The following is a 72,089-nucleotide window of genomic DNA, read 5'->3' as shown; positions in this document are numbered from 1 at the left end:
TAGGTGATATAGGGAAAAAAAAGAACAAGAAAGGAAATGTATAAAGTCATACACAGCTGTATTTTAGAAATAAGACAATGGAACCCAAATACTTGTAGAGATATAATATACATTAAAAATATTTAAGACTGAAGTGCAGATATGAGCATTTTCCACCCCTTGAAAAAGTATTTTATTTGTTTTTTTTAATGTGCTTATCTCATCTGCAGCCAAGGCCAGATTGGCCTACCAGGATACCAGAAGATTTCCCAGTGGGCTACAGCATGTTGGGCTGGAAAACGAAATGTTTTATTTTTTAATTTGAAAACAAAAAAAACAAAAAACTAATATAATATAGTTCTGAAAAAGAAAATACAGGGAGTGCAGAATTATTAGGCAAATGAGTATTTTGACCACATCATCCTCTTTATGCATGTTGTCTTACTCCAAGCTGTATAGGCTCGAAAGCCTACTACCAATTAAGCATATAAGGTGATGTGCATCTCTGTAATGAGAAGGGGTGTGGTCTAATGACATCAACATCCTATATCAGATGTGCATAATTATTAGGCAACTTCCTTTCCTTTGGCAAAATGGGTCAAAAGAAGGACTTGACAGGCTCAGAAAAGTCAAAAATAGTGAGATATCTTGCAGAGGGATGCAGCACTCTTAAAATTGCAAAGCTTCTGAAGCGTGATCATCGAACAATCAAGCGTTTCATTCAAAATAGTCAACAGGGTCGCAAGAAGCGTGTGGAAAAACCAAGGCGCAAAATAACTGCCCATGAACTAAAAAAAGTCAAGCGTGCAGCTGCCAAGATGCCACTTGCCACCAGTTTGGCCATATTTCAGAGCTGCAACATCACTGGAGTGCCCAAAAACACAAGGTCTGCAATACTCAGAGACATGGCCAAGGTAAGAAAGGCTGAAAGACGACCACCACTGAACAAGACAGACAAGCTGAAACGTCAAGACTGGGCCAAGAAATATCTCAAGACTGATTTTTCTAAGGTTTTATGGACTGATGAAATGAGAGTGAGTCTTGATGGGCCAGATGGATGGGCCCGTGGCTGGATTGGTAAAGGGCAGAGAGCTCCAGTCCGACTCAGATGCCAGCAAGGTGGAGGTGGAGTACTGGTTTGGGCTGGTATCATCAAAGATGAGCTTGTGGGGCCTTTTCGGGTTGAGGATGGAGTCAAGCTCAACTCCCAGTCCTACTGCCAGTTTCTGGAAGACACCTTCTTCAAGCAGTGGTACAGGAAGAAGTCTGCATCCTTCAAGAAAAACATGATTTTCATGCAGGACAATGCTCCATCACACGCGTCCAAGTACTCCACAGCGTGGCTGGCAAGAAAGGGTATAAAAGAAGAAAATCTAATGACATGGCCTACTTGTTCACCTGATCTGAACCCCATTGAGAACCTGTGGTCCATCATCAAATGTGAAATTTACAAGGAGGGAAAACAGTACACCTCTCTGAACAGTGTCTGGGAGGCTGTGGTTGCTGCTGCACGCAATGTTGATGGTGAACAGATCAAAACACTGACAGAATCCATGGATGGCAGGCTTTTGAGTGTCCTTGCAAAGAAAGGTGGCTATATTGGTCACTGATTTGTTTTTGTTTTGTTTTTGAATGTCAGAAATGTATATTTGTGAATGTTGAGATGTTATATTGGTTTCACTGGTAAAAATAAATAATTTAAATGGGTATATATTTGTTTTTTGTTAAGTTGCCTAATAATTATGCACAGTAATAGTCACCTGCACACACAGATATCCCCCTAAAATAGCTATAACTAAAAACAAACTAAAAACTACTTCCAAAACTATTCAGCTTTGATATTAATGAGTTTTTTGGGTTCATTGAGAACATGGTTGTTGTTCAATAATAAAATTAATCCTCAAAAATACAACTTGCCTAATAATTCTACACTCCCTGTATTGAGGGAAGGAATATCCCAATAATCCCCTTTGAGAAAAATGGGGTATGTGCATTCTATTGACTCAACGAAAAATAGGGCTGGTCTCAAAATTTTCCAGGGTTGCTTTTTATTCCCAGTGCCCTGTGACTCCAGCTTTTAATCTGTTGTGGTTTGTCTACACATGTATTGGGGTTTTCAGTAGAGTTTCCATTATTATTTTGATCCAACTGCTAGGGATAATTATGCTTAAGAGTTGTACCTGTCCCTTTAAAAGTGAATAGGGGTATCAGCTGTCCAAGGGCCCAATAATCTAAAATTTGTGAGCATGGTGAGAAATGTAGCGTTGACAGTGGCCTGGGCAAACCTCACGGAATGATCTAAGACACTGGTTTTAAAACCTGTTCTCAGGCCTCCCTAGCAGGCCAGATTTTCAGGATATCTGAACTGGAGCACAGGTGAATCATCTGATTTGTAAACAAGGTTATTAACCCGCTCTCACCCAAGGTAGTCCTGAAAATATGGCCTGTTAAGGAGGCTTGAGGACAGGTTTGAAATCCAGTGATCTAAGGGAAGGGGTTGACTCAGTAGTTCCCTGCAAGTTGCAAGATTATGTCTACAGAAAGTAATGAAGCTTACTAGAAGGCAGATTCACACAGGGAAGAGTAAATGTGCCAGGAAGCACCTGGAACATATTTTCAAGCTCTTTTTAGCTTAATTTACCTTGTGATTGTTTTTAGTTTCTCAAACATCTATCGTTTTTTTAAAAATACTATTAAATACAGGGGCACTTTCATTCATCAAAGTTTACAAAGCAGCCGTTTTGTTAAAAAAATTACCTTTTTTTCTTTTCACAGCTACAGCAGCTTCCCGCACCTAGAGATCCTCTATTCACACGTTATCAATGACTAATCCTGCTTCCTCCAATCACAGCATGGCCTCAGGCAATGACTACCCTGGGGGGAAAGCTGTGATTGGAGGAAGCCTGATTAGTCATTGCTGACGTGTGAAGAGAGGATCTCTAGGTGCGGGAAGCTGCTCTAGGTGTGAAAAGAAAAAAAGGTAATTTTTTTAACAAAACGGTTGCTTTGTAAACTTTGATGAATGAAAGTGCCCCTGTTTTTAATAGTATTATTTGTCAAAATGAAACTGCGTGACATACTGGTGTAGTATGCTTAGATAAACCCAAGGCAGATTACAAGGAATCTTCATACTGTATTCACCAAGGAATGTTCCTGTCCAGTCAATTTTAACTTTGTTTTTTTAAATTACCATGCATGTAACTTAAAGGGACAGCAAATACCTTAACATTTTTATATAATATGTTTAGTTATGTGTAGAAAACAACTTTGCAATAAACTTTCATTGTTTATTTTGCCCCCTTTGAGAGTAATTTAGCTTTGAAAATTTTGGATTTTATAACAAATGTTAAGCCATTCACTGTAAAATAAAATAATGAATGTGGCTAAATTAAAAAGTTGTTTAAAATGACATCCTCTATCCAAATCATGAAAGTGTTATTTTGACTTTACTGTCCTTTTAAGCCCGGATTGGATCCTCCAAAAAAGGTAAATTGTGAGTGGAGTTTGGCTATTGAAAAACAATTGCACCATGCAAGATATTTGTTTTTCAATGTTTAGACTTGGCTGATCATAGACTTGGCTGATCATATAGCAAGTCATGTATGGTAATTGCAAGGTTTTAGTTCCCTTTAAATATGAGTTCTACCATTTACATTAAATAGTAGAGGCTTGCATGAGCAAGTTAAGAAGCAACAGTCATCTGGCCCCTGCTTTCCAAAATGTATGCCAGCTCTTAGCTGGTGAATTAAAATTACCCGGACAAGTCCGAGCCACTTGTGCAATGTTAAATGCGGGTAGCATACTGCTGCCCAGTGGCCGTGATCCAGGGAAAACAGGTTCGCAGAAGCGAAAGTTGCCATCCAGCTGTTGTTAAATGGGGCCCATTGTATTTTTTAAATAGAATGTACTTTTAATGTATTTTAAACTAAAACAAGTGGGATAAGTAAAAAATGTAGAGATAGATCATAAGCAAGCCACACATTATACCAACAGAGGGCTAGTTTCCATTGAGGTGGTAACGTTTGTATACTGGTGTTAACATAAAAATTCTTCATAGACTTTAATAGAGATAAATGTTTTTACCACCAGTTTCAAAACTTTACCACCTCAATGGAAACTAGCCCAGAGTTGCTACAAAGTGACAAGGCTGAAGATACCTTTTGCGGTTTGTGTATGGTAGGTAATACAACATAAAGGTGCCTATTGATAGTATATGTAGCTGAATGCCTGTCCCCCTTTTCCCTCCTACTACCAGGACCTGTTGTAAAGTTCTCACAACAGCCTCATTACAACTGAATGCTAAATATGGAGTATCAAAAATAAATGGTCCTTCACACTGAGTTGTCACCCCTACTGCAACAGAAAATGGCTTTTACCCTGGAACCACCAGATTTAATTCATAATTAAAGGGATATTATGTGTGTATGTTTGTGTGTATGTGTATGTGTGTGTATGTTTGTGTGTGTGTGTGTGTGTGTGTGTGTATGTGTGTGTGTGTGTGCGCATGTTTGTGTGTGTGTGTGTGTGTGTTTGTGTGTGTGTGTATATGTGTGTCTATGTGTGTGTATGTTTGTGTATGTGTGTATATGTTTGTGTGTGTATATGTGTGTGTATATGTTTGTGTGTGTGTGTGTGTGTGCATGTTTGTGTGTGTGTATATGTTTGTGTGTGTGTGTGTGTGTGTGTGTGTGTGTGTGTTTGTGTGTGTGTCTATATGTGTGTGTATGTGTGTTTGTGTGTGTGCTTTTGTATGTGTGTTTGTGTGTGTGTCTATATGTGTGTGTATGTGTGTATGTATGTGTGTGTTTGTGTGTGTGTGTCTATATGTGTGTGTATGTGTGTGTGTGTGTGTATGTGTGTTTGTGTGTGTGTGTATGTTTGTGTGTGTATATGTTTGTGTGTGTATATGTGTGTATATGTATGTGTGTTTGTGTGTCTATATGTGTGTGTATGTGTGTATGTGTGTTTGTGTGTGTGTCTATATGTGTGTATGTGTGTATGTGTGTGTGTGTATGTGTGTTTGTGTCGATATGCGTGTGTATGTGTGTATGTGTGTGTGTCTATATGTGTGTGTGTCTATATGTGTGTATGTGTGTATGTGTGTGTGTGTATGTGTGTTTGTGTCGATATGCGTGTGTATGTGTGTATGTGTGTGTGTCTATATGTGTGTATGTGTGTATGTGTGTGTGTGTATGTGTGTTTGTGTCGATATGCGTGTGTATGTGTGTATGTGTGTGTGTCTATATGTGTGTGTGTGTATATGTGTGTGTGTATGTGTGTTTGTGTGTGTGTATGTGTGTGTTTGTGTGTCTATATGTGTGTGTGTGTATGTGTGTGTGTCTATATGTGTGTGTATGTGTGTGTTGTGTGTGTATGTGTGTATGTATGTGTGTGTGTATGTGTGTGTATGTGTGTGTGTCTATATGTGTGTGTATGTGTGTGTGTCTATATGTGTGTGTATGTGTGTTTGTGTGTGTATGTGTGTATGTGTGTTTGTGTGTGTCTATATGTGTGTGTATGTGTCTATGTGTGTGTGTATGTGTGTTTGTGTATGTGTGTCTATATGTGTGTGTATGTGTGTGTGTGTGTGTGTGTGTTTGTGTGTGTCTATATGTGTGTGTATGTGTCTATGTGTGTGTGTATGTGTGTTTGTGTATGTGTGTCTATATGTGTGTGTATGTGTGTGCAAGAATGAATGAATGACATCTTTTCACTTTCAATAAAATAGTATAGCACAGAACTACATGCAGAACTACACTACTTGCTCACCATTGGCTTAGTGCCATAGTATATTGCTTGAGCAGTACAAATAACTTTAGACTTGTAATATGAGAGCAAAATAGAAGTGCCATTGATGGCGCTCGAGTGATGTTAACGCAGAATGGCTCTAAATACTTTTGCGCTCCATATAGCACTTTATATTACAATCTCAAGGTGTGAAAGTTGCACTCCTGGAAGACCTGCCTCTGTTCTGCTCCAAATAAAGATAAGGCTGGTGACCTGAGCATACATGTGAATGTATGTATGTCTTTATTTTCCCTTGCTTTATTGTCATCACAGGTGTTAAACACAAAGGAAAATAAAGGAATCTGTTTAAAGGCTCTAATAAAACAGGGCATTCTATTTTGTTACACTAGAATGTTTCTTTCAAATAGTTTTCTCATTTACTTGACAATTCTGTCCTCCCTACACCTATTTGATCATTTATAAATATACTACTGACAGATCCATATAATTTAACAACACTGCCTCTCTAATAAACTATACTCAGGGCCGCCATCAGGGGGTGACAGGGGTGACTCCTGTCAGGGGCCCAATGGGCCAGGGGGGCCCCATGAGGCAAGAACTAAAAAAATAAATAAAAAAAAATTAAATGTTGTCAGCCACCAGTGGGTACTTCAGCAGAGTGCTAATTGAGCATGGGAAATGTCACAGAGAGTAGCCATGTTGCCAGGAGCACACCATTTGATTTTTACTGTGTGCAGCTACAGCTGCTGTGGTCAACATTTATGCCAGTAAAAATTTGCAGTGGCGACTGTGGAATACAGGGACAGCCCAGGTTGTTCCCTCTCTGTGTGTGCACAGATTGGGGGGATGACACTGATGAACAAGTTTAGTTTAGCGTTATATTGTGCAAAACCAAGAGAGGACTCACGCAAGATGAAAGCAAGGTCGGACATTTACAACTTGTTTTCTGATTTCTGCACGGTGTTGTATAGTGTGTGGGGTATGGTGCTGTGTTGTATGGTGTGTGTGGTATAGTGTGTGATGTGTTATAGTGTATGTAACGTGTGGTATTGTGTGTGTCATGGTGTAGTGTTGTGGTATAGTGTATGGTGTGTTGTAGTGTATGTAAGGTATGGTATTGTATGTGTCGTGGTGTAGTGTGTGGTGTGGTGTGGTATGGTACATGGTGTGGTATGGTGTGTGTGTGTGGTACGGTACATGGTGTGGTATGGTGTGTGTGTGGTACGGTACATGGTGTGGTGTGTGTGGTACAGTGTATAGTGTTGTATGGTGTGTGTGTGTGTAGTACGATACATGATGTGATATGGTGTGTGTATAGTACAGTACGTAGTGTGGTAAGGTGTGTGTGTGGTATGGTACATGGTGTGGTATGGTGTGTGTGTGGTACAGTACATAGTGTAATATGGTGTGTGTGTGTGGTACGGTACATGGTGTGGTATGGTGTGTGTGTGGTACAGTACATGGTGTGGTATGGTGTGTGTGTGGTACGGTACATTGTGTGGTATGGTGTGTGTGTGGTACGTTACATGGTGTGGTATGGTGTGTGTGTGTGTGTGGTACAGTACATAGTGGGGTATGGTGTGTGTTTGTGGTAAAGTATGTAGTGTGGTATGGTGTGTGTGTGTGTGTGGTACGGTACATGGTGTGGTATGGTGTGTGTGTGGTACAGTACATAGTGTGGTATGGTGTGTGTGTGTGTGGTACAGTACATAGTGTGGTATGGTGTGTGTGTGTGTGTGGTACGGTACATGGTGTGGTATGGTGTGTGTGTGCTACGGTACATGATGTGGTATGGTGTGTGTGTGTGTGGTTGTCAGAACTATATAGTGTGGTATGGTGTGTGTGTGTGTGGTACGGTACATGGTGTGGTATGGTGTGTGTGTGGTACGGTACATGGTGTGGTGTGTGTGTTACAGTGCATAGTGTTGTATGGTGTGTGTGTGTGTGTAGTACGATACATGGTGTGATATGGTGTGTGTATAGTACAGTACGTAGTGTGGTAAGGTGTGTGTGTGGTATGGTACATGATGTGGTATAGTGTGTGTGGTACAGTACATAGTGTAATATGGTGTGTGTGTGTGGTACGGTACATGGTGTGGTATGGTGTGTGTGTGGTACAGTACATGGTGTGGTATGGTGTGTGTGTGTGGTACAGTACATAGTGGGGTATGGTGTGTGTTTGTGGTACAGTATGTAGTGTGGTATGGTGTGTGTGTGTGTGTGTGTGTGGTACGGTACATGGTGTGGTATGGTGTGTGTGTGTGTGTGGTACGGTACATGGTGTGGTATGGTGTGTGTGTGGTACAGTACATAGTGTGGTATGGTGTGTGTGTGTGTGGTACGGTACATGGTGTGGTATGGTGTGTGTGCGCTACGGTACATGATGTGGTATGGTGTGTGTGTGTGTGTGGTTGTCAGAACTGTTCCTTTAAGGTGTCTCCTCCCACAGAGCCTATAAATTCCCAAAGCACCTGTAACAAGGTGCTTAGTATTTTGTTAGCAGATTCCTGGAGTAGATGCAGTCTACACTGCTGCTTGTTACACAGAGCTACAGCCTAACTACTACGACTAAAGATTCTCTCAGATACACTATCGTCCAGATCACGCATTAATTCTACAGACCCTGTAATCCTAACTCGGCACACAGGCTACCTATAGTAGCAAACTTTGAGGACGAACTTCTAAACACCAATACAGCTATACTTTTTACAGGACTCACAACACATTCCTTGTGGTTCACTAACTACCATCATTGAACACATCGTAATCGGAGATCTGTACTCAGTGAAAGCAACTGGAGACTGGAACAAAACCACTCCCACTGTGACGTAACAGGGGAGTGTTCATTTGCCTCTCGCAACCGCTCAGATCTAGTAGCTGCGGATACCTCCACCAGCTATTTACTTACCGGAGAGTGCCTCTCCTTCTGTGCAGTAACAGGGGAATATTAGCACGCTTAGGAATAGCAGGTTCTGAGACTACAAGTTCCTCTTAGCCACGCCCCTCAGACACTGCCGTACGGTACATGGTGTGGTATGGTGTGTGTGTGCTACGGTACATGATGTGGTATGGTGTGTGTGTGTGTGGTTGTCAGAACTATATAGTGTGGTATGGTGTGTGTGTGTGGTACGGTACATGGTGTGGTATGGTGTGTGTGTGGTATGGTACATGGTGTGGTGTGTGTGTTACAGTGTATAGAGTTGTATGGTGTGTGTGTGTGTAGTACGATACATGGTGTGATATGGTGTGTGTATAGTACAGTACAGTGTGGTAAGGTGTGTGTGTGGTATGGTACATGGTGTGGTATGGTGTGTGTGTGTGTGGTACAGTACATAGTGTAATATGGTGTGTGTGTGTGGTACGGTACATGGTGTGGTATGGTGTGTGTGTGGTACAGTACATGGTGTGGTATGGTGTGTGTGTGTGTGGTACAGTACATAGTGGGGTATGGTGTGTGTTTGTCGTACAGTATGTAGTGTGGTATGGTGTGTGTGTGTGTGTGTGTGTGTGTGTGTGGTACGGTACATGGTGTGGTATGGTGTGTGTGTGGTACAGTACATAGTGTGGTATGGTGTGTGTGTGTGGTACGGTACATGGTGTGGTATGGTGTGTGTGTGCTACGGTACATGATGTGGTATGGTGTGTGTGTGTGGTACAGTACATAGTGTGGTATGGTGTGTGTGTGCTACGGTACATGATGTGGTATGGTGTGTGTGTGTGTGGTTGTCAGAACTGTTCCTTTAAGGTGTCTCCTCCCACAGAGCCTATAAATTCCCAAAGCACCTGTAACAAGGTGCTTAGTATTTTGTTAGCAGATTCCTGGAGTAGATGCAGTCTACACTGCTGCTTGTTACACAGAGCTACAGCCTAACTACTACGACTAAAGATTCTCTCAGATACACTATCGTCCAGATCACGCATTAATTCTACAGACCCTGTAATCCTAACTCGGCACACAGTCTACCTATAGTAGCAAACTTTGAGGACGAACTTCTAAACACCAACACAGCTATACTTTTTACAGGACGCACAGCACATTCCTTGTGGTTCATTAACTACCATCATTGAACACATCGTAATCGGAGATCTGTACTCAGTGAAAGCAACTGGAGACTGGAACAAAACCACTCCCACTGTGACGTAACAGGGGAGTGTTCATTTGCCTCTCGCAACCGCTCAGATCTAGTAGCTGCGGATACCTCCGCCAGCTATTTACTTACCGGAGAGTGCCTCTCCTTCTGTGCAGTAACAGGGGAATATTAGCACGCTTAGGAATAGCAGGTTCTGAGACTACAAGTTCCTCTTAGCCACGCCCCTCAGACACTGCCGATTCACACACAGATGCTTCTAGCTCAAAAGCCAAACAAAACTGTCAGCAGTACTACAACAGCTTACTTCATATATTAATGGCAACAGCTCTACCCATTCAGCTTAGTGGTACTTAAATATAAACATTTGAGCCGATCGCCAAGCCGGATTTACCATACGGCTATTGGCTAATTAGCAAAAAAAAAATAGTAGTCGTGGGCTGCTGTAGCAGCTAAAAACAGAGATCGGTTGAAACAAATAAAGGAGCTTTCTACATGAAGTATCTTATACTTCATGAATGAATGTCCCCTATATTTGTATGTTTGTACAACGCTAGGATTTACTTTCACTTTAATATTAGGTGCTACCAGGTCAAAATCAACAATGTTAAGTTGGATTTGAGGAGTAATAAATATAGGCCATGTTTATATAGTTACCTCTATGCAATTATATGTATGTGTACTATATGTATGGTTCGTTCCAAAACTGGAATGCATCAATGTGCATTTATGTCCCATATATATATATATATATATATATATATATATATATATATATACAGTATCTCACAAAAGTGAGTACACCCCTCACATTTTTGTAAATATCTTATTATATCTTTTCATGTGACAACACTGAAGAAATGACACTTTGCTACAATGTAAAGTAGTGATTGTGCAGCCTCTTTAACAGTGTAAATTTGCTGTCCCCTCAAAATAACTCAACGCACAGCTATTAATATCTAAACCGTTGGCAACAAAAGTGAGTACACCCCTAATTGGGCCCAATTAGCCATTTTCCCTCCCCGGTGTCATGTGACTCGTTAGTGTTACAAGGTCCCAGGTGTGAATGGGGAGTAGGTGTGCTAAATTTGGAGTTATCGCTCTTACACTCTCTCATACTGGTCATTGGAAGTTCAACATGGCACCTCATGGAAAGAACTCTCTGATGATCTGACAAAAAATAATTGTTGCTCTATATAAAGATGGCCTAGGCTATAAGAACATTGCCAAGACCTTGAAACTGAGCTGGAGCACGGTGGGAAAGACCATACAGCGGTTTCACAGGAAAGGTTCCACTCACAACAGGCCTTGCAATGGTCGACCAAAGTAGTTGAGCGCACATGCTCAGCGTCATATCCAGGAGGTTGTCTTTGGGAAATAGACGTATGAGTGCTGCAAGCATTGCTGCAGAGGTTGAAGGGGTAGGGGGTCAGTCTGTCAGTGCTTAGACCATACGCCGCACACTGCATAAAATTGGTCTGCATGGCTGTCGTCCCAGAAGGAAGCCTCTTCTAAAAATGATGCATAAGAAAGCCCACAAACAGTTTGCTGAAGACAAGCAAACTAAGGGCATAGATTACTGGAACCATGTCCTGTGGTCTGATGAGACCAAGATAAACTTATTTGGTTCAGATGGTGTCAAGCATTTGAGGAGTACAAAGACAAGTGTGTCTTGCCTACAGTCAAGCATAGTGGTGGGAGTGCCATGGTCTGGGCCTGTATGAGTGCTGCTGGCACTGGGGAGCTATAGTTCATTTAGGGAACCATGAATTCCAACATGTACTGTGACATACTGAAGAAGAGCATGATCCCCTCCCTTCGACACCAAACACACCTCCAAGATGACCACTACCTTGCTAAAGAAGCTGAGGGTAAAGGTGATGGACTGGCCAAACATGTCTCCATACCTAAACCCTATTGAGCATTTGTAGGGCATCCTTAAACGGAAGGTGGGGGGAGTTCAAGGTTTCTAACATCCAACAGCTCTGTGATGTCATCATGGAGAAGTGGAATAGGACTTCAGAGGCAACCTGTGAAGCTCTGGTGAACTCCATGCGCAAGAGGGTTAAGGCAGTGCTGGAAAAAAATGGTGGCCACACAAAATATTGACACTTTGGGCCCAATTTGGACATTTTCACTTAGGGGTGTACTCACTTTTGTTGCAAACGGTTTAGACATTAATGGCTGTGTGTTGAGTTATTTTGAGGGGACAGCAAATTTACAGTTATACAGGCTGTACACTCACTACTTTACATTGTAGCAAAGTGCCATTTCTTCAGTGTTGTCATATGAAAATATATAATAAAATATTTACAAAAATGTGTGGGGTGTACTCACTTTTGTGAGATACTGTATATATATATATATATATATATATATATATATATATATATATATATATATATATTGTATTACTGTGTAATCATCTGGTGATGATAACATTTACCTAATTTAATTATCATATTTAAAACCTCTAACTATACTTACATTTGACACTTGAACTATATCCATAGCATTTATGCATGTATATATATCAGATATGTATGCACGTGCAAGTGTGCATGGAAGCAGGATACCTATAGACAAGGGGGAAGGAAGGGGTGATCCTTATTACAGACTTCCCTGGAAAACCATGTGTATTATCTTTTAATAGAATTGGTAAATATTTGCAGCGTCCACAGACATCTCCCTCTGGGCATATGTGAGGGCTTGTTGGAAGATAGCCTGCATTTCCTTCAGTTCTCTTGGGCTCTCATCTTCCTGACTTTTTCTGCATCTGTTATTTCTCTCACTCTCTATTTATCTAGCTCAGTTTTTCCACTGTCATTTTTATTTTTATTTTTATTGCTATTTTTTCAACACATTCTCCATTCTCTCTCCTTGTATTACTCTTGTCAATTTCAGCTTTTTATTTATTTCCTTTCTAAAATTGTTATGGTTTCCATGTCTTCTGTTCCTCTTTTTGTGTGTGTATGTTTCCTGTTGTTTAATTACAGCAGTTCTTACAAATTTTTAAAGGGATATTAAACAGTGCTCCTTTGGTAAAAACAAATATGTTAAATCAAAGTGAAAATAAAAAGAAACAGATTGGGTAAAAAGCAGAAAATAACTTACTTGTTTTCTTGCAAAATTAGCACTTAGAAATTCTCAGTGTAGTCACTGCCTCCAGGGTGATAAGAGCAGATAATTTTCTTCTGTTAGTTCTGGGCATGAACAAATCAGACTCCCTGTTATCTAGTCTATTTACTAGCCTAAAAGTTTTATGCCACAGGCTAAGATAAACGGTACCTTCCTGCATAGGCCACCTCCGCCTTGTAGGGCTGTGACAGGAAGCACAAATGTAGTGTAAAAAAAGAAATAAAAAGTAAAATCCATTTAAATAGATGATTGATACATATTGTAATTATTTCTATTAAGTATAAGCAACTGCTTTATTGCTTTTTTGTATTACAACAATGAAACAGACTGTTTAACATCTCTTTAAAGGGACAGTCTAGACAAAATTAAACTTTAACCCCTTAACGACTGAGGACGTGCAGGGTACGTCCTCAGAAAAAAGGCAGTTAACGCCTGAGAACGTACCCTGCACGTCCTCAGTGTGGAAAGCAGCTGGAAGCGATCCTGCTCGCTTCCAGCTGCTTTCCGGTTATTGCAGTGATGCCTCGATATGGAGGCATCCTGCAATAACCTTTTTAAGCCATCCGGTGCAGAGAGAGCCACTCTGTGGCCCTCTCTGCACCGGAGATCTGTGGCTTAATGCGTTGGTGGGTGGGAGCCGGACCGGGAGGCGGGTGGCGGCCATCGATGGCCCTGGTGATGTGAAGGGGGGCGGGATCGTGGGCGGGGGGGGGGGCTGGGGGGCGCGCACAGGCGCGCGCGCGTGCACGGGAGGGTGGGGGCGGGCGCGTGCACGGGGAGGGAGCGGGTGGGAACCGCTACACTACAGAAAATGCTCAAATAAATTTTTTTTTTTTAAAAATGTAAAAAATGCAAAAAAAAAAAAAAAACGATCAGCAAGGTGGTGGGGGTTTGTCTGTGTGTGTGTGGGGGGGGAAGCTACACTACAGAAAAAAACTAACAAACAAAAAAAAGCACTTTTTATTGCAAACTGGGTACTGGCAGACAGCTGCCAGTACCCAAGATGGCCCCCAATAAGGCAGAGGGGAGGGTTAGAGAGCGGTCTTGGGGGGGATCAGGGAGGTTGGGGGCTAAGGGGGGGATCCTACACAGTAGCATATGTAAATATGCTAAAAAACTTTTTTTTTTTTTAAACCCTTTTATTTTAGTACTGGCAGACTTTCTGCCAGTACTTAAGATGGCGGGGACAATTGTGGGGTGGGGGAGGGAAGGGAGCTGTTTGGGAGGGATCAGGGGGTGGGATGTGTCAGATGGGAGGCTGATCTCTACACTAAAGCTAAAATTAACCCTGCAAGCTCCCTACAAACTCCCTAATTAACCCCTTCACTGCTAGCCATAATACACGTGTGAGGCGCAGCAGGATTTAGCAGCCTTCTAATTACCAGAAAGCAACACCAAAGTCTGCTATTTCTGAACAAAGGGGATCCCAGACAAGCATTTACAACCATTTGTGCCATAATTGCACAAGCTGTTTGTAAATGATTTCAGTGAGAAACCTAAAATTGTGAAAAATTTTAAGTTTTTTTTAATTTGATCGCATTTGGCGGTGAAATGGTGGCATGAAATATACCAAAATGTGCCTAGATCAATACTTGGGGTTGTCTACTACACTACACTAAAGCTAAAATTAACCCTACAAGCTCCCTAAAAGCTCCCTAATTAACCCCTTAACTGCTGGGCATAATACACTTGTGGTGCGCAGTGGCATTTAGCGGCCTTCTAATTACCAAAAAGCAACGCCAAAGCCATATATGTCTGCTATTTCTGAACAAAGGGGATCCCAGAGAAGAATTTACAACCATTTATGCCATAATTGCACAAGTTGTTTGTAAATAATTTCAGTGAGAAATCGAAAGTTTGTGAAAAAATTTGTGAAAAAGTGAACAATTTTTTGTATTTGATCGCATTTGGCGGTGAAATGGTGGCATGAAATATACCAAAATTGGCCTAGATCAATACTTTGGGATGTCTACTAAAAAAAAATATATACATGTCAAGGGATATTCAGGGATTCCTGAAAGATATTAGTGTTCTAATGTAACTAGCGCTAATTTTGGAAAAAAAATGGTTTGGAAATAGCAAAGTGCTACTTGTATTTATGGCCCTATAACTTGCAAAAAAAGCAAAGAACATGTAAACATTGGGTATTTCTAAACTCAGGACAAAATTTAGAAACTATTAAGCATGGGTGTTTTTTGGTGGTTTTAGATATGTAACAGATTTTGGGGGTCAAAGTTAGAAAAAGTGTGTTTTTTTCCATTTTTCCTCATATTTTATCATTTTTTTTATAGTAAATTATAAGATATGATGAAAATAATGGTATCTTTAGAAAGTCCATTTAATGGCGAGAAAAACGGTATATAATATGTGTGGGTACAGTAAATGAGTAAGAAGAAAATTACAGCTAAACACAAACACCACAAAAATGTAAAAATAGCCTTGGTCCCAAACGGACAGAAAATGGAAAAGTGCTGTGGTCATTAAGGGGTTAAAGGGACATTAAACTTTGAAAAATAAAATGTAATTTCGAATTTATTTAACTAGTTATATTATGTAAGCTATAAAAAATTTTTTATTTATTAATTATATAATTTGTCATTAGACACACTGGACTTCCGGCTGGGGGCGGAGTGGACAGGTAGCAGGCAAGTTGCTGCTGCTCGCTACGTCTCTCCAAACAAGGAGTAAAGACTTTTCTCCAGCCTTCCGTAGGGTGCCTTGTCTTGGATTAAAAGCATTAAGACCGGCACAAGATTTGATCAACCACGGAGGAGAAGTCCTGATAAGGCAAAACTTTGCTCTCTTTGCTAAAGGGCACCGCAACACAAACTGTAAAACTAAAACAGACTTGCGGCTTAAACTGGTCGTCAGTAGTTTACAAGTGCCCTAGGTCAAAAGGAAAAAATAAAGGGGAGTTGTTATGACCTGCCCTTCTTCGGAGTAGAAGAGTATCTGGAAGTGATCCTATAGCTGGTTTGCCGATGTAGGAGCTCGGCCCTGGTGAGAAAGGTGTGCGGCCCGGTGTCTACAAGCTGATCCAATCCGGGCAGGAGTTGCTGACACACCTTCCCTGCGTCTGATTACGCGCTGTAGATCTGTGTACAAGGAGAGCTGAGTCTCCCCAGCGGCCGGCGGGATAATAGGATTGCCCATATACAGAGTTGATACAGTGTCCAGACAAGCCTGCACAGAAACAGAGCCGGTATCGCATCAAGGGCAAAAGAGCACCTGGAAGGGCTGCCGCAGCTGTATTCGCCGAGGTAGATACACGATTCCAGCGTGGGGGTGTGTGGCCCGGTGTTTGCAAGCTGACCCAATCCGGGCAAGAGCCGTTGACACACCTCCCCTTTGCGCTGAGCTGGGAGAATCGTTTGCTCTCACCGGTCAGTCTGTGTACAGTCGACGTTCTTGTCCTGTGGAGCCGACGCGGGATCCTGTTGGTGCTTGTCGCTCTGAGTTATTGCAGAAGGAGCACGGGCGATGTGGTTTCCATTGAGGGCAAGGATCTAGAGCTCTGATGTGCCCCGTATGCGAGTGAGTGCCGTGCTAGATAGTTACTACATACCCTGTGGTGCTGTCCTCACTGGAGTCAAACCTAAAGGAGTCAATAAGAATCTGTGAGACCGCTTCCCGCAAACCGTAGGTGAGCAGTGCAGGAGCATAGCAAATTGGAAGAGGAGCTATATGAGCTCTAAACCCTCCAGGAAATAAAGGGGCCTGTCATTACTTGATTCGGGAATAAAGAAAGTCTATAAACCCCTGAATATTTTATAAGAGCATCAGAGGTGGATAATATAATCTCTCTGATCTGAAGAAAGGTGCCCCGCACAAGAGCATACATTGAGTCATCAGAGTATTGGCCGTGGAGAAGAATATAAATTTGAGACCCTGTCCTATGGCCTAAGGCTTGGTGAGTTCGTAAAGCTATATCTTCCAGATCATAAGTGACATTGTTAAGCATCTGGGTGTTTATGTTATGCGTTGTGCCGGACTGAACTTTTGACTTTGAATTTTGCACAAGAGAAGAAAGTTTATCTTGCATAAAAAAGTTGACTGTTGTTGCAATATTTGTTGTTTTTTTTTTTTGCTTTTTGTTTTTTTTTTGCTCTATAGCAGAAGTTGAATGTTGTGTAAGGGCAGTTAATAATATGGAATAATTTTTTAGTTCGTATTCCCCATAGAGAAAGAATCTAGGGCATAAGATTACAAATTCTAGTGATAAAATCTGCTAGTTTGTCTAGCTTAAAATTTTCTTTCCAGTTAATATAGAACAAGGTACTAGTTCTTATCTTTTCATAGAAAAAGAATCTAGGGCATAAGATTATAAATCCTTGTGATAAAACCTGCAGCTTGTGTAGCTTTAAATTTTCTTCCCACTCTTGCTGACAGTTAAAGGTCCTACAGCTAAAATACATTTTTTAGAGTAAACTGCAGGAATCTATCAGAGTTTGATATTTAAGTATTTTTTTTTTTTTTTTTTTTTTTTTAAGAGGTGCTAAGTAGAAACGTAATCTTTGTTTCTTTTTTTTTTAGGTAGGCATTCCACATTGGGGCTTAGTTTGCCGCCCCTCTTTTTCTTTTTTTTAGTGTGTTTTTTTTTTTTTTTTCTCTCTCTTTATACACTTCACCCTTTTTATTTTTTATTTTTTATTTTTCAGATACACAATTTTTACACGTGGCACGATATAAGGCCCTTTTTTATTTCTCTTTCCTGTGTGTTTTTTTTCTCTCTTCACACACACAACACCCTTTTTTTTTTTTTTTTTATACACATTTTTTACACGTGGCGCGTTACAAGGCCCCTTTTTTTTTTTTTTTTTTCTCACATGTTACCCCTCTAGGGGTTCATTAAAATATATTTGAAAACTAATCTCACTGATTAGAGTTCACATACACACGGTGGTGAATGGACAGATTCGTGTCCTCTCAAAAAGGTATTTCACCTAAAATGCCACCTAAAGTAAAAGACAAGACAGGCAACTCTAAAAATACTGATATGACCCTTGATACCTCTCAGGAAGGGGGAGTGAGCAATCCGGCAAGCACTAACATGTCTGATTTGGCGGCAGAAGTAGTCAAAATGATGACACCATATTTTGACATGATTAAAAAAGAAATAAAGGCAGAGATAGTGAATTTAACAGCGGAAGTTAGGCAATTCACAGTCAGAATGGACGAGGTGGAAGCGAGGGTGTCTGACGTGGAGGATATAGTAAACAAACACGAGGCAACTATATCGACTCAGGGTAAGACCATCTCCCATTTGCAAGCTCGTTTGGAGGATCTTGAAGACAGGTCAAGGCGGAATAACCTGCGGGTTATTGGCCTCCCGGAGTCGGTTGAGTTTCAAGATTTAATACTCTTCGCATCAGTTACTCTACCTCAGGCACTCTTGGTTCCTCTTCCCCCTGTTCCGTTTCTGATTGAGAGAGCTCATAGAATAGGCATTACTAGAGAGAATAACTCACTATATAAACCAAGACCGGTCATTTTTAAGTTTCTGAATTACCAGGATAAAATGCTATATTTAAAACATTACAGGAAACTAAGGCCTAGATTTGGAGTTCGGCGGTAGCCGTCAAAACCAGCGTTAGAGGCTCCTAACGCTGGTTTTGGCCGCCCGCTGGTATTTGGAGCCAGTCATTAAAGGGTCTAACGCTCACTTTTCAGCCGCGACTTTTCCATACCGCAGATCCCCCTACGCCATTTGCGTAGCCTATCTTTTCAATGGGATCTTTCTAACGCCGGTATTTAGAGTCGTTTCTGCAGTGAGCGTTAGAGCTCTAACGACAAAACTCCAGCCGCCTGAAAATAGCAGGAGTTAAGAGCTTTCTGGCTAAGGCCGGTTTATAAAGCTCTTAACTACTGTACTCTAAAGTACACTAACACCCATAAACTACCTATGTACCCCTAAACCGAGCTCCCCCCACATCGCCGCCACTCGATTAAAAGTTTTAACCCCTAATCTGCCGACCGCCACCTACGTTATACTTATGTACCCCTAATCTGCTGCCCCTAACCCCGCCGACCCCTATATTACATTTATTAACCCCTAATCTGCCCCCCACAACATCGCCGCCAGCTACTTAAAATAATTAACCCCTAATCTTCCGACCGCAAAGCGCCGCCACCTACGTTATCCCTATGTACCCCTAATCTGCTGCCCCTAACACCGCCGACCCCTATATTATATTTATTAACCCCTAATCTGCCCCCCTCAACGTCGCCGACACCTACCTACACTTATTAACTCCTAATCTGCCGAGCGGACCTGAGCGCTACTATAATAAAGTTATTAGCCCCTAATCCGCCTCACTAACCCTATAATAAATAGTATTAACCCCTCATCTGCCCTCCCTAACATCGCCGACACCTACCTTCAATTATTAACCCCTAATCTTCCGATCGGAGCTCACCGCTATTCTAATAAATGTATTAACCCCTAAAGCTAAGTCTAACCCTAACACTAACACCCCCCTAAGTTAAATATAATTTAAATCTAACGAAATAAATTAACTCTTATTAAATAAATTAATCCTATTTAAAGCTAAATACTTACCTGTAAAATAAACCCTAATATAGCTACAATATAAATTATAATTATATTATAGCTATTTTAGGATTAATATTTATTTTACAGGCAACTTGGTATTTATTTTAACTAGGTACAATAGCTATTAAATAGTTAAGAACTATTTAATAGTTACCTAGTTAAAATAATTACAAATTTACCTGTAAAGTAAATCCTAACCTAAGGTATAATTAAACCTAACACTACCCTATCAATAAAATAATTAAATAAACTACCTACAATTACCTACAATTAACCTAACACTACACTATCAATAAATTAATTAAACACAATTGCTACAAATAAATACAATTAAATAAACTAGCTAAAGTACCAAAAATAAAAAAGAACTAAGTTACAGAAAATAAAAAAATATTTACAAACATAAGAAAAATATTACAACAATTTTAAACTAATTACACCTACTCTAAGCCCCCTAATAAAATAACAAAGCCCCCCAAAATAAAAAATTCCCTACCCTATTCTAAATTAAAAAAGTTACAAGCTCTTTTACCTTACCAGCCCTGAACAGGGCCCTTTGCGGGGCATGCCCCAAGAAGTTCAGCTCTTTTGCCTGTAAAAAAAAACATACAATACCCCCCCCCCCAACATTACAACCCACCACCCACATACCCCTAATCTAACCCAAACCCCCCTTAAATAAACCTAACACTAAGCCCCTGAAGATCTTCCTACCTTGTCTTCACCATCCAGGTATCACCGATCCGTCCTGTCTCCAAGATCTTCATCCAACCCAAGCGGGGGTTGGCGATCCATAATCCGGTGCTGAAGAGGTCCAGAAGAGGCTCCAAAGTCTTCCTCCTATCCGGCAAGAAGAGGACATCCGGACCGGCAAACATCTTCTCCAAGCGGCATCTTCGATCTTCTTCCATCCGGTGCGGAGCGGGTCCATCTTGAAGCAGGCGACGCGGATCCATCCTCTTCTTCCGATGTCTCCCGACTAATGACGGTTCCTTTAAGGGACGTCATCCAAGATGGCGTCCCTCGAATTCCGATTGGCTGATAGGATTCTATCAGCCAATCGGAATTAAGGTAGGAATTTTCTGATTGGCTGATGGAATCAGCCAATCAGAATCTAGTTCAATCCGATTGGCCGATCCAATCAGCCAATCAGATTGAGCTCGCATTCTATTGGCTGATCGGAACAGCCAATAGAATGCGAGCTCAATCTGATTGGCTGATTGGATCAGCCAATCGGATTGAACTTGATTCTGATTGGCTGATTCCATCAGCCAATCAGAAAATTCCTACCTTAATTCCGATTGGCTGATAGAATCCTATCAGCCAATCGGAATTCGAGGGACGCCATCTTGGATGACGTCCCTTAAAGGAACCGTCATTCGTCGTTCAGTCGTCGGTCCGGATGGATGTTCCGCGCTGGGGGTCTTCAGGATCCTGCCGCTTCGCTCCGGATGGAAGACCATAGAAGATGCCGCCTGGATGATGACTTCAATCGGATGGAAGATCCTCTTTTGCCCCGCTTGGATGAAGACTTTGACCGGATCATGGACCTCTTCAGCCCCCCGCTTGGGCTTGGATCAGGACATCGGAGGAGCTCTTCAGGACGGATCGGTGAACCTGGATGGTGAAGACAAGGTAGGAAGATCTTCAGGGGCTTAGTGTTAGGTTTATTTAAGGGGGGTTTGGGTTAGATTAGGGGTATGTGGGTGGTGGGTTGTAATGTTGGGGGGGGGGGTATTGTATGTTTTTTTTTACAGGCAAAAGAGCTGAACTTCTTGGGGCATGCCCCGCAAAGGGCCCTGTTCAGGGCTGGTAAGGTAAAAGAGCTTGTAACTTTTTTAATTTAGAATAGGGTAGGGAATTTTTTATTTTGGGGGGCTTTGTTATTTTATTAGGGGGCTTAGAGTAGGTGTAATTAGTTTAAAATTGTTGTAATATTTTTCTTATGTTTGTAAATATTTTTTTATTTTTTGTAACTTAGTTCTTTTTTATTTTTTGTACTTTAGATAGTTTATTTAATTGTATTTATTTGTAGCAATTGTGTTTAATTAATTTATTGATAGTGTAGTGTTAGGTTAATTGTAGGTAATTGTAGGTAGTTTATTTAATTATTTTATTGATAGGGTAGTGTTAGGTTTAATTATAACTTAGGTTAGGATTTATTTTACAGGTGATTTTGTAATTATTTTAACTAGGTAACTATTAAATAGTTCTTAACTATTTAATAGCTATTGTACCTGGTTAAAATAAATACAAAGTTACCTGTAAAATAAATATTAATCCTAAAATAGCTATAATATAATTATAATTTATATTGTAGCTATATTAGGATTTATTTTACAGGTAAGTATTTAGCTTTAAATAGGAATAATTAATTTAATAAGAGTTAATTTATTTCGTTAGATGTAAATTATATTTAAGTTAGGGGGGTGTTAGTGTTAGGGTTAGACTTATCTTTAGGGGTTAATACATTTATTAGAATAGCGGTGAGCTCCGGTCGGAAGATTAGGGGTTAATAATTGAAGGTAGGTGTCGGCGATGTTAGGGAGGGCAGATTAGGGGTTAATACTATTTATGATAGGGTTAGTGAGGCGGATTAGGGGTTAATAACTTTATTATAGTAGCGCTCAGGTCCGCTCGGCAGATTAGGGGTTAATAAGTGTAGGTAGGTGTCGGCGACGTTGTGGGGGGCAGGTTAGGGGTTAATAAATATAACATAGGGGTCGGCGATGTTAGGGCAGCAGATTAGGGGTACATAGGGATAACGTAGGTTGCGGCGGTTTACGGAGCGGCAGATTAGGGGTTAAAAGTGTAATGCAGGGGTCAGCGATAGTGGGGGCGGCAGATTAGGGGTTAATAAGTGTAAGGTTAGGGGTGTTTAGACTCGGGGTACATGTTAGAGTGTTAGGTGCAGACGTAGGAAGTGTTTCCCCATAGGAAACAATGGGGCTGCGTTAGGAGCTGAACGCTGCTTTTTTGCAGGTGTTAGGTTTTTTTTCAGCTCAAACAGCCCCATTGTTTCCTATGGGGGAATCGTGCACGAGCACGTTTTTGATGCCGGCCGCGTCCGTAAGCAACTCTGGTATCGAGAGTTGCATTTGCGGTAAAAATGCTCTACGCTCCTTTTTTAGAGCCTAACGCAGCATTTGTTTGAACTCTCGATACCAGAGTTAAATTTATGGTGCGGCCAGAAAAAAGCCCGCGGAGCGTTAACAGCCCTTTTACCGCCGAACTCCAAATCTAGGCCTAAGTGCCTTAAATATTCATTCACATAAAATAATGATTTTTCAGGATTTTTCGGCTGAGACTTCAGCCAAAAGAAGAGAAATGTCCCCCTTCTTCTACAGATTCTTGAAAGCAGAATACAATGTTCGATTGGTATACCCAGCAAAATTGTTAGTGAGCAAGGCGGATACCGCCTATACATTAAACAACAGCGATGAGGCTAGATCCTTGTGTAAAGAGTTGGGCATCTGATGAGGTTGTAATAGCATAGATTATGATACTAAGAGCTACATTGATTTTTATCAGAAGTATGTTTGCTTGTTTTATCTGTATATATTTGTTGTGTTTTTTTCCACAGGAGGGTGTAATGTTTTTATTTGATGTAGTAGTTAATAAATTTCCCCCCCTTTCTGATGTTTTTTTTTTTTTTTTGTTTCCCCTTTGTTCTGTGCTGGTTCTTTTTATGCTGGCGGTGTATGTCCCTCTGGTCTCTGGTACCCAGCACCTCCCTTATCACCTCTCTGTGTGTCGACTGGGCGTTGGTGGCGGTCGCTTATAAGATGTGTGGATGGCTCCTCTTAGGTTAACATCTTGGAATGTTGGGGGAATAACGTCCCCAATAAAGAGAAAAACAATAATTAAACATTTAGCGAACCAGAAAGCTGATATTGCTTTTTTACAAGAGCTACATCTAAAAGTAGCCGAGGTCCCGAAACTGCGCTCCAAATGGGTTGGAGAAGTTATAGCGGCACCATACATGATCGCAAGAGAGGTGTGGCAATTCTCTTTAACAAGACTCTTGAATATAAAATAGAATCTACACATGTAGACCAAGAAGGTCGGTTTCTAATTGTAGAATTGACACATAATAAAACTCGTTATGTTTTGTGTAATATTTATGGGCCCAATGTAGTTGACAGAGAGTTTTGGGACAGGATGATACAATATCTACATAAATACACAGGACAGAATCTAATAGTAGCCGGGGATTTCAATTTGATAGCCGATGCGATTTTAGACAGAGATAGTAAAGCCCCCAGATGTACGCGTGAGAGGAAAACTTATATTTTGCAGAAAGTCTGTGCGCATTTAGGTTTGATAGACATTTGGCGTCTGCAGCATCCAGATTTGAAAGCTTTTATTTGTCTATCAAAGGGTCATCAGTCTCTTTCTCGGATAGATTTTTTCTTGATCCCAGTTTCTTTGAGTGGGCGCAACTGGACGACGGAGATAGGGGATATAGTGATCTCTGATCACGCAGTGATTTCTTTGACATTAAACTCACCTAGCTTAGATAGGAGTGTCAACCAGTCTATTTTTTTCCCTAAATACTTGGCTAATGATGAGCATTTCCATAACTGGCTTTGTAATCAATGGAAAGAGTACTATAGATTTAATAGTGCATATGTAGATAAACCTGAATACTTCTGGGAAGCAGCCAAAGCTGTCCTACGTGGGGAAATCAAGCACTATATGTGTAAGCGGAAAAAAAAAGCTAAGCATTTGGAATTACAACTATCTAACCGGGTCAAGAATACATACAGAGTATATTTAGAAGGACGCTCTTCTGTCAATTGGCAGAAATATATAGATGCCAAATTGGCCTATGATACACACATTAATCAAAAATCTGCGCTAGAGATACAAAGACAGAAGATCATTTACGGTGGGTTTGCTGGGAGATCAGCTAAATTCCTGGCAAGACTAACTAAGGCTGTTAATAGGAATAATATTACGGCTATCAGGAGTAATCTCAGAAGAGTAACCAATAATACAGAGATTGTTAAAGTATTTTTTGATTATTTTACCAAGTTATATAAAGCTGAAGAACATGAGATAGACAGTAGGAAAGCTTTCTGGGACAAAATTAAGATGCCAAAAATTACAACTGAAACACTGGCAGAAATCAATAAACCGATCTCAGAAGAGGAAATTAGTGTGGCTATTAAAGCTGCTAAAGCTAATAAAGCAGCTGGACCAGATTGTCTACCTATAGAATTTTATAGGATTCTCCAACCACAGATTGTATCTTCATTGGCAGAGTTATTTAACCTCTACTTTTTCAAGAATAGTAAGTGTTCTCCGTATTTTTCTGCAGCGGTTGTATCTTTGATTCCCCAAAAAAATAAAGATCCAGAACTTCCTGAGTCCTATAGACCCATTTCTGTATTAAATACGGATTATAAACTGTTGGTATCGATTTTGGCAAAGAGACTGAGCCCGCATCTGGGGTTATAAATCCATGAGAATCAGGCGGGGTTTATGATTAAGAGGAATCCGGCTAAAAATATAAGAAAGATTATGACCCTTCTAGATTATTTCTGGAATAAATTCAGAAACTCTGGACACAGAGAGATGGTTGACTTAGCTCTATTGACAGTTGACGCCGAAAAAGCATTTGACCGAATCTCTTGGTCGCATCTATTTTTCTCTCTGGAACAGTTTGGGTTGACTGGGCAGATATACGAATTTATTCGTATAATCTAATCCGCACCTAACTCATCTCTGCTTGTTAATGGGGAATTGTCACAGCGTTTAGTCTTACAAAGGGGTACGCGGCAGGGATGCCCATTATCCCCACTGCTTTTTAATATCTCACTCGAGCCATTAGCAATTTGGTTCCGTCAACAATTGGACGGAATTCGGATAGGGGACCAGAAACTGAAAATATTAATGTATGCAGACGACATACTTTTGTGTCTGAATAATACTAGGAAGACGCTTCCCCTCGTCTTAGACATGTTTGAAACTTTTGGGGCAATTTCGGGTTACAAAATTAACGTTTCAAAATCCGAACTTCTATGGATAAATAAAAGAGAACAAAATATTAAGTATCCTTTTAGAGAAACATCTCAGATATCTTATTTAGGTATTAAACTTAGTGCCAACCCAGAGGAGTGGTATAGCTTGAATTTTTCCAACTGTTTTTTAGAGTCTAGAAAAAAAATGGAAGGTTGGTTAAATTTGCCCATCTCGTTAACAGCTAGAGTAACGCTTATAAAAACTATTATTTTTCCAAAATTGTTTTATCTTATTCAGAACATCCCCATACCGTTACATAAAGCAGATATAAGTAAATATAATAAAGCATGCACGCATTTCATATGGAAAGGCACAAAGGCGCGTATCTCAGTCTCCAGATTAATGAATAACAAAGATGCCGCAGGCCTCAATCTTCCTAATATACAGTTTTATAGCTTAGCATCACGTGTAAAGATTGCTGTTGATTGGCTAACAGAACAAGATCAAGTAGCTGCGTCTTTATGGGAGACCTCTGTGATAGCTCCTTTCGGTTTAGCTGCTATCCTCCATTGCCCAATCACTTCTTTACCCTCAACGATTTTTTCATTAATTACATTTAGACATATAATTGCAGCATGGCAAAAATTATGCGGGATATTGGATTGTTCCCCATATGTCTCTGGATACTTACCAATTACTGGCAACCCGACTTTCCCACCAGGGTTGACAGATAGAGTCTTCAGAGACTGGGCTGCGAAGGGGTTAATATATGTCAGTCAAATAATAGATAAAGACCTTATTCCGGTTTCGTTCCGCGATGTAAGTACCCAATTTGGGCTTGTGAACAAAGACTTCTATGCCTTTTTACAGGAAAGACATCTGATAGCTGAGTTAAGGCAAAAATATGGTTCTGATTGGGCTCTCCGTCAGATTCAAACTAGGATTAATTTGTTCAGAATAGGGTTTTATTCAATTAGTCCATTCTATGTACTTTTTAATCAAAAGCCCTCAGAAATGCAGGTAGAATACATTGCCCGAAAATGGAATAAAATATTTCCAGAGATAGAAGGCTCAGTGATAACGAACGCCTTTAAAGCAATACAGAAAAGCTGGATCTTAACTTCATGGAGGGAATCACAGATCAAACTATCGTTAATGACCTATTTAACACCAGATAGATTATCTAGATGGTATAAGACTGGAAATCTATGTACGCGGTGTAGTGCCTCCAACGCGGATCTATTTCATAGTTTCTGGTCCTGTCCAAAGATTGCTCAGTTCTGGGCAAAAACTTTCTATTGGATGAAAGTAACTCTTAGGATAGACTATGTGATTCAGCCATTGGAGATATTCTTTTTGGCACAAAACGCTCAGCAAGGAGTTAAATTAATTAATGTGATTATATTGTTGGGTCGCATTTTAATATTAAGATCTTGGAAGGCCAAAACTGCTCCCACCCTGCAAGAGTTAAAAAAAGCATTAATCACTCAAGTTATTTCAGAACAGTATAACTTACAAAATATAACTGATGATCGTCTTGCAATGTTTTTTAGACACTGGAAGATATTTATTTTATCATGTCCACTTCCGATACAAATAATGCTAGTTAAACCATTTAGGAACACTCCATATTTCCAATTACAAGTACTTGCGGGTCATTTCCCGGGGGCCTGGCTCGGGGAGGTGGCTGGGGACAGTGAGGGGGTGGTGCTGAGGCCAGAGGAGACCTCCTCTCCCAGTTATATCCCAGTGATTTTTGAGGGTTTTTTTTTTTTTATTTATTTTTTTTTTAGTGTTTTTGTTTTTGTCTTTTGGATTCGTTACAAGGAATCAACCTTGTACGATAGGGCAATAATGTTTTGTAATTTACTCTAAAAAGAGAAGAAAGGGGGATTATCTGAACATGTGGCGGGTTTAGTGTGTTTCATGGTTGTGATGTGTTTAGGAACAATTGCAAAATGGTTATTTACATGAGTATTATCATTTCGAGTATGATTTATTTATTTACATCGCTCTTCTATACAATTGGAATACTAAGTTTCATGTATGTATTAAGTTTGTTGAAAAATTGAAAAATAAATATATAAAAAAAAAAAAATAATAATTATATAATTTGTTATAATTTCCATTACTATGGCATATGGCATCAGTCCTCCTCCCTAATATGCACATTATTAGGGCGTGTTTTCTGAATTATTGTGCGGCCCACATGATGACGCAATCACGCCTCCATTACCTCGTACCTAACGTCGCACACTCTCCGCTTTATTTCTGTACCATAGCGCAACAGATTCCCGGAGCATGCGCAACAGGTCCCTTCCGCAACTCTGTAAAACTCTGGAGACTGCCGTGCGTGCTCATAGCGTATAGTTATAGCGCGATCGATATTGCTATAATTGGATGGACCGCAATTTTAAAGTAAAGAGAAAAAATAGCAGCAAACCCGTGTGTGGTCTGTTGACACTCCCCTGTAGTAAAGTTTAATACCATTTTTATGGATATAATATAAGTTTATACACAATTTAATAAAATTGTTGGTAAGTAATACATAGTGTATGTTTAAAATTGCAAAGTTTTTCTCTGGATTTACTGTCCCTTTAATGATTTATAGGGCATGCAATTTTAATCAACTTTCCAATTTACTTTTATCATCAAATGTGCTTTATTCTCTTGGTATTCTTTGTTGAACGCTAAACCTAAGTAGGCTAATATGCCAATTTCTAAGCACTTGAAGGCTGCCTCTTATCTGAATGCATTTTGGCAATTTTTCACAGCTAGGCTGTGGAGGCTTAGATACAAGGCAATCACAGAGGTAAAAAGTGTATTAATATAACTGTTGGTTGTGTAAAACTGCGGAATGGGTAAAAAAAAAAGCATTATCTATCTTTTTAAACACTAAACATTTTCAAGTAGACTGTCCCTTTAAGATAAAGTATTTTGCTTCTAGGGTTTTTAGCACCGCATTGTTGCTTGCTTATTCCTACTTTTCTATCGGCTAGATTACGAGTCTTGCGTTAGCCTTAAAAAGCAGTGTTGAGGGGTCCCAACGCTGCTTTTTAAGGCCCGCTGGTATTACGAGTCAGGCAGGAGAGGGTTTACCGCTCACTTTTTTTCTGCGATTTTAGGTTACAGCAAATCCCCTTACGTTAATTGCGTATCCTATCTTTTTAATGGGATTTTCCTAACGCCGGTATTACGATCGCCTGAAAAAGTGAGCGGTAGACCCTCTCCTGGCAAGACTCCTACCGCATTTAAAAGTCAGTAGTTAAGAGTTTTATGGGCTAACGCCGTGACATAAAACTCTTAACTAAAGTGCTAAAAAGTACACTAACACCCATAAACTACCTATTAACCCCTAAACTGAGCCCCCCCAATCGCAAACACTTAACTAAAATGTTTAACCCCTAATCTGCTGACCGGACATCGCTGCCACTTTAATAAATGTATTAACCCCTAAACCGTTGAACTCCCGCTGCGCAAACAAGAGTTAAATTTTATTAACCCCTAATCTGCCTTTCCTAACATTGCCGACACGTACCTACATTTATTAACCCCTAATCTGCCGCCCCCAACGTCGCCGCCACTATATTAAATGTATTAACCCCTAAATCTAAATCTAACCCTAACCCCCCCTAACTTAAATATAATTTAAATAAAACAAAATTAAATTACTACAATTAAATAAATTATTCCTATTTAAAACTAAATACTTACCTATAAAATAAACCCTAAACTAGCTACAATATAACTAATAGTTACATTGTAGCTAGTTTAGGATTTATCTTTATTTTACAGGCAACTTTGTATTTATTTTAACTAGGTACAATAGTTATTAAATAGTTATTAACTATTTAATAACTTCCTAGTTAAAATAAATACAAATTTACCTGTAAAATAAACCCTAACCTAAGTTACAATTACACCTAACACTACACTATAATTAAACTAATTACCTAAACTACCTACAATTAATTACAATTAAATAAAATAAACTAAATTACGAAAAAAACCCCACTAAATTACAGAAAATAAAAAAAGAATTACAAGAATTTTAAACTAATTACACCTAATCTAATCCCCCTAATAAAATAAAAAAGCGCCCCAAAATAATAAAATTCCCTACCCTATACTAAATTACAAATAGCCCTTAAAAGGGCCTTTTGCGGGGCATTGCCCCAAAGTAATCAGCTCTTTCACCTGTATAAAAAATACAATACCCCCCCAACATTAAAACCCCCACCCACACACCCAACCCTACTCTAAAACCCACCCAATCCCCCCTTAAAAAAAACCTAACACTAACCCCTTGAAGATCACCCTACCTTGAGACGTCTTCACCCAGCCGGGCACAAGTGGTCCTCCAGAGGGTCCGAAGTCTTTATCCTATCCGGCCAGAAGAGGACCTCCAGACCGGCAGAAGTCTTCATCCAGGCGGCATCTTCTATCTTCATCCTTCAGGCGCGGAGCTGGTCCATCTTCAAGACATCCGACGCGGAGCATCTTCTTCATTCAACGGCCGATGACTGAATGACTGGTCCTTTAAGTGACATAATCCAAGATGGCGTCCCTTGAATTCCGATTGGCTGATCCTATCAGCCAATCGGAATTAAGGTAGGAAAAATCCTATTGGCTGATGCAATCAGCCAATAGGATTGAAGTTCAATCCGATTGGCTGATCCAATCAGCCAATAGGATTGAGCTTGCATTCTATTGGCTGTTCCTACCTTATTTCCGATTGGCTGATAGGATTCTATCAGCCAATCGGAATTCAAGGGACGCCATCTTGGATGACATCACTTAACGTCATTCAGTCATCGGTCGTCGGATGAAGAGGATGCTCCGCGTCGGATGTCTTGAAGATGGGCCCTCTCCGCTCCGGAAGGATGAAGATAGAAGATGCCGCCTGGATGAAGACTTCTGCTGGTCTGGATGTCCTCTTCTGGCCGGATAGGATGAAGACTTCGGACCCTCTGGAGGACCACTTGTGCCCGGCTGGGTGAAGACGTCTTAAGGTAGGGTGATCTTCAAGGGGGTAGTGTTAGGTTTTTTTAAGGGGGGATTGGATGGGTTTTAGAGTAGGGTTGGGTGTGTGGGTGGTGGGTTTTAATGTTGGGGGGGTATTTTATTTTTTTTACAGGTGAAAGAACTGATTACTTTGGGGCAATGCCCCGCAAAAGGCCCTTTTAAGGGCTATTTGTAATTTAGTATAGGGTAGGGAATTTTATTATTTTGGGGGGCTTTTTTATTTTATTAGGGGGATTAGATTAGGTGGTAATTAGTTTAAAATTCTTGTAATTCTTTTTTTATTTTCTGTAATTTAGTGTTTGTTTTTTCGTAATTTAGTTTATTTAATTTAATTGTAATTAATTGTAGGTAGTTTAGGTAATTAGTTTAATTATAGTGTAGTGTTAGGTGTAATTGTAACTTAGGTTAGGGTTTATTTTACAGGTAAATTTGTATTTATTTTAACTAGGAAGTTATTAAATAGTTAATAACTATTTAATAACTATTGTATCTAGTTAAAATAAATACAAAGTTGCCTGTAAAATAAATATAAATCCTAAGATAGCTACAATGTAACTATTAGTTATATTGTAGCTAGCTTAGGGTTTATTTTATAGATAAGTATTTAGTTTTAAATAGGAATACTTTATTTAATTGTAGTAATTTTATTTAGATGTATTTAAATTATATTTAAGTTAGGGGGGTATTAGGGTTAGGGTTAGACTTAGGTTTAGGGGTTAATAAATTTATTATAGTGGCGGCGATGTTGGCGGTGGCAGATTAGGGGTTAATAAATTTATTATAGTTGCAGCGACGTTGGGGGGCAGATTAGGGGTTAATAACTATAATCTAGGTGTCGGTGATGTTGGGGGCAGTAGATTAGGGGTTCAAAAGTATAATGTAGGTGGCGGTGGTGTCCGGAGCAGCAGATTAGGGGTTAATAATATAATGTAGGTATCAGCAATAGCGGGGGAGGCAGATTAGGGGTTAATAAGTGTAATATTAGGGTTGTTTAGACTCTGGGTTCATGTTAGGGTGTTAGGTGCAGACATAAAATTCATTTTCCCATAGGAAACAATGGGGCTGCGTTAGGAGCTGAACGCTGCTTTTTTGCAGGTGTTAGGTTTTTTTTTCAGCCAGCTCAGCACCATTGTTTCCTTTGGGGAAATCGTGCACGAGCACGTTTTGCCAGCTTACCGCTACCATAAGCAACGCTGGTATTACAGTGAGATGTGGAGCTAAATTTTGCTCAATGCTCACTTTTCTGAGGCTAACGCCAACTTGAAGAAAACTTGTAATACCAGCGTTGACTTAAGTGAGTGGTAAGAAAAAAAGGCTTGTTAGCCCCGCACAGCCTTACCGACAAAAACTCGCAATCTAGGTGCTAATTTCTTCAAAAGGACAGTTTTTTTTCTAAGGGAAATGAAACTGAAGAGAAATTAAAAAAATTAAAAGTTGATATCATTTAAAGTAAATTCTTTGAGTTTTTTTTTAATTCTAATGTCGGTTATAAAAATAATTATGATGCATTTTGCATTTAGCTTTATAGTTTTTACATTGACACACAGAAATGATTTGATTGGTTTGCTAGAGATAAAAATGTGGTACATGCATGCATAGGGACAATTGTGTCACTGTCTAAAATGATTTTAAAAAAATTAATAATAAACTAAAAATGGACAAATCTAAACGCATATAAGCCACATTCAAACCGCTTCAATTTTGTTAGTGTTCACTGACTTTATTTTAAACCTTGCAGAGAACTTGCTTTCAAGAGAGACCTGTTAAAGGGATATTGAAGTTAAAATTAAACTTTGATGACTCATATAAAGCAGTGATGGACAACTTGTTAAGACATGGGGGGGTAGTTATCAAGCCGTCTACTTTTCTGGCTTCGCCGGCCCAATACGCCCGCCTAAGCTCGCCTACCTTCGCCGCCGCGGACCTGAAAAAATACGCCTAAGTTATCAAATAAAGCTGTCAAAAAGCAGCGGGGCAATGAGCAGCGGACTGTGACAGTTATCACTCATCCAATCTCGCTGCCCTTCGGCTTTTTCCTAGCTTTATTGCTAGCCTGTCACTAAGCACTCACACTAAACTACACTGTTCTATCCCTATACCGGCGCCCCCGGAGCTTCCCGCAACTCAATAAAGTTACTAACCCCTAAACCGCCGCTCCTAGACCCTGCCGTAACTCTTATAAATGTATTAACCCCTAAACCGCCGCTCCTAGACCCTGCCGCAACTCTTATAAATGTATTAACCCCTAAACCGCCGCTCCCGGACACCGCTGCCACCTACAGTATACCTAGTAACCCCTATCCTGCCCCCCCTATACCGTCGCCCTCTATAATAAAATTATTAACCCCTATCCTGCTGATCCCGCACATCTCCGCAACTAAATAAATAGTTTAACCCCTAAACCGCCGCTCCATGAACCCGCCGCAACCTATATTAAACCTATTAACCCCTATCCTGCCCCCCTACACCGTCGCCACCTATAATAAATTTATTAACCCCTATCCTGCCCCCCACTACGCCGCCGCCACTGTCATAAAATTATTAACCCCTAAACCTAAGTCTAACCCTAACCCTAACGCCCCCCTAACTTAAATATTAATTAAATAAATCTAAATAAATTAACTCTTATTAAGTAAATGAATCCTATTTAAAACTAAATACTTACCTTTAAAATAAACCCTAATATAGCTACAATATAAATAATAATTATATTCTAGCTATCTTAGGATTTATTTTTATTTTACAGGTACCTTTCAATTTATTTTAACCATGTACAATAACTATTAAATAGTTATTAACTATTTAATAGCTTACCTAGCTAAAATAAAGAGAAATGTACCTGTGAAATAAATCCTAACCTAAGTTACAATTACACCTAACACTACACTATACTTTAATAAATTATTCCTATTTAAAACTAAATACTTACCTGTAAAATAAACCCTAATATAGCTACAATATAATTATTAATTACATTGTAGCTATCTTAGGATTTATATTTATTTTACAGGTAACTTTGTATTTCTTTTAGCTAGTTAGAATAGTTATTAAATAGTTATTAACTATTTAATAACTACCTAGCTAAAAGAAATACAAAATTACCTGTAAAATAAATCCTAACTTAAGTTACAATTAAACCTAATACTACACTATCATTAAATTAATTAAATAAATTAACTACAAATAACTACAATTAAATACAATTACATAAACTAACTAAAGTACAAAAAATAAAAAAAGCTAAGTTACAAAAAATAAAAAAATAAGTTACAAACATGTTACAAATATTACAACAATTTTAAGCTACTTACACCTAATCTAAGCCCCCTAATAAAATAACAAACCCCCCAAAATAAAAAAATGCCCTACCCTATTCTAAATTAAATAAATTTCAAAGCTCTTTTACCTTACCAGCCCTTAAAAGGGCCATTTGTGGGGGCATGCCCCAAAGAAAACAGCTCTTTTGCCTGTAAAAGAAAAATACAACCCCCCCCCCAACATTAAAACCCACCACCCACATACCCCTAATCTAACCCAAACCCCCCTTACAAAAACCTAACACTAATCCCCTGAAGATCATCCTACCTTGAGTCGTCTTCACTCAGCCGAGCCACCGATGGAACCGAAGTGGACATCCGGAGCGGAAGAAGTTAATCCTCCAAGCGGCGCTGAAGAAATCTTCCATCCGATGAAGTCATCATCCAGGCGGCGCTGAAGAAAAGTCTTCGATCCGGCCGATGTCATCTTCAAAGAGGCGCTGAAGAGGTCTTCTATCCGGGCGAAGTCATCTTCCAAGCCGGGTCTTCAATCTTCCTTCCGCCGACGCGGAACCACCTTCTTCACCGACGGACTACGACGAATGACGGCTCCTTTAAGGGACGTCATCCAAGATGGCGTCCCCTCAATTCCGATTGGCTGATAGGATTCTATCAGCCAATCGGAATTAAGGTAGGAAAATCTGATTGGCTGATGGAATCAGCCAATCAGATTCAAGTTCAATCCGATTGGCTGATCCAATCAGCCAATCAGATTGAGCTCGCATTCTATTGGCTGATCGGAACAGCCCATAGAATGCGAGCTCAATCTGATTGGCTGATTCCATCAGCCAATCAGATTTTTCCTACCTTAATTCCGATTGGCTGATAGAATCCTATCAGCCAATCGGAATTGAGGGGACGCCATCTTCGATGACGTCCCTTAAAGGAGCCGTCATTCGTCGTAGTCTGTCGGTGAAGAAGGTGGTTCCGCGTCGGCGGAAGGAAGATTGAAGACCCGGCTTGGAAGATGACTTCGCCCGGATAGAAGACCTCTTCAGCACCTCTTTGAAGATGACATCGGCCGGATCGAAGACTTTTCTTCAGCGCCGCCTGGATGATGACTTCATCGGATGGAAGATTTCTTCAGCGCCGCTTGGAGGATTAACTTCTTCCGCTCCGGATGTCCTCTTCAGTTCCATCGGTGGCTCGGCTGAGTGAAGACGACTCAAGGTAGGATGATCTTCAGGGGATTAGTGTTAGGTTTTTGTAAGGGGAGTTTGGGTTAGATTAGGGGTATGTGGGTGGTGGGTTTTAATGTTGGGGGGGTTGTATTTTTCTTTTACAGGCAAAAGAGCTGTTTTCTTTGGGGCATGCCCCCACAAATGGCCCTTTTAAGGGCTGGTAAGGTAAAAGAGCTTTGAAATTTATTTAATTTAGAATAGGGTAGGGCATTTTTTTATTTTGGGGGGTTTGTTATTTTATTAGGGGGCTTAGATTAGGTGTAAGTAGCTTAAAATTGTTGTAATATTTGTAACATGTTTGTAACTTATTTTTTTATTTTTTGTAACTTAGCTTTTTTTATTTTTTGTACTTTAGTTAGTTTATGTAATTGTATTTAATTGTAGTTATTTGTAGTTAATTTATTTAATTAATTTAATGATAGTGTAGTATTAGGTTTAATTGTAACTTAAGTTAGGATTTATTTTACAGGTAATTTTGTATTTCTTTTAGCTATGTAGTTATTAAATAGTTAATAACTATTTAATAACTATTCTAACTAGCTAAAATAAATACAAAGTTACCTGTAAAATAAATATAAATCCTAAGATAGCTATAATATAATTATTAATTATATTGTAGCTATCTTAGGGTTTATTTTACAGGTAAGTATTTATTTTTAAATAGGAATAATTTATTAAAGTATAGTGTAGTGTTAGGTGTAATTGTAACTTAGGTTAGGATTTATTTCACAGGTACATTTCTCTTTATTTTAGCTAGGTAAGCTATTAAATAGTTAATAACTATTTAATAGTTATTGTACATGGTTAAAATAAATTGAAAGGTACCTGTAAAATAAAAATAAATCCTAAGATTGCTAGAATATAATTATTATTTATATTGTAGCTATATTAGGGTTTATTTTAAAGGTAAGTATTTAGTTTTAAATAGGATTAATTTACTTAATAAGAGTTAATTTATTTAGATTTATTTAATTAATATTTAAGTTAGGGGGGCGTTAGGGTTAGGGTTAGACTTAGGTTTAGGGGTTAATAATTTTATGACAGTGGCGGCGGCGTAGTGGGGGGCAGGATAGGGGTTAATACATTTATTATAGGTGGCGACGGTGTAGGGGGGGCAGATTAAGGGTTAATAAATATATTATAGGTTGCGACGGTGTAGGGGGGGCAGGACAGGGGTTAATACATTTAATATAGGTTGCGGTGGGTTCAGGGAGCGGCGGTTTAGGGGTTATTACATTTATTATAGTTGCGGTGGGCTCCGGGAGTGGCGGTTTAGGGGTTAATATGTATAGAGTAGCTTGCGGTGGGCTCCGGGAGCGGCGGTTTAGGGGTTAATATGTATAGAGTAGCTTGCGGGGGGCTCCGGGAGCGGCGGTTTAAGGGGTAATAACTTTATTTAGTTGCGGCGGTGTAGGGGGGGTCAGATTAGCGGTGTTTAGACTCGGGGTACATGTTAGGGTGTTAGGTGTAGACAGCTCCCATAGGAATCAATGGGATGTCTGTCAGCAGCGAACTTGTACTTTCGCTATGGTCAGACTCCCATTGATTCCTATGGGATCCGCCGCCTCCAGGGGTGGCGGATTGAAAACCAGGTACGCTGGGCCATAAAAGTGCCGAGCGTACCTGCTAGTTTGTTGATAGCTAGCAAAAGTAGTGAGAATGTGCCGCACTTGTGTGTGGAACATCTGGAGTGACGTAAGAATCGATCTGTGTCGGACTGAGTCCGGCGGATCGATGCTTACGTCACAAAATTCTACTTTTGCCGGTCTCGAGCCTTTGATAACTAAGGCGAATCAGCCTCGCCACAAATACGCTGCGGAATTCCAGCGTATTTGAGGTTGACGGCTTGATAACTAGGCCCCATGGGGGTCACACATCAATATTAAAGGGACATTAAACACAGACGGCTAGATTTAGAGTTTTGTCGGTAACGACCCGAAAAGCTAACGCCGGCTTTTTTCTGGCCGCACCATAAAAATAACTCTGGTATTGAGAGTCCACATAAAGGCTGCGTTAGGCTCCAAAAAAGGAGCGTAGAGCATATTTAACGCAGCTTCAACTCTCGATACCAGAGTTGCTTACGGACGCGGCCAGCCTCAAAAACAAGCTCGTGCATGATTCCCCCATAGGAAACAATGGGGCTGTTTGAGCTGAAAAAAAACCTAACACCTGCAAAAAAGCCGCGTTCAGCTCCTAACGCAGCCCCATTGTTTGCTATGCGGAAACACTTCCTACGTCTGCACCTAAAACCCTAACATGTACCCCGAGTCTAAACACCCCTAGCCTTACACTTATTAACCCCTAATCTGCCGCCCCCGCTATCGCTGACACCTGCATATTATTAACCCCTAATCTGCCGCTCCGTAAACCGCCGCTACTTACATTATCCCTATGTACCCCTAATCTGCTGCCCTAACATCGCCGACCCCTATATTATATTTATTAACCCCTAATCTGCCCCCCACAAAGTCGCCTCCACCTGCCTACACTTATTAACCCCTAATATGCCGAGCGGACCTGAGCGCTACTATAATAAAGTTATTAACCCCTAATCCGCCTCACTAACCCTATAATAAATAGTATTAACCCCTAATCTGCCCTCCCTAACATCGCCGACACCTAACTTCAATTATTAACCCCTAATCTGCCGACTGGAGCTCACTGCTTTTCTAATAAATGTATTAACCCCTAAAGCTAAGTCTAACCCTAACACTAATACCCCCCTAAGTTAAATATAATTTACATCTAACGAAATTAATTATCTCTTATTAAATAAATTATTCCTATTTAAAGCTAAATACTTACCTGTAAAATAAATCCTAATATAGCTACACTATAAATTATAATTATATTATAGCTATTTTAGGATTAATATTTATTTTACAGGTAACTTTGTAATTATTTTATCCAGGTACAATAGCTATTAAATAGTTAAGAACTATTTAATAGTTACCTAGTTAAAATAATAACAAAATTACCTGTAAAATAAATCCTAACCTAAGTTACAATTAAACCTAACACTACACAATCATTAAATTAATTAAATAAAATATCTACAATTACCTACAATTAAACCTAACACTACACTATCAATACATTAATTAAATACAATATCTACAAATAACTACAATGAAATAAACTAACTAAAGTACAAAAAATAAAAAGAACTAAGTTACAAAAAATAAAAAAATATTTACAAACATAAGGAAAATCTTACAACAATTTTAAACTAATTACACCTACTCTAAGCCCCCTAATAAATTAACAAAGACCCCCAAAATAAAAAATGCCCTACCCTATTCTAAATTACTAAAGTTCAAAGCTCTTTTACCTTACCAGCCCTGAACAGGGCCCTTTGCGGGGCATGCCCCAAGAAGTTCAGCTCTTTTGCCTGTAAAAAAAAACATACAATACCCCCCCAACATTACAACCCACCACCCACATACCCCTAATCTAACCCAAACCCCCCTTAGATAAACCTAACACTAAGCCCCTGAAGATCATCCTACCTTGTCTTCACCTCACCGGGTATCACACCAATCCGTCCTGGCTCCGATATCTTCATCCAACCCAAGCGGGGGCTAGACATCCACTGAAGAAGTCCAGAAGAGGGTCCAAAGTCTTCATCCTATCCGGGAAGAAGAGTAGATCTGGACCGGCAACCATCATCTTCCAAGCGGCATCTTCTATCTTCATCCGATGAGGACCGGCTCCATCCTGAAGACCTCCACCGCGGACCCATCTTCATCCGGCGACGTCCAACTGAAGAATGACGGTTCCTTTAAGGGACGTCATCCAAGATGGCGTCCCTCGAATTCCGATTGGCTGATAGGATTCTATCAGCCAATCGGAATTAAGGTAGGAAAATTCTGATTGGCTGATGGAATCAGCCAATCAGAATCAAGTTCAATCCGATTGGCTGATCCAATCAGCCAATCAGATTGAGCTCGCATTCTATTGGCTGTTCCGATCAGCCAATAGAATGCGAGCTCAATCTGATTGGCTGATTGGATCAGCCAATCGGATTGATCTTGATTCTGATCGGCTGATTCCATCATCCAATCAGAATATTCCTACCTTAATTCCGATTGGCTGATAGAATCCTATCAGCCAATCGGAATTCGAGGGACACCATCTTGGATGACGTCCCTTAAAGGAACCGTCATTCTTCAGTTGGACGTCGCCGGATGAAGATGGGTCCGCGGTGGAGGTCTTCAGGATGGAGCCGGTCCTCATCGGATGAAGATAGAAGATGCCGCTTGGAAGATGATGGTTGCCGGTCCGGATCTACTCTTCTTCCCGGATAGGATGAAGACTTTGGACCCTCTTCTGGACTTCTTCAGTGGATGTCTAACCCCCGCTTGGGTTGGATGAAGATATCGGAGCCAGGACGGATTGGTGTGATACCCGGTGGGGTGAAGACAAGGTAGGATGATCTTCAGGGGCTTAGTGTTAGGTTTATTTAAGGGGGGTTTGGGTTAGATTAGGGGTATGTGGGTGGTGGGTTGTAATGTTGGGGGGGGGGTATTGTATGTTTTTTTTTACAGGCAAAAGAGCTGAACTTCTTGGGGCATGCCCCGCAAAGGGCCCTGTTCAGGGCCGGTAAGGTAAAAGAGCTTTGAACTTTAGTAATTTAGAATAGGGTAGGGCATTTTTTTATTTTGGGGGGCTTTGTTATTTTATTAGGGGGCTTAGAGTAGGTGTAATTAGTTTAAAATTGTAATATTTTTCTTATGTTTGTAAATATTTTTTATTTTTTGTAACTTAGTTCTTTTTTATTTTTTGTACTTTAGTTAGTTTATTTCATTGTAGTTAATTGTAGGTATTGTATTTAATTTATTTATTGATAGTGTAGTGTTAGGTTTATTTTTAGGTAATTGTAGGTATTTTATTTAATTAATTTATTGATAGTGTAGTGTTAGGTTTAATTGTAGGTAATTGTAGGTATTTTATTTAATTAATTTATTGATAGTGTAGTGTTAGGTTTAATTGTAACTTAGGTTAGGATTTATTTTACAGGTAAATTTGTAATTATTTTAACTATTTTAGCTATTAAATAGTTCTTAACTATTTAATAGCTATAGTACCTGGTTAAAATAAATACAAAGTTGTCTGTAAAATAAATATTAATCCTAAAATAGCTATAATATAATTATAATTTATGTTGTAGCTATATTAGGATTTATTTTACAGGTAAGTATTTAGCTTTAAATAGGAATAATTTATTTAATAAGAGTGAATTAATTTCGTTAGATTAAAATTATATTTAATTTAGGGGGGTGTTAGTGTTAGGGTTAGACTTAGCTTTAGGGGTTAATACATTTATTAGAATAGCGGCGAGATTCGGTCGGCAGATTAGGGGTTAATAATTGAAGTTAGGTGTCGGCGATGTTAGGGAGGGCAGGTTAGGGGTTAATAAATATAATATAGGGGTCGGCGATGTTAGGGCAGCAGATTAGGGGTACATAGGGATAATGTAGCTGGCGGCGGCGTGCGGAAGGCAGATTAGGGGTTAATAAGTGTAGGTAGCTGGCGGCGACGTTGTGAGGGGCAGATTAGGGGTTAATAAATATAATATAGGGGTCGGCGGTGTTAGGGGCAGCAGATTAGGGGTACATAAGGATAACGTAAGTAGCGGCGCTTTGCGGTCGGCAGATTAGGGGTTAATTATTGTAGGTAGCTGGCGGCGATGTTGTGGGGGTAGGTTAGGGGTTAATAAATATAATATAGGGGTCGGCGGTGTTAGGGGCAGCAGATTAGGGGTACATAAGGATAACGTAGGTGGCGGTCGGCAGATTAGGGGTTAAAAAAATTTAATCAAGTTTTGGCGATGTGGGGGGACCTCGGTTTAGGGGTACATAGGTAGTTTATGGGTGTTAGTGTACTTTAGAGTACAGTAGTTAAGAGCTTTATGAACCGGCGTTAGCCCAGAAAGCTCTTAACTACTGACTTTTTTCTGCGGCTGGAGTTTTGTCGTTAGAATTCTAATGCTCACTTCAGACACGACTCTAAATACCGGAGTTAGAAAAATCCCATTGAAAAGATAGGATACGCAATTTACGTAAGGGGATCTGCGGTATGGAAAAGTCGCGGCTGAAAAGTGAGCGTTAAACCCTTTTTTGAGTGACTCCAAATACCGGAGGTAGCCTAAAACCAGTGTTAGGAGCCTCTAACGCTGGTTTTCACGGCTACCGCCAAACTCCAAATCTAGGCCTAAATAAATGCTAGACAGAATAATGCATTCAAAGAAAAGTATTCTTTTAAAGTTTCATTAGCTGTTTAAATAATGACAAAATAAGTGTAAAGTTTTAGTGTCAATAAAACAATAGAAGCTGCCATGTTGCAACTTAGGTTACCTTCTCTGCTGTGGCCAATTAGGGACAGTTATAATAATATAATTAATAGGTCAGATGTGCAGCCAATATAACAGTGTTTTGCGCTTCCATTTCTAAAAGGAACTGAAAAGCTCACAATTTCAGAATGGAATTACAGGAAAAGGGGACAAAATTAACAATGAAAGTATATTGCAGACTACTTTTTATATACGTTATTTATCATTCTATGTTACCATCTCAAAGTGTTTAATGTCCCTTTAAAGTAGTGTTTCTCAACTCCAGTCCTCAAGTACCGCTAGCAGGTCAGATTTTAATTATATCTTAACTGGGCTGCTGGTGAAAAAATCAGATGAACGATAACCATGGTTACTAACCTGCTCTCACCCATCAGATAATTATTTTACCTGGTTAGGATATCATGAAAATCTGGCCTGTTGGGGGTACTTGGGGACTGGCGTTGAGAAACACTGCCATAAAGTACACCTATACATTTCTGTCCATGAAACAAAGAAATAATATATTTCCTATTGTGTCTGGTGGCACAGAACAAGATTTAAATAAAGCTGCGGTATACCCTCTACCTGTTGGTTTTTTTAGTTGTGGCCAACCTGTTCTTCCATTCACCTGAAGTCCCCAAAGCCACTAGTTTTAGTTCTGCTTTTTCCCGTGGTGCAAAAATGATGGCGTACATTTTGAAAACTTTTACATTTTACTTCTGTTATTAAATTTGCCTCTTTTTCTTGGTCTCCTTGGTTGATAGCTCCATTCCATGACAGCATAACGTGACCTTGTCACAGACACCACTGCCATATAGTGTGCAAAGCATGTGCATGCTCCTGAGGTTCTAAAGGAGTTAGATCAACAAAGAATACCAAGAGAAATAAGTTGATTTGGGAACAGGAGTAAAGTGGAACCTTTTTGTTTATATACTCTGTCCAAACCTAATTTACTTTGTTCTAATCCACTTTTAATAGTATATGCGTTGCTCTCTTTTTTGAAAAGCATTCCTAAGAAGGCTCAGGAGCAGGAAATGCCCTACTTGGTGCTCACAACTAATTGGTGGCTGCACATATATGCCTCTTGTCGTTGGTTCCCCAGAAATGCTCAGCTAGCTCTCAGTAGGCACTTCTGCTCCTTCCATAAAGGATACTGTTATGTGCTGGCACTGGGGAAAGTGCAAACTAGGTATCAGGTTTATTATGAGCTTATTCCAATAGCACAAATAAGTAATCAGCTTGTAAATGTATTCAAACATAATGGTTACACTAAGCAGTAAATAAAGGGACAGTCTACCATAGAATTGTAATTGTTTTAAAAGATAGATAATCCCTTTATTACCCATTCCCCTAGTTTTGCACAACCAACACAGTTATATTAATACACTTTTTACCTCTGTGATAACTTTCTAAGACTCTGCAGACTGTCCCCTTCTTTCAGTTCTTTTGAAAGACTTCAAAAGGGTCAGTTAGAACACAATAGAACAGAGAGATCAGTCTGTGAATATGTCACTCCCTTAATATCTCAAGGAAGAGATGACTTAAGAAATGTCACATTAGAAAGTATGGAGGAAAGCACAGCAAGTATCAGCAGAAAGCACATGAAAATTAAATGTATGACAACAAATGCAAGAAGCATGACAGGTAAAATGGGGGAGCTGACGCTCTTAGTTGCAGAAGAGGACTATGATGTTATCAGTATAACTGAAACTTGGTGGGATGATTCACATGACTGGGCAGTTAACTTAGAGGGGTATACATTATTTAGGAGGGACAGGAATAATAAAAGGGGTGAAGGAATCTGCATGTATATTAAACCTAACCTTAAACCTACACTAAGGGAAGATATTTATGATACAAGTGACAATGTAGAGACCCCGTGGTTTGAAATAAAGAGTGGGGGGGGGGGAATTCTAAAAAAAATATTACTAGGAACATGCAACAAGCCCCCCAACATTAGTGACCTGGAGGAAACTCAACTACTAATCCAAATAGGTAAGGCTGATAATAACAGTGCTGTAATTATGGGAGATTTTAACTACCCTGATATAAACTGGGCCAATGAAACTAGTAATTCAGCTAAGGGGGATAGATTTATAAATGTTCTCAGGGATAACTTCCTGTCACAATTAATAGAGGAGCCAACTAGGAGTAACGCTATATTGGATTTAGTGCTATCAAATAATACAGATATAATATCAAACATAGAAGTCAAAGAACATTTGGGTAACAGTGATCATAACATGGTCACATTTGAAATTTCTTTTCATAAGCAGTGTCTTAAAGGTTTAACCAAGACTTTTAACTTCAAAAAAGCAAAATTCAACGATTTAAGGAAATCATTAAATAATATAAGTTGGGACAATGTATTCTCTAATAAAAATACAGAGGATAAATGGATAATATTTAAAACTTTGTTATATAAATATACATATCAACACATACCATATGGTTATAAAAATCAAAAATCAAAGCCGTTGTGGATAAATAAAAATGTGTTAACAGAAATTAGGAAAAAACGTAGGGCATTTAAATTATTCAAAGAAAATAGTACAGACTCAACATACAATATTTATAAGGAATGTACCAATGCATGCAAAAAAGCAATCAAATTAGCCAAAATTGAAAATGAAAAATTAATTGCAAAGGATTCCAAGGCCCCAATTTATCAAACTCTGGTGGACCTGATCCGACAGTGCGGATCAGGTCCGCCAGACCTCGCTGAATATGGCGAGCAATACGCTCGCCGTATTCAGCATTGCACCAGCAGCTCACAAGAGCTGCTGGTGCAACGCCGCCCCCTGCAGACTCGCAGCCAATCAGCCGCCAGCAGGGGGTGTCAATCAACCCGATCGTACTCGATCGGGTTGATTTCCGTCGATGTCTTTGTGACCGCTGCTTCATAACTGCTGTTTCTGGCGAGCCTGCAGGCTCGCCAGAAACACAGGGCATCAAGCTCCATTCAGAGCTTGATAGATAGGCCCCTAAGTCTAGCCCTAAAAGGTTCTTTAAGTACATAAATAGCAAAAAATCTAAGAAGGATAATATAGGTACATTAAAATGTGTTTTTTTCTTCAGTATACACAAGAGAAGAACCATTGGATGATACTTTGGAACAAAATAGAGGATATCAGGAAAAAACTGGATAATATTAAGGTACATAAAACTACAGGCCCAGATGGAATACACCCAAGGGTGTTAAGGGAACTTAGCACTGTTATAGACAAACCTCTACTCTTAATTTTTTAAGACTCGTTATCCTCAGGCATGGTACCCCAGGATTGGCGTAAAGATGATGTGGTGCCACTCTTCAAAAAGGGAAGCAGGGATGATCCAGGAAGCTATAGACCAGTTAGTCTGACAGCAATAGTGGGGAAGATATTTGAAGGGATTATAAGGGACTATATTGATGAGCATATTCATGTAAACAAGATTATGAGTTCTAATCAGCATGGTTTTAGGAGAAATAGATCATGTCAAACTAATCTAATTAGATTCTACAAGGAAGTAAGTAAAAATATAGATAAAGGGGAATCAGTTGATGTGATATTCTTAGATTTTGCAAGGGCATTTGATACAGTGCCACATGAGAGATTAATGCACAAAATTAAGGGACTGGGAATAGCTGAAAATGTTAGCTCATGGATAAATAACTGGATAAAAGATAGGGAGCAACGAGTAGTAGTAAATGGATCATACTCAGATTGGACAAAGGTAATCAGTGGAGTCCCACAGGGATCAGTACTGGGCCCCATTCTTTTTAATATTTTTATAAATATATATATTTGTGTGTGTGTTCTCTAAAAGCAAAGTTTGAATATAAATTGCTAATACATTAACTGTTTGATTAATTATTAGTGTATGGAATCAGGAAAAGTTTCCAATCCCTTACAGATACCAAGAGAATAATAAAAGTAAATTTAAAAAGTTTTTTTTATAATTGTATGCTCTACCTTAAAGGACCAGTCAACACAGTAGATTTGCATAATCAACAAATGCAAGATAACAAGACAATGCAATAACACTTAGGGGCCTAGTTATCAAGCCGTCAACCTCAAATACGCTGGAATTCCGCAGTGTATTTGTGGCGAGGCTGATTCGCCTTAGTTATCAAAGGCTCGAGACCGGCAAAAGTAGAATTTTGTGACGTAAGCATCGATCCGCCGGACTCAGTCCGACACAGATCGATTCTTACGTCACTCCAGATGTTCCGCACACAAGTGCGGCACATTCTCACTACTTTTGCTAGCTATCAAAAAACTAGCAGGTACACTCGGCACTTTTACGGCCCAGCGTACCTGGTTTTCAATCCGCCACCCCTGGAGGCGGCGGATCCCATAGGAATCAATGGGAGTCTGACCATAGCGAAAGTACAAGTTCGCTGCTGACAGACATCCCATTGATTTCTATGGGAGCTGTCTACACCTAACACCCTAACATGTACCCCGAGTCTAAACACCACTAATCTGACCCCCCCCTACACCGCCGCAACTAAATAAAGTTATTACCCCCTAAACCGCCGCTCCCGGAGCCCACCGCAAGCTACTCTATACATATTAACCCCTAAACCGCCGCTCCCGGAGCCCACCACAACTATAATAAATGTATTAACCCCTAAACCGCCGCTCCCTGAACCCGCCGCAACCTATATTAAATGTATTAACCCCTATCCTGCCCCCCCTACACCGTCGCCACCTATAATAAATTTATTAACCCCTAATCTGCCCCCCTACACCGTCGCCACCTATAATAAATTTATTAACCCCTATCCTGCCCCCCACTACGCCGCCGCCACTGTCATAAAATTATTAACCCCTAAACCTAAGTCTAACCCTAACCCTAACGCCCCCCTAACTTAAATATTAATTAAATAAATCTAAATAAATTAACTCTTATTAAGTAAATGAATCCTATTTAAAACTAAATACTTACCTTTAAAATAAACCCTAATATAGCTACAATATAAATAATAATTATATTCTAGCTATCTTAGGATTTATTTTTATTTTACAGGTACCTTTCAATTTATTTTAACCATGTACAATAACTATTAAATAGTTATTAACTATTTAATAGCTTACCTAGCTAAAATAAAGAGAAATGTACCTGTGAAATAAATCCTAACCTAAGTTACAATTACACCTAACACTACACTATACTTTAATAAATTATTCCTATTTGAAAATAAATACTTACCTGTAAAATAAACCCTAAGATAGCTACAATATAATTAATAATTATATTATAGCTATCTTAGGATTTATATTTATTTTACAGGTAACTTTGTATTTATTTTAGCTAGTTAGAATAGTTATTAAATAGTTATTAACTATTTAATAACTACATAGCTAAAAGAAATACAAAATTACCTGTAAAATAAATCCGAACTTAAGTTACAATTAAACCTAATACTACACTATCATTAAATTAATTAAATAAATTAACTACAAATAACTACAATTAAATACAATTACATAAACTAACTAAAGTACAAAAAATAAAAAAAGCTAAGTTACAAAAAATAAAAAAATAAGTTACAAACATGTTACAAATATTACAACAATTTTAAGCTATTTACACCTAATCTAAGCCCCCTAATAAAATAACAAACCCCCCAAAATAAAAAAATGCCCTACCCTATTCTAAATTAAATAAATTTCAAAGCTCTTTTACCTTACCAGCCCTTAAAAGGGCCATTTGTGGGGGCATGCCCCAAAGAAAACAGCTCTTTTGCCTGTAAAAGAAAAATACACCCCCCCCAACATTAAAACCCACCACCCACATACCCCTAATCTAACCCAACCCCCCCTTACAAAAACCTAACACTAATCCCCTGAAGATCATCCTACCTTGAGTCGTCTTCACTCAGCCGAGCCACCGATGGAACTGAAGAGGACATCCGGAGCGGAAGAAGTTAATCCTCCAAGCGGCGCTGAAGAAATCTTCCATCCGATGAAGTCATCTTCCAAGCCGGGTCTTGAATCTTCCTTCCGCCGACGCGGAACCACCTTCTTCACCGACGGACTACGACGAATGACGGCTCCTTTAAGGGACGTCATCCAAGATGGCGTCCCCTCAATTCCGATTGGCTGATAGGATTCTATCAGCCAATCGGAATTAAGGTAGGAAAAATCTGATTGGCTGATGGAATCAGCCAATCAGATTGAGCTTGCATTCTATTGGCTGTTCCGATCAGCCAATAGAATGCGAGCTCAATCTGATTGGCTGATTGGACCAGCCAATCGGATTGAACTTGAATCTGATTGGCTGATTCCAAAGAGCTTTGAAATTTATTTAATTTAGAATAGGGTAGGGCATTTTTTTATTTTGGGGGGGTTTGTTATTTTATTAGGGGGCTTAGATTAGGTGTAAGTAGCTTAAAATTGTTGTAATATTTGTAACATGTTTGTAACTTATTTTTTTATTTTTTGTAACTTAGCTTTTTTTATTTTTTGTACTTTAGTTAGTTTATGTAATTGTATTTAATTGTAGTTATTTGTAGTTAATTTATTTAATTAATTTAATGATAGTGTAGTATTAGGTTTAATTGTAACTTAAGTTCGGATTTATTTTACAGGTAATTTTGTATTTATTTTAGCTATGTAGTTATTAAATAGTTAATAACTATTTAATAACTATTCTAACTAGCTAAAATAAATACAAAGTTACCTGTAAAATAAATATAAATCCTAAGATAGCTATAATATAATTATTAATTATATTGTAGCTATCTTAGGGTTTATTTTACAGGTAAGTATTTATTTTTAAATAGGAATAATTTATTAAAGTATAGTGTAGTGTTAGGTGTAATTGTAACTTAGGTTAGGATTTATTTCACAGGTACATTTCTCTTTATTTTAGCTAGGTAAGCTATTAAATAGTTAATAACTATTTAATAGTTATTGTACATGGTTAAAATAAATTGAAAGGTACCTGTAAAATAAAAATAAATCCTAAGATAGCTAGAATATAATTATTATTTATATTGTAGCTATATTAGGGTTTATTTTAAATGTAAGTATTTAGTTTTAAATAGGATTCATTTACTTAATAAGAGTTAATTTATTTAGATTTATTTAATTAATATTTAAGTTAGGGGGGCGTTAGGGTTAGGGTTAGACTTAGGTTTAGGGGTTAATAATTTTATGACAGTGGCGGCGGCGTAGTGGGGGGCAGGATAGGGGTTAATAAATTTATTATAGGTGGCGACGGTGTAGGGGGGGCAGATTAGGGGTTAATAAATTTATTATAGGTGGCGACGGTGTAGGGGGGCAGGATAGGGGTTAATAGGTTTAATATAGGTTGCGGCGGGTTCATGGAGCGGCGGTTTAGGGGTTAAACTATTTAGTTGCGGAGAGGTGCGGGATCAGCAGGATAGGGGTGAATAATTTTATTATAGAGGGCGACGGTATAGGGGGGGCAGGATAGGGGTTACTAGGTATACTGTAGGTGGCAGCGGTGTCCGGGAGCGGCGGTTTAGGGGTTAATACATTTATAAGAGTTGCGGCAGGGTCTAGGAGCGGCGGTTTAGGGGTTAATACATTTATAAGAGTTGCGGCGGGGTCTAGGAGCGGCGGTTTAGGGGTTAATACATTTATAAGAGTTGCGGCGGGGTCTAGGAGCGGCGGTTTAGGGGTTAGTAACTTTATTGAGTTGTGGGAGGCTCCGGGGGCGCCGGTATAGGGGGTAGAACAGTGTAGTTTAGTGTGAGTGCTTAGTGACAGGCTAGCAATAAAGCTGGGAAAAAGCCGAAGGGCAGCGAGATCGGATGAGTGATAACTGTCACAGTCCGCTGCTCATCGCCCCGCGGCTTTTTGACAGCTTTATTTGATAACTTAGGCATATTTTTTCAGGTCCGCGGCTGCGAAGGTAGGCGAGCTTAGGCGGGCGTATTGGGCCGGCGAAGCCAGAAAAGTAGACGGCTTGATAACTACCCCCCTTAGTCTGAACTTCAAATGAGTAGTAGATTTGTTTTCTGACAATTATAAAAGTTATGTATTTTTCCACTCCCCCTGTACCATGTGACAGCCATCAGCCAAACACAAATGCATACACATACCATGTGACAGCCATCAGCCAATCACAAATGCATACACACTTATTCTTGCATATGCTCAGTAGGAGCTGGTGACTCAAAACGTTTAAATATAAAAAGACTGTGCACATTTTGGTAATGGAAGTAAATTGGAAAGTTGTTTAAAATTGCCTGCTTTATCTGAATCATTACAGTTTAATTTTGACTTGAGTGTCCCTTTAATCATGAAAGAAAAAAAAGTTTCATGTCCCTTTAATTTCTAAGGAGGTCAGCTCTCAAGGAAATGAAGATCTATCCCCTTATTGCATTGTGCCTCTGCAAGCTCACACACCCTGAGGATTTTATTGTATCCAGGCCAATGTGACTGAACAACATAAAGCTAGGAAGTGCTTATTAATGAGTATTTACACAGAATCAATACAATCCTTAGTAATACTAAAACAAGAGCTTATAGATGAGAATATAATTACATTTTGTATATAAAGTATCCTTTGGTGATTGTCAGAAAACCAAATTAAGAGACTACTTACATAACCCCTCACTGAAAAACATAGGGTAATAGCTTCTTAGAGTTGAGTTATAATGGATAACTGACTCCCTTTGGGAAACAATGAATACAAATGCAATTAGAATTCAATATGCGAGTAATGTTTCCTTGTTTAAGAAAGCTTATTTTAGGGAGCAATCAAAATATTTATATGAACATACCTTAGATTACAGAAGTTATGAATATGGTCAGTATAAACCACACAAAAGCGTTTTCTTTTTTCTTTTTTTTAAAGGGATATTTCTTTCACTATTAAATAGAGCAATTTTAAACAACTTTCCATTTTAATTCTATTGTACATTTTCTTTCTTCGCTTGGTATCCTTTGTTAAAAAGCAGGGAGGTAAGCTAAAGAGTGTGCAGTGTTGTAAGTATGTTATCCATTTGCAAGAGTAATAGATGGCAGAACTATTTCCTGCCATGTAGAGCTCCAGACACTTACCTAGGTATCTCTTCAACCCGTATTGGGCCTACTCAACAGAGGGCCCTGGTGCAAATTTAAAAGGTTTTGCTGATTGTACATGTTCCGCACACTCCTATGTATAGATTAGTTGCTATGGGCCCCCACAGGACATGGGCCTTGGTGCCACCGTACCTGCTGCACCAATGGTAGTTCTGCCTCTGTCTTCAACACAGAATGCCATGAGAGAGACTATCGGCTAGATTACGAGTCTTGCATTATGAGTAAAAAAGCAGCGTTAAGCCTCATAACGCTGCTTTTTTTACTACTGCTGATATTACGAGTCTTGCTGATTTAGGGGCACCGCACACTTTTTTTTCCTTACCGCAAATCAACTTACGCAAATTGCGTATAGTCTTATTTCTATGGGACTTCCATAGCGCCGGTATTACAAGCTTTTCCTGGGAGGCCAAAAAGTGAGCGGTAAACCCTATCCCGTCAAGATTTGCACCGCATTTTAAAGTCAGTAGTTATAAGTTTTACACTGCAAAGCTGTAGCATAAAACTCATAACTAAAGTGCTAAAAAGTACACCCAGTAACACCCATAAACTACCTATTAACCCCTAAACCGAGGCCCACCCGCATCACAAACACTAAAATAAAATTATTAACCCCTAATCTGCCGCTCCCGACATCGCCGCCACTAGAATAAACATATTAATCCCTAAACCGCCGTACTCCCGCATCGCAAACATTAGTTAAATATTATTAACCTCTAATCTGCTGTCCCTAACATCACCGCCACCTACCTACATTTATTAACCCCTAATCTGCCGTCCCCAACGTCACCCCCCAACACTATACTAAATGTATTAACCCCTAAACCTAAGTCTAACCCTAACACCCCCTAACTTAAATATAATTAAAATAAATCTAAATACAAATTACTATCATTACCTAAATAATTCCTATTTAAAACTAAATACCTATAAAATAAACCCTAAGCTATCTACAATATAACTAAAAGTTACATTGTAGCTAGCTTAGGGTTTATTTTTATTTTACAGGCAAGTTTGTATTTATTTTAACTAGGTATAATAGTTACTAAATAGTTATTAACTATTTAATAACCACCTAGCTAAAATAAATACAAATTGACATGTAAAATAAAACCTAACCTAAGTTACACTAACACCTAACACTACACTACAATTAAATAAATTACCTAAATTAAATACAATTAAATACATTAAATACAATTACCTAAATTACAAAAAAACAAACACTAAATTGCACAAAATAAAAAACAAATTACAAGATATTTAAACTAATTACACCTAATCTAATAGCCCTATCAAAATAAAAAAGCCCCCCCAAAATAAAAAAAAATACCTAGCCTAAACTTAACTACCAATAGCCCTTAAAAGGGCCTTTTGCAGGGCATTGCCTCAAATAAATCAGCTCTTTTACCTGAAAAAAAAATACTAACAACCCCCCCAACAGTAAAACCCACCACCCACACAACCAACCCCCCAAATAAAACCCTAACTAAAAAAACCTAAGCTCCCCATCACCCTAAAAAGGTTATTTGGATGGGCATTGCCCTTAAAAGGGCATTTAGCTCTATTGCGGCCCAAAGCCCTAACCTAAAAATAAAACCCACCCAATAAACCCTTAAAAAACCTAACACTAACCTCTGAAGATCCACTTACAGTTTTGAATATCCGACATCCATCCTTAACGAAGCAGGGAGAAGTCCTCATCGAAGCGGCAAGAAGTCCTCAACAAAGCCAGGAGAAGTCTTCATCCAAGCCGGGAGAAGTGGTCCTCCAGGTGGGCAGAAGTCTTCATCCAGACGGCATCTTCTATCTTCATCCATCCGGCTCAGAGCGGCTCCATCTTCAAGACATCCGACGCGGAGCATCTTCTTCCAATGAAGTCTTCTTCCAGAATGAATATCTCTTTAAGTGACGTCATCCAAGATGGCGTCCCTTAGATTCCGATTGGCTGATAGAATTCTATCAGCCAATCGGAATTTCAAGTTAAAAAAATCCTATTGGCGGATGCAATTAGCCAATAGGATTGAACTTCAATCCTATTGGCTGATCCAATCAGCCAATAGGATTGAGCTCGCATTCTATTGGATGTTCCAATCAGCCAATAGAATGCCAGCTCAATCCTTTTGGCTGATTGGATCAGCCAATAGGAATGAAGTTCAATCCTATTGGCTGATTGCATCAGCCAATAGGATTTTTTCAACCTTAATTCCGATTGGCTGATAGAATTATATCAGCCAATCGGAATCTAAGGGATGCCATCTTGGATGACGTCATTTAAAGGAACCTTCATTCGTCGTTAGTCGTTGGAAAGAAGAGGATGCTCCGTGTCAGATGTCTTGAAGATGGAGCCACTCCGTGCCGGATGGATGAAGATAGAAGATGCCGTCTGAATGAAGACTTCTACCCGTCTGGAGTACCACTTCTCCCGGCTTGGATGAAGACTTCTCCCGGCTTCATTGAGGACTTCTTGCCTCTTCGTTGAGGACTTCTCCCAGCTTCGTTGAGGATGGATGTCGGATCTTCAAAACTGTAAGTGGATTTTCGGGGGTTAGTGTTAGGTTTTTTTAAGGGTGTATTGGGTGGGTTTTATTTTTAGGTTAGGGCTTTGGGCTGCAACAGAGCTAAATGCCCTTTTAAGGGCAATGCCCATCCAAGTGCCCTTTTCAGGGCAATGGGGAGCTTAGGTTTTTTTAGTTAGGATTTTATTTGGGGGGTTGGTTGTGTGAGTGGTGGGTTTTACTGTTGGGGGGGTTGTTTGTATTTTTTTTCTTCCGGTAAAAGAGCTGATTTCTTTGGGGCAATGCCCCGCAAAAGGCCCTTTTAAGGGCTATTGGTAGTTTAGTTTAGGCTAGGTTTTTTTTTATTTTGGGCGGGCTTTTTTTATTTTGATAGGGCTATTAGATTAGGTGCAATTAGTTTAAATATCTTGTAATTTGTTTTTTATTTTGTGTAATTTAGTGGGTTTTTTTTTGTAATTTAGGTAATTGTATTTAATTTAGGTAATTTATTTAATTTATTTAATTGTATTTAATTTAGGTAATTTATTTAATTGTAGTGTAGTGTTAGGTGTTAGTGTAACTTAGGTTAGGTTTTATTTTACATGTCAATTTGTATTTATTTTAGCTAGGTAGTTAGTAAATAGTTAATAACTATTTAGTAACTATTCTACCTAGTTAAAATAAATACAAACTTGCCCGTTAAATTAAAAAAAAGCCTAAGCTAGATACAATGTAACTGTTAGTTATATTGTAGCTACCTTAGGGTTTATTTTACAGGTAAGTATTTAGTTTTAAACAGGAATAATTTAGTTAATGATAGTAATTTATATGAAGATTTATTTTAATTATATTTGTTAGGGGGTGTTAGGGTTAGACTTAGGTTTAGGGGTTAATACATTTAAAATAGTGGCGGTGATGTTGGGGGTGGCAGATAAGGGGTTAATAAATGTAGGTCGGTTGCGGCGACATTGGGGGAGGGAGATTAGGGGTTAATTAATATAATGTAGGTGTCGGCGATGTTGGGGCAGCAGATTAGGGGTTAATAAGTATAATGTAGGTGGCGGCGATGTCCGGAGCGTCAGATTAGGGGTTAATAAGTATAATGTAGGTGTCGGCGATGTTAGGGGCGTCAGATTAGGGGTTAATAATATTTAACTAGTGTTTGCGAGGCGGGAGTGCGGCGGTTTAGGTGTTAATATGTTTATTATAGTGGCGGCGATGTCCGGAGCGGCAGATTAGGGGTTAATAAGTATAATGTAGGTGTCGGCGATGTTGGGGGCAGCAGATTAGGGGTTAATAAGTGTAAGATTAGGGGTGTTTAGTCTCGGGGTTCATGTTAGGGTGTAAACATAAAATGTATTTCCCCATAGAATCAATGGGGCTGCGTTACTGAGCTAAACACTGCTTTTTTGCAGGTGTTAGACTTTTTCTCAGCCGGGTCTCCCCATTGATGTCTATGGGGAAATCGTGCACGAGCACGTACAACCACCTCACCGCTGATTTAAGCAGCGCTGGTATTGGAGTGCGGTATGGAGCATAAATTTGCTCTACGCTCACTTCTTGCCTGTTAACGCCGGGTTTATAAAAACTTGTAATACCAGCGCTGTAGGTAAGTGAGCGGTGAGACTAAAATGCAAGTTAACAATGCACCCCTCTTACTGCAAAACTCGTAATCTAGCCGTATGTACACAAGTATGTATGAAAAAAGGTTTATCAGTCACTGTTTACCTCTTTCCTTATCATCTCTCTCTTGCTCTGTTCCCCATAGATCTCTCATTCCCTTTCATTATTTTCCTTTCCTCTCTCAATTTCTTTCAGCTTTCATCTCTATTACCCATCCCCTTACTCTTATTTCCAGTTATCTCTCTAACTTTCTGTTCTTTCCTTCACCCCTCTCTGATTTTACATACACAGGGCTTTAAATTTCCAATGGTCCACTAGTCCCGGATGACTTAGAATTTGCAGCAGACATCTAAGAAATTTGACTTTTTCCTTTTTTTAACATTGAGTGGACAAGTACATTTTCCCCTCTGGACTTAGTAGCATTTAACCCCTGACTACTAAACCATAGTGATATTTTTCTACCCATATATATATATATATATATATATATATATATATACATATATATATACAGTACAAAAAAAAAATCAAAACAGAAAAGAAAATTGTGAAACTGGTTACCACGTAGTAAACAATATGCATAGCAGCAGGAGTTACATATAAATGCGCTCGTTATACATTCATATTTACAAGTGAAACTATGAATGATCTAATCATATTACAGGTTATGAAGTGTCATCCTATCCAATAGCTAAAATGATATAATTAGTCTCATTAGAGGCACAACACCGCTTCTTACAATTGCTATAATTGCTATAGTGACCTGACTAACCTGATTAGCCAGATTGGCCAGACCCTATATCCAGATATATCCAAACTACTCAAACTAAAATGCATGCAATACTTATACATTCACTACACTGTAATGTCTAGTATGCTAATATACAGCCTGGCACTGATCATTTCCTAATTCCATACAACGCTAAACCCTGTAATGTCATACTAGCAATCAACCACTTTGCTGATAGATGGCTATACTAATGTGAGAGAGTGCTAGTTATTAACAATATCCCCAGGTACAATATTCACAAATTAAAATCACATTCAGGAATTGGAAATCACCCTTGCCAATCGGTCACTACAGAAAGCACTGATAATCAAGAGACATCTTTAGCCCCTTTGGGTACATAGTATCCAAATGAAATATCCACTGGGACTCTTTTTGTAGTAAACGCTTGGCAAAATTGGTAAAGATTTATCCATGGCAAGAATGTCCCAGTGTTCCTTCAAAAATGTATCCTTTCAGGGGTGAAGGTGGTTGTAAAAATCATTCTGCTCTTATTTTCTTCTTTCTTCACCTTAGACAGCGCCTGGTCTTGTGTCATGTCCAAGGTGTCATTTAAGGCCTGATGAGTTTGTGTGGCACCATATCCTCTCTCGTCGAATCTCTGCTGAATAACTAGCAGTTGGTCCCTCTTCCTGTTATCGTCAGTATTGTTGCGCACCACTCTCTTGGATAGTGATTTTGATAATGCCCTTTTTAAACTAGGTGGTGAAACTTGTTACTTCTAGTAGAGAGTTCCTATCTGTCTCTTTTTGAAAGAGTGCAGTACAGAAACCAACTGCTCCTTTGTACACTCTAAGGTCAAGAAAATCAATCTGTTTGGCATGATGTGTCATTTTGAACTGTACCTGGGGATTTACTTAATTTAGTTCTAAAAACCAGATAAGAATTTCTGTTGTGGTGCCACCCCAGATCACAAACAGGTCATCTATGCACCTTCTGATAAATTTGACCCTTGTGTCTGTGAAAAGGTGAGTTTCCTCCATCTCAAAATATGCCATAAACAAATAGGCATAGGATGGGGCCACGTTGGACCCCATCGCTGTGCCTTAAATTTGTAGATAGAACTCTTTTTCGAACTTAAAGTAGTTGTACTTTAAACAAAAGTTCAAAAGTTGTATAAGTACATCCACTGGGGGACCAGTGTAAGGATACTCGGGAAATGTTTGTAGACTGCTACCATGCCCTGTTAATGAGGGATTATAGTGTACAGACTGGTCACATCAAGTGTGACCAGAATGTCATCAGCTGAAAAACTTGGCCATGTCTGGAATATTTTTATTAGCTCCATTGTATCGAGCAATTATGTACCATGGGTAGTAGGATTGAGTCCACATATGTTGCAAGTGGTTGAAGGATAGAGCCCCTTGCAGACACAATGGGTCGGCCTGGGAGATGTGTAGGGTTCTTATGCACCTTTGGTAAGGTGTAGAAAGCAAAAAGGGACAGAAGCGCCACATGGCCCAATATTGTTTGAAACAATGATACTTTTTTTTTTTGTGTGTGATAGATATACTAACATTTGATAATGCACCCCTGTTGGTGCAAAATGGAGCGAGCTGGGATCTATTCAGTCACCCAGCAGACTGACCTCCGGTAAGTATTCAGTTATCTGTAAGTGATATAAACAGAGAAACAAAGTGCCAATATGGCCTAGTATTGTATGAACCAGAGAGGTGTAGTGTGAATAAAATATTACACTCATATTTGGTGATGCACCTCCCATAGTGCAATAGAGGCAAACTGGAATCAAACAGTCACCCAGTAGACTGAACCAAGGCCAGCAGGAGTCCCCAGATAGTGGCAGCAAGTAGTAAGTGTATAACAAACTTATTTTATTTAAAAACTATTTCAATGCTAGCAACACGTTTCTCAGCCAACCAGTGGCTTTTTCATCAGGCTTAATACATTGAATGGCATACACTTGCTATATACACCATACACATTCAACTACACAATTGGCAACACCTGGTGGGGGTGTTGCCTCTTTATACCAGTCACAGTGATTGACATATCAAGGAACAAAGTGAAACATAGTTACATCGTCATGGTTATACAAAACACTCACATAAGATATTCACATTCATAGTGCATCATCAGTTGTATACTCAAGTATTGTATAAGCAAAAAATATATAATATAATAGATGTGCTATGGAAACATCGTCATAGCTGTGAGAACAGTAATATAGTAAGGATAATCATACTAGATCATTCTATATAAACCAGTGCATTATGACCAGAAGAATATTTGCATAACTCTCACGGTATGGCAGAGGAGTACATTTGGATGTATATGATTAGTTTATAAATATATAAACACCTCTAGAGAACTCTGTGAATAAAATATTTTTCCTTTTCTACAGGGATTGAAAATATCCACTGTTTGGTTTTTCTGTTGTATATGTTAGACTATCATACACATGTATAAATTGTAAGATTCATATTTTTCTTACTATCTGTAGCATCAAAGTAGACTGGGCTGTTTTCAATCAATACATATCCCTCATATCCAAAGTCAGATGAGACGATTCATGCTATCTGAGTACTACGTTATGTTATGGATATTAATCTAGTTTTTTGTTGTTATATGAGATAATGTTTCCTATAGGTCAAACCCCATTGTGTATCTCATCTCTGATTTGCTAAATGGGTCACGACCTTCATCACTGCTCATAATGTTAGTGTGAGAGGTCATATCCTCTATGCAGAGTGTAATAGTATCGGATCATATTAGAGTAAAAACATAGTAGTTTGTGGGTTGTGTAATAATACACCAATGTCTAACATTAAAAGGTAAAAATGTTGCCTATTTTCGAGGCTCAGTCATAGTTAGTTGCCATAACACGATACGGGTTGGAACAGGGGTTGTCAGTGTATATACACCCCTTTTGCGTGTAAGCTTCTCTATGGTCCGATTGGTCACACCCACTCTGGTTAATCAAAGTCTATTGGGTTAGGAGTGAACTGGTGTAACGGTGACTGGCCCCTATGCTAAGGACTAGTGCTAATCTTAGTTAGAGTGATAATTAAAAGTAGTATATATGGGGGATTTTACTAACTATAAAGGAATATATGGTGAGTGGTGCTTACATCTATAGTTGATATCATGTAATATGACAGGCTATGAGCGTCTATCAAGGTGTGGTGGCATATTGTATGTGATAGTAGTCCATAGGTACAGTATTTTATATATGTGAGAAGATAGTGGATGTTTGCTAATTTCTTGTGCCCATACTGGGAAAGAGTACACTAGGTACGGGCCCTAAGTGAGATTACCACCTAACTAATATTAATCTTCACTATTTCTAAGTGATGAGTGCCTAAAGTGGTGGGGAATGAGTGCAAGGAAATGTCTTAATTATGATATTAATATTGATATTATGTGACTAGTGGGTTTAAATACCACTAGTCCAATATTAGCCTAAGTTATATTTGAGTGTAATTTTATTGGTATATTAGAGGGTGTATCCATGTATTATGTGAAGGTAAAATAATTCATGGGAGGGGGCAATATAATAATATGTGATATATAGGTCCATAAGGACATATAATTGTGATAAATATATAGATATACAGTATGTAAAGATAAACAGATGGTATTGAAATATATAGGTGATATACATAACTACTTAGATAGATGCAAACTATGTAAATTATAAGTCAAAAGGTGCTAGGTCCACACATTCATTGAGGCCATCAGGGACTAAAGTATGTAGTTTGTGAATCCAATAATTCTCCCTACAGCGGAGACATAACATGGCTGATTCTAGATATTTGCTCAATAAGAGTGATAGACAATGTTTTGGGACTACCTTTATGGGAGTAAGTGCAGTGTCTAAAGACACTATGTTTCATAAATCTTTTCTTTACATTTCGTACATGTTCGCTCCACCGTCTTTTGATTTTTCGGCATGTGCGTCCTACATATTTGACCCCACATGAGCAGTGTATTAGATATATTACATAGGGGGATTCACAGTTGAGGCGTTTTTTTATGGCAAAATTCTCACCTGTGGTGTGTGATTGGAAAGTTTTTGTACCATTCTTAACTGCTTTACACATACTGCATCTTGGTTTATGGCACCTAAAGACACCACCTTGTGGTATGAAGTTGCCCAATAAGGTTTTATTATTTTTATTTTTGGTAATATTAGGGGCCATGATATTTATTTTGTCTCTAACAATTTTACTAGGGGCTAGTTTGTTTTTCAGGGTTGGAGACCTTCTATATACTATTCTCGGTTTGGAAGATACATGATCTTTCAAAAAAGGGTCATCGCATATGATGGACCAATGTTTAGAGATAATTCTTTTTATCTCTCTGTGTTGGCTATTAAAACCAGTGATGAACAAAGGGGTATTTGTGTCATAACTTGATTTCTTTTTATTCTTTTCATTCTTATTCTTTACAAAGTAGGTGGTCCTATCATCATTTAGGGCTCTAAGGTATCCATTCTGAATGAGCTCTAAGGGATATCCTTTTTTAAGGAATCTATCTTTCAAAATGGCAGCCTGGACCTCATAGCTTTCTTTTGAAATGGATACCTTAGAGCCCTAAATGATGATAGGACCACCTACTTTGTAAAGAGCAAGAACGAAAAGAATAAAAAGAAATCAAGTGATGACACAAATACCCCTTTGTTCATCACTGGTTTTAATAGCCAACACCGAGAGATAACAAGAATTATTTCTAAACATTGGTCCATCATATGCGATGACCCTTTTTTGAAAGATCATGTATCTTCCAAACCCAAGAATAGTATATAGAAGGGCTCCAACCCTGAATAACAAACTAGCCCCTAGTAAAATTTTAGAGACAAAATAAATATCATGACCCCTAATATTACCAAAAATAAAAATAATAAAACCTTCTTGGGCAACTTCATACTACAATGTGGTGTCTTTAGGTGCCATAAACCAAGATGTATGTGTAAAGCAGTTAAGAACGGTACAAAAACTTTCCAATCACACACCACAGGTGAGAATTTTACCAACATGCCTCTGCCTTGCCAGTTTTTTGAATGGGTAGTCATGGCCTGGGATCCTTGAACCCCCTCACTAGAGCTAGGGGTGCCACCGTCATTGTCCGAGCTATTGTCCGAACTTTCCACTGTAGTCAAACTTCTAGGCTTAATGACTCTAGCCCTTCTGTTCCTAGTATAGTAGCTTTTCTCCTGTAGGCCCAGCACCCATCTATAAATCCTTCTTTATAATCAGAGGTAACAGCTATAAGAGTGAACTGATTAGCTTTAAAGAAAATAAGTGGGAGACGGATACCTCTGATTAAAAAGACAGAAGGATTTATAAATAGGTACTGAGCCCACAGGAGAGAAGCTAATATCCTAGGAACAGAAGAGCTAGAGTAATTAAGCCTAGAAGTTTGACTACAGTGGAAAATTCGGACAATAGCTTGGACAATGACGGTGGTATCCCTGGTGCTAGTGAGGGGGCTCAAGGATCCTAGGCCATGGCTACCCATTCAAAAAACTGGCAAGGCAGAGGCCACACAAATGCAGAGGCGGGCATAGGCAACAGAACAGGGGACGACTGCCACGGGCAATAGCGCAAGTAAAGACCACCACATTGAGCATCATTATGAATTTGAGCTCACATATTCTAACTGATTCTGTATATTCTTTATTGCAAAAAGGGTTCAAGTTTACAAAAATGAAATCCCAGCACTGTCAGGAGGATTCAGATGAAATGACCAGTTGAAAAAGGCTTTAAAAGTAAAAAACAAGTCCTTAATTAATCATGAGAAAAACTCATACATTTAAAAGCCTACAGAAAACATCTGACCGGTTTCGGCCAAGATAGCCGTAATCCTAGATGAGGGTTCAAGTTTGTTCCCACTATCTATGCTGATGTGTGGATATGTATAGATTTCAGAGATCATTGCGGCTGAAGGAATACTTTAGTATTTCAGGTGGTGTTACTGCAGAATTTCGGAGAAAAGGGAGATTTGATCCCAAAAGTAACAACTCCAGTATCAATACTTATTCAAGGAGGGTTAAAGGCTGTATGATTGATGATCAAAACACTAAAAAGAGTACAGTCCACAATAATCTGACTAAAATGGAAAGACAAGCTCTTTTTCCCTTAATGTGTTTACAATTGTTTTTTTTACCAACTGCAGAGTAAAAAATGTATGAAAATTAGCTTTTTAAGGCTTATTTGTGTATATTAAAGCTCTGATTTTGTGTTTTGAAGCCACAACCTAATAAAATGGGTTGAACTTGTAGGTATAATCAGATCTCATTACTGTATCACATTGTGTACATATACCTGCTTCTTTATCTTATATCTGTCCTTAAAACAATCACCAGTACCTTGAGAGAACAATGGAAAATCAACATTTTATTACCTTATCTCTGCTATATCCAACTGGGAGTGTAATTTCTTCTGCTGGCTGTGTTTACAAAGCTTATCTATAGCTGGTACGCGCGGCCACAAACTTTCAGAATAGGTGGGGATACCACATGCTAAATCAACCATTTCAAATGCCAATATAAGGGTAAAGGAGCTACTTGTAAACAATTTAATACACTCCAGCAGGTAAAGTGGATCATTGGGAACAAATTAAAGGGGAGAAATGTTTTGAGTAAACTGTCCCTTTAATGTTAACATTTGTGTCTGCACGTGCATGTGAAGCATAGCTAGATATTTTCAGTGCTCCAGCATTTTAAATAATGCAGCTGCTCAGAGCACCAGTGGGGTTTGTATCATGTCAGCAAATAACAAACTGAGTCATTACCAGATGGTACAAGCACCTTAGGCACTCTGAGCAAGTGCTGTGTTTAAAATGCTGGTGCACGGTGCATACTTAAATACACATTTGAAACATCCATAGCTTTTATTAGAAGCATTTTTGCTAATACATGTATATTACAAAAATGCTCCTATTCAAAACTGAAATGCATCCAGGGAGGTTTTAATTTTGACTTGAATGTCCCTTTAAAGATCTGCAAGGTAACTAAGACTTTGTAATCAGAGAAGCAGATAAGGGTGGTGCCTTGGTGCTTTAGGACTATGTGGACTACAAACGTGAGATTATGACCTAACTGTCAGATACCAGCACTTATAGACAACTACCCAGGGACCCCAGAAAATCCTTCAAAACAGAGATTGATGTTTATATTGATTGCCTCCTACAACAGAACAATATTACCAAGTCACTAAAGGACTATCTACAAGTGAGTTTCCCGATAATACCAGTAATCTACACCTTACAAAAGGTGCATAAAAACCCTACATGTCCCCCGGGCAGACCCATTGTTTCTGCAAGGGGCTCTATCCTTCAACCACTGGCAACATATGTGGACTCGATCCTGCAACCCATGGTACACAATAATCCATCATTTCTGCTTGATTCAATGGAGCTAATAAAAATATTGCAGACATGGCCAAGTTTTTCAGCTGATGACATTCTGGTCACACTTGACGTGACCAGTCTGTACACTATAATCCCTCATGAACAGTAAACGGTAGCAGTCTACAAACATATCCTTACACTGGTCCCCCAGTGGATGTAATTATACAACTTTTGACTTTTGTTTAGTACAACTACTTTAAGTTCTAAAAAGCATTCTATCTACAAATTTCAGGCACACCGATGGGGTCCAACGTGGTTCCATCCTATGCCAATTTGTTTATGGCATATGTTGAGATGGAGGAAACTCACTTTTTCACAGACACAAGGGTCAAATCTTTTAGAAGGTACATAGATGACCTGTTTGTGATCTTGGGTGGCACCACAACAGAACTTCTTCTCTGGTTTGAAGAACTCAATAAAGTGAATCCCCAGGTACAGTTCAAAATGACACATCATGTCGAACAGATTGATTTTCTTGACCTTGTACAAGGAGTGTACAAAGGAGAAGTCAGTTTCTGTACTACACTCTTTCAAAAAGAGACAGATAGGAACTTTTTACTAGAAGTAAGAAGTTGCCAACCACCTAGTTTGAAAAGGGCATTACCAAAATCGCAATTCAAGAGAGTGGTGTGCAATAATACTGACTATAACAGGAAGAGGGACCAACTGCTAGCTATGAAACAGAGATTCAAGGAGAGAGGCTATGGTGCCACACAAACTCATCAGGCCTTGAGTGACACCTTGGACATGACACAAGACCAGGCGCTGTCTAAGGTGAAGAAAGATGAAAATAAGAGCAGGATGATTTTTACAGTCTTTGAAGGAACACTGGGACATTCTTGCCACGTATAAATCTTTACCATTTGAATAGATGGACACCCCTATATTTGGTTTCAAACAGGGACGCTCCTTGAAGGATCTTTTGTTATGCTCTGACCATAGGGAGAGTTACATTAATAAAACATGGTTAAGAAGCACCAAAAAAGGTTGTTTCTGGTTTAGTGGATGCACTACTTGTTGGGTCTAACCCAAAGTAACTTCTTTATACACCCTTGGATGAACAAAAAGTTTTACATCAGACATAGGGTGACCTATACTACCACGTTTGTTGTTTATCTGCTACACTGTCCGTGTGGCAGATTTTATGTGGGTAAGACCCAAGATGATCTTAGAACTAGAATTAGCTAACCATCGGTCTGCCAATCGCAGTGCTATCAAACATGGGGAATCTGACCAGCTGGTGGCTAGGCACTTTTTGGAGAACGGGCATAGTGTCTCAGATCTGAGATATATCATAATAGACCACATACCTATTCCACAAAGTGCAGGTGATAGAGCCAAGTGTTTACTACAAAAACAGTCCCAGTAGATATTTAATTTGGATACTATGTACTCAAAGGGGCTAAACATGTCTCTTGATTATCAGTGCTTTCTGTAGTGGTTGGTATGGGTGATTTCAAATTCCTGATTGTGGTTTTAATTTGTGAATATTATACCTTGGGGTTATTGTTAATAACTAGCACTCTCTCATATTAGTATAGCCCTCTAACAGCAAAGTGGCTGATTGTTAGTATGACATTATAGGCTTTAGGAATTAGGATATGATCAGTGCCAGACTGTATATTAGCATACTAGATATTACAGTATAGTGAATGTATAAGTACTGTATGCAGTTTAGTTTGAGTAGTTTGGATATATCTGGATATAGGGTCTGGCCAAACTGGCCAATCAGGTTACTCAGGTTACCATAGCAATTATAGCAATTGTAAGAAGCGGTGTTGTGCCTCTAATGAAACTAGTTATATTATTTTAGCTATTGTATAGGATGACACTTCATAACCTGTAATATGATTAGATCATTCATGTTTTCACTTGTAAATATGAATGTATAACAAGCGCATTTATATGTAACTCCTGCTGCTATGCATATTGCTTACATGGTAACCAGTTTCACAATTTTCTTTTCTGTTTTGATTTTAGTCTTTTGTCCCTACTGGAGCTCCTTATCGGCCTTGGCGCATGATCAGTTGCGCTATACGGACATGCACGAACCCAGCTGTATGATTTTCACGGTGGAAGTTGTCTTGTATATATGGGTGAGTTTTCTGTTTATTTTGTATTGGTCTGAGGACGGGGGAGACCCCGAAAACGTTTACCACTTTATTAAAGTGACAGCTTAAAAACGGAGAGTGCCTTCCTGATTGGAATTTTTATATGCATTTAATTTGAAGTCCACCCCGGCAGTTATTTCTGGAAAGTCAGAAAGTGAGTGCTGAATCCCATTTCTCTAATATATAAATATATAAATATATACATAATGCATTACAAGAACATATATAAAATTATTAAAAACACAGCATCTAACTTTTATTTAAATTACAAATCATAAATCAATCAAAAAATCAATTTAAATACAAATTAACATAATTTTATAGAACTAAATATATATCACTAACTAATTGCTGCATTGCAAAAGTTCTGAATACAAAATACATTTAGGGACACACTTAGTAAATGCACTTGCAAAATGGTTTATGTAAATGTTGTTTAAATGTTTAATATAAATGTATGATTGTAAAATACTTGCACGTGTGTTTTATTATAGTAAGATAGTATCAAAGGTGTCTCCTGGGATTGACCATTGGCGTTCTGGAAATGTGAACAGAATGTTTCAACTACACCTTGGACCAGCATGCAGAATTAATAAACACTCTGGCCTAGTTTCCATTGAGGTGGTAAAGTTGGGAAACTCTTAGTAACATAAAAAATCTCCATAGACTAAAGGGACACTTAAGTCAAAATTAAACTTTCATGATTCAGATAGAGCATGCAATATTTAACAACTTTCCAATTTACTTCACTTAGTAAAATGTGAGCAGTATTTTTATATTTACACATTCTGTGTTACCAGCTTCTACTGAGCATGTGCAAGAATTCACAAAATATGCGTATATGCATTTGTGATTGGCTGGTGGCTGTCACATGATTCAGGAAGAGTGGAAATAGACATAACTTGAAATTTGTCAGAACAAAATCTACAACTTATTTGAAGTTCAGACTAAATGCTATTGCATTGTCTTTTTACCAAGCATTTGTTAATTATGCAAATCTATTGTGTTGACTGGTCCTTTAATGGAGATAAATAGTTTTTATCACAAGTTTCCAGTTTACCACCTGAATGAAAACTAGGCCTCTATTGCCCCTGTGAAGTGTCATCAAACTGGGCTTGAGTCTGTGGATGACAAGACTAGCCACGGTCACTAGGCTAGTATAAAGTTAATTGTTTTGTAATTCTTATTTGTTTAAGCTAATTAGGGAACTCTGTGTAGCAGAGTAAGCATTGCTAACTGCAAATGCTGTAAATGCTTTTTTTATTATCAAACATTTGAAAAATCACAATTTCCAAGCTAAATTCCATGAAAAAAGGAAAAAATAATGAAAATATATTGCAAAGTTGTTTTACTGTGTATAAGTAAACCTTTTATAGTAAACTCTCAGGATGTTTACTGTCCCTTTAACCCCTTAGTGACCAGACCATTTTTACATTTTCTTACCATAAGGACTAGGGCTGTCATTTTCCTCTAACTCATTTACTGTACCCACACTTGTAATATACAGTTTTTCTCGCCATTAAATGGACTTTCTAAGGATACCATTATTTTCATCATATCTTATAATATACTATAAAAAAATTCTAAAATTTGATTAAAAAATTTAAACAAACACACTTTTGCTAACTTTGACCCACAAACTCTGTTACACATCTACAACCACCAAAAAAAAACCATGCTAAATAGTTTCTAAATTTTGTCCTGAGTTTAGAAATACCCAATGTTTACACATTCTTTGCTTTTTTGCAAGTTATAGGGCAATACATACAAGCAGCACTTTGCTATTTCCAAACCATTTTTTTTTTAAATTAGCAATAGTTATATTGTAACACTTCTATCTGTCAGGAATCCCTGAAAATCCCTTGACATGTATATATATTTTTTTAATAGACAACCAAAAGTATTGATCTAGGCCCATTTTGGTATATTTCATGCCACCATTTCACCGCCAAATGCGATCAAATAAAAAAAATCGTAAACTTTTATACAAACTAGCGGCTAGATTACGAGTTTTTGTCGGTAAGGCTGTGCGGTGCTAAGGAGCCTTTTTTTCTTACGCTCACTTAAGCAAACGCTGGTATTACAAGTTGTCTTCAAGCCGGCGTTAGCCTCAGAAAAGTGAGCGTTGAGCAAAATTTAGCTCCACATCTCACTGTAATACCAGCGCTGCTTACGGTAGCGGTAAACTGGCAAAACATGCTCGTGCACGATTTCCCCATAGGAAACAATGGGGCTGAGCTGGCTGGAAAAAAAACTAACACCTGCAAAAAGGCAGCGTTCAGCTCCTAACTCAGCCCCATTGTTTCATATGGGGAAATTAATTTTATGTCTACACCTAACACCCTAACATGAACCCCGAGTCTAAACACCTCTAATCTTACACTTATTAACCCCTAATTTGCCACCCCCAACATTGTTGCCACCTACATAATATTATTAACCCCTAATCTGCCGCTCCGGACACCGCCGCCACCTACATTATACTTATGAACCCCTAATCTACTGCCCCCAACATCGCTGAACCCTACATTATATTTATTAACCCCTAAACTGCCCCCCCAATGTCGCCACAACTATATTAAATTTATTAACCCCTAATCTGCCGCCGCCAACATCGCCGCCACTATAATAAATTTATTAACCCCTAAACCTAAGTCTAACCCTAACCCTAACACCCCCCTAACTTAAATATAATTTAAATATATCTAAATAAATTTACTACAATTAAATAAATTATTCCTATTTAAAACTAAATACTTACCGATAAAATAAACCCTAAGCTAGCTACAATATAACTAATAGTAACATTGTAGCTAGCTTAGGATTTATATTTATTTTACAGGCAACTTTGTATTTATTTTAACTAGGTACAATAGTTATTAAATAGTTATTAACTTTTTAATAACTTCCTAGTTAAAATAAGTACAAATTTACCTGTAAAATAAATCCTAACCTAAATTACAATTACACCTAACACTACACTATCATTAAATTAATTAAATAAATTACCTACAATTAATTACAATTAACTGCCATTAAATTAAATAAACTAAAGTACAAAAAAAACCCCACTAAATTACAGAAAATAAAAAAAGAATTACAATTTTTTAAAACTAATTACACCTAATCTAATCCCCCTAATAAAATAAAAAAGCCCTCCAAAATAATAAAATTCCCTACCCTATACTAAATTACAAATAGCCCTTAAAAGGGCCTTTTGCGGGGCATTGCCCCAAAGTAATCAGCTCTTTTACCTGTAAAAAAAAATACAATACCCCCCAACATTAAAACCCACCAACCACACACCCAACCCTACTCTAAAACCCACCCAATCCCCCCTTAAAAAAACCTAACACTACCCCCTTGAAGATCACCCTACCTTGAGCCGTCTTCACCCAGCCGGGCACAAGTGGACGTCCAGAGGGGCAGAAGTCTTCATCCGATCCAGCCAGAAGAGGACATCCAGACCGGCAGAAGTCTTCATCCAGACGGCATCTTCTATCTTCTTCCATCTGGAGCGGAGCGGGTCCATCTTGAAGACATCCGACGCAGAGCATCCTCTTCCATCCGACGGCGACTGAAGAATGAAGGCTCCTTTAAGTGACGTCATCCAAGATGGTGTCCCTTCAATTCCGATTGGCTGATAGAATCCTATCAGCCAATTGGAATTAAGGTAGGAAAAATCCTATTGGCTGATGCAATCAGCCAATAGGATTGATCTCGCATTCTATTGGCTGTTCCAATTAATTGTAGGTAATTTAATATATTAATATAATGATAATTTAGTGTTAGGTGTAATTGTAATTTAGGTTAAGATGTATTTTACAGATAAATTTGTACTTATTTTAACTAGGAAGTTATTAAATAGTTAATAACTATTGTACCTAGTTAAAATAATTACAAAGTTGACTGTAAAATAAAAATAAATCCTAAGATAGCAACAATGTAACTATTAGTTATATTGTAGCTATCTTAGGGTTTATTTAATATTATTTAAGTGTTTAGTTTTAAATAGGATTAATTTATTTACTAGTAGTAAATTTATTTTATGTTATTTAAATTATATTTAAGTTAGGGGGGGTTAGACTTAGGGTTAGACTTAGGTTTAGGGGTTGATAAATTTAATATAGTAGCGGCGACATTGGGGGCGGCAGATTAGGGGTTAATAAATGTAGGTAGGTGTCAGCGATGTTAGGGACGGCAGATTAGGGGTTACTGAAATTTAACTAGTTTTTGCGAGGCGGGAGTGCGGCGGTTTAGTAGTTAATATATTTATTAAAGTGGCGGAGATGTCCGGTCGGCAGATTAGGGGTTAAACATTTTAGTGTTTCTGATGGGGGGGGCTCAGTTTAGGGGTTAATTGGTAGTTTATGGATGTTAGTGTACTTTTAAGTACTTTAGTTAAGAGCTTTATGTTCCGGCATTAGGCCATAAAACTCTTAACTACTGACTTTTTAATGCGGTAGGAGTCTTGCCAGGAGAGGGTCTACCGCTCACTTTTTCAGGCGATCGTAATACCGGCGTTAGTAAAAAATCCCATTAAAAAGATAGGATACGCAATTGACCTAAGGGGATTTGCGGGATGTTAAAATTGCGGAAAAAAAGTGAGCAGTAGACCCTCTCCCGCCTGACTCGTAATACCAGCGGGCTTTAAAAAGCAGCGTTGGGACCCCTCGTAATCTAGCTGTAGGTTTCTCACTTAAATTATTTACAAACAGCTTGTGGAATTATGGCACAAATGGTTACAAATGCTTCTCTGGGATCCCCTTTGTTCAGAAATAGTAGACATTTATGGATTTGGCATTACTTTTTGGTAATTAGAAGGCTGATAAATGCCGCTGTGCATCACACTTGTATTATACCCAGGAGTGAAGAGGTTAATTAGGTAGCTTGTAGGGTTAATTTTAGCTTTAGTGTAGTGTAGTAGACAACCCAAAATATTGATCTAGGCCCATTTTGGTATATTTCATGCCACCATTTGACCGCCAAATGTGATTAAATAAAAACGTTAACTTTTTCACAAACTAGCGGCTAGATTACGAGTTTTGCGTTAGAGGCTATGCGGTGCTAACAAGCAGTTTATGCTCACCGCTCACTTACAGACAGCGCTGGTATTACGAGTTTTTACAAACCAGACAAGAAGTGAGCGTTGAGCAAAATTTTGCTCATTACCGCACTCCAATACCAGCGCTGCTTACGTTAGCGGTGAGCTGGTATAACGTGCTCATGCACGATTTCCCCATAGGAATCAACAGGGAGAGCCGGCTGAAAAAAAGTCTAACACCTGCAAAAAAGCAGCGTAAAGCTCCTTAATGCAGCCCCATTGATTCCTATGGGGAAATACATTTTATGTGGACACCTAACACCCTAACATGAACCCTGAGTCTAAACACCCCTAATCTTACACTTATTAACCCCTAATCTGTCGCCCCCGACATCGCTGACACCTACATTATAATTATTAACCCCTAATCTGCCGCTCCAGACACCGCCGCCACCTACATTATACTTATGAACTATTAATCTGCTGCCACCCCCAATGTCGCCGCCACCTACCTACACTTATTAACCCCTAATCTGCAGCCACCAACGTCGCCACCACTATAATAAACATATTAACCCCTAAATCGCTGCACTCCCACCTCGCAAACATTAGTTAAATATTATTAACCCCTAATCTGCAGGCCCTAACATCGCCACCACCTACCTACATTTATTATCCCCTAATCTGCCGCCCCTAACGTCGCCGCCACTATACTAAATGTATTAACCCCTAAACCTAAGTCTAACCCTAACCCTAACACCCCCTAACTTAAATAGAATTAAAACAAATCTAAATAAAAATTTCTATCATTAACTACATTATTCCTATTTAAAACGATATACTTACCTATAAAATAAACCCTAAGCTAGCTACAATATAACTATTAGTTACATTGTAGCTAGTTTAGGATTTTTTTTATTTTTATTTTACAGGCAAGTTTGTATTTATTTTAACTAGGTAGAATAGTTATTAAATAGTTATTAACTATTTAATAACTACCTAGCTAAAATAAATTCAAAGTTACCTGTAAAATAAAACCTAACCTAAGTTATAATTACATCTAACACTACAATATAATTAAATTATTTCCCTAAATTAAATACAATTAAATACAATTAAATAAAATTATCTAAAGTACAAAACCCCCCACTAAATTACAGAAAATAATAAACAAATTACAAGATTTTTAAACTAATTACACCTTATCTAATCCCCCTAACAAAATAAAAAAGCCCCCCAAAATAAAAAAGCCCTACCCTACACTAAATTACAAATAGCCCTTAAAAGGGCCTTTTACAGGGCATTGCCCCAAAGTAATCAGCTCTTTTACCTGTAAAAAAAATTGCAAATCCCCCCCAACATTAAAACACACAACCAACCCTACTCTAAAACCCACCCAATACCCCCTTAAAAAACCTAACACTAACCCCTTGAAGATCACCTTACCGGGAGAAGTCTTCATCCAACCGGGCCGAAGTCCTCAATGAAGCTGGGAGACGTCTTCATCCAAGCCGGGCAAAGTGGCATCTTCCATCTTCATCCATCCGGCGCGGAGCGGGTCCATTTTTAAGACATCCGACGCAGAGCATCCTCTTCATCCGACGGCTAAGACTGAATGAAGGTTCCTTTAAATGACGTCATCCAAGATGGCGTCCCTTCAATTTCGCTTGGCTGATAGAATTCTATCAGCCAATCGGAATTAAGGTAGAAAAAATGCAATCAGCCAATAGGATTGAGCTGGCATTCTATTGGCTGTTCCAATCTTGTAATTTGTTTATTATTTTCTGTAATTTAGTGTTTGTTTGTTTTTGTAATTTAACTAATTTTATTTAATTGTATTTAATTTATTTAAGTTAGGGAATTAGTTTAATTATAGTGTAGTGTTAGGTGTAATTGTAACTTAGGTTAGGTTTTATTTCACAGGTAACTTTGTATTTATTTTAGCTAGGTAGTTATTACATAGTTAATAACTATTTAGTAACTATTCTACCTAGTTAAAATAAATACAAACTTGCCTGTAAAATAAAAATAAACCCTAAGCTAGCTACAATGTAACTATCCTATATAATAAAAGGCCAAGTGTGTTTGTCCGAAGCTGTCATGCGCATTAAAGACAGCACAAGCACAAACACACCTGGCCTTTGAGTCCCTAGCTGATCTGCGCTCTGCGGCAGAAGTGGGCATGACTGGGCGTGAGCGGGGGCGTGGCCGGCATGAAGGGGGCGTGATCGGACGTGAATGGCCGTGAAGGGGGCGTGGAAGTGCGTGAAGGGGGCGTGGCCGGGCA

The sequence above is a fragment of the Bombina bombina genome, chromosome 2 (assembly GCF_027579735.1).
Source record: "Bombina bombina isolate aBomBom1 chromosome 2, aBomBom1.pri, whole genome shotgun sequence".
Lineage (NCBI taxonomy): Eukaryota > Metazoa > Chordata > Amphibia > Anura > Bombinatoridae > Bombina > Bombina bombina.
This window is presented reverse-complemented; position numbering follows the sequence as displayed.